Raw genomic sequence first — 72,089 nt, forward strand, 5'->3', positions numbered from 1 at the left:
CTGCGTGAATTGCTCAAAATAGAGGTTAGCTCTAAAGATAATATCCTTCTTATATTATAAATGTGAAAGTTTGTATGTCTGGATGTATGTTTGAACTTCTTTAACGCAAAATCTACTGAATAGATTTTGATGAAACTTAACAATAATATAGCTTACACACCAGAATAACAAATAGGCTATAATTTATAAAACTATAGTGTGAATTATACAAAATATAAAAGAAATGTGATTGTTACTAATGAATACAGCTAGCGCCATCTCTTATCAACTAGCAAGGAAAAGATCAATACAATTTATATGGCAAAACAACGTTTGCCGGGTCAGCTAGTATAAGATATAATCTCTCCTTCCCACAAGCACACAGCCGGTCTGAGGTTCGAGTCTCCTTCGGAGACGCCCCGCGACTGTTGTTGCGTAGTCTTTGCGGCCTCCACGGCCCACGTCCTACTTCGCTGTGAAAGCCAGGGCTGCTAACAGCACAGAGGAGGTTTTAGTCGGTATGGGGCGTCCGCTTACGCGGACACTCGAGTCCGACATATTACGCCCCGTTCCGGGGCGTAAATACGTAACAGTATTTCCTCCTCTCAAAAAAAAAAAAAAAGATGTAAACAATTATGAGAGTCCAAGTACGAAAAACTAAACACAACCATTGAACTTACTTAGTATAGGTAGTAAATAGGTAGCTATCATGAATTTGATTATAATAATAATCACTTTAAATTAGATTATATCACCTTCTTTGGAAAGTATATTTAAAAATTGGATCACACCTTTGCTATTTAAATGCTTTGCTTTTTTATATTTCTCTCTTTTTAAAAGATCATATCGTTTCTTTAGATTGAAATATTTTGGAAGTGAAAACTTTCTTTAGCGGCGTTAAGCACTTTTCACTTTAAGAAAATTCGTAAGACATAAATTGATATTATGGATGAAAGTTGATTTTTTTGAGAGATAAACTTTTTAATGCAATAGAATTGTAATCTCAAATGTTAAATTTGTAAGTAATATAATTTATCATTATTGTGTGAATTAAACGAAAAAAATTTCAAAAATTTCTACGAATTACAGATAAATAAAGCAATTCGTGTGAAATTATTATACAAGTGCTAACCCATTGTTGGTGTTCGTGGTTCTCTTTGTGCTACGGTGCGTACCCCCTCCACTCATGTTTACCAGGGCCAACTCCCACAGTTTGCTTGGGCCTAAGCGTTGTACATGTGTAAATACCTACGTGTTTGTGCGCGCATGCGTAGTACAAAGCTTGATAATGCATCACAACAACCGTTGTGTTTTGTATACGTATTATGTTTGTAGAAATTTTTCATTATTTTTTATAGAAAAATTTTTGAAGATTTCACTTCTACCACTTGTGAATTGCATGTTTTTTTTTAATATGCAACCAGCCTTATCTACATTTTTATCAAACTGTCGTGGATGTAATATGGCGCAGCACATAATATAAATAACGGCGTAAAATCGAAATTCAATTGAGATTTTTACTGGTTTGAGCCGATTGTATAGTGTTTTATGCGTCGAAATTATATGATATGTAATCCGTTATAATTTTCCCAGTACATTTTAAATGGTTATAGTTCTACGTGATGTTATGTTTCGTACTAACCACAAAAAGGCACAAGCAAAATTTTTTCAGTAGAGACGTACATTTGAGTGTGATTTGGTTTTCGTGCTCTTACACATAAATAATTTCTGCACACAAATTACTGGATAATTATTCCACTATCCTACTTATATTTTAAATGCGAAAGTTTGTATGAATGTACGGATGTTTGGATGTATTTTTGTTACTCTTACAAGCAAAACTACTGAATAGATTTTGATGAAACTGTACAATAATACAGACTATAATTTATAAAGTGATTGTGTAAAATATCCAAAATATAACTATAAGTGTCAATTAAGTGTGAATCTGCTTATCTGCGAGTTATTCTGGCGTGCGCCGCAGAAAATGTTGGAGAATATTCCTCCAAAAAAAGTCCGCGACAGCGTATATCTATCATTTATGTGTAAGCCATTATCGCCACTATAGTGAACCATAAATACTATAAAAAATGTATAAATATAAATACATATTGCCGCTCTTAATATACCAGCTATTTTGGATCCAAATCCAAACCGCCACGATGGCAAGCGTCCTGATGGAATGACGATTGTGGCTTGGGCGTCGATACTCTGGCTCCTTCTCATGTCCAAGTTACGTCAGTTGGTGCTAGGGCTGCTGCATCGACTGCCGAAGACAGCAAACGTCGCAAATATGTCAGTCTCAGTGAGTCTTCCTTCTTTGTGCCGTTTCGTGTCGAGAAATTTGGCCCGTGGGGCCCAGAGGCGTGGACAATGTACGAGGTACTTTCTTCTTCAAAAGCTACTGAAAATCCAAGTGCCGGCAGCTATTCGGTCAACGGATCAGCCCAGCTACCCAACGCAGAAATGCTGCCAGAGTTCTTGGTACTTTTCCACGTAATGATAATTTTAATTTTATGTAGTCATAGTATTGTAAATATAGTTATAAGATTTGTTTTGTTTGAATAAATTTTTAATAGAAAATGAATATTTATTTCTAACTCACATTTGGTAGTTACATTAAAACCATATATCAAAATAGATTTAATTCAAATTTTTTAATTTTAACTTTAGAGGTCAAGACAACATACATACTATTGACAACATATTGTCAACGTGGAAGACGACGCTGGAAGCAGCTAGTTACTGCTACAAACAAGCATTTGACATAAAAAATATATATTATTTTTTTTATACTTTCATGCTATAACTATATTAATATAACAGTATTTTTATTTTGAGGAGGCAAACGGGTGAGAGGTTCACTTGTTCGAAATTTAAAAATGTAAAATAAAACGCATGGATACAGATCTTGAACTTGAACATTAAAGTGTGATTTTTGAATATTTTGGAAAGATTTTAGAATAATTTCACACGAATTGCTTTATTTATCTGTAATGAGAAGAAATTTATCTTTGTTTTATTTTCTATTTTAATTTATTTCACACAATAATGATAATTTTTATATTACTTACAAATTTAGCATTTGAGATCTATTACAATTCTTTTGCATCTAAATTAGAGATTAACTTTAATTAGCGGTAAACTTTTTAATTTTGCAATTAAAAAGTTTATCTATCAGAAAAATCAACTTTCATCCATAATATCAATTAATGTCTTACGAATTTTCTATCAGGCCACGTGTCCTGACGCGAGTTTAACATTTGATACCCATCCCCAGAAAAGTGCTCAACGCCGCTAAAGAAGTTTTCACTTCAAAAATATTTAGATCTAAAGAAACGATATGATCTTTTAAAAAAAGAGAAATTTAAAGAAGCAAAGCATTTATATGGCAAAGGTATGATCCTATTTTAAAATTTACTTTCTAATGAAGGTGAAATTGATCTATGCGTGAAATAGTACGCATAGATACAGATCTATGCTTATTATTTTACGTGTTGCAAAAGAATGCTAATAGTTAGGATGATTTCAATGAATGTATCTCAAAGCTATCGAAACAAGGTATAATAAATCATGCATAAATCACTCATATTGTGTTCTATATTATTTTATACACATGACACAAAGTTGATTGTAATAATTTTGCTAAAAAATTACACTTTTTGTGGGAGGCTTCTTTGCACAGGATGCCGGCTAGATAATGGGTACCACAAGGGCACCTATTTCTGCCGTGAAGCAGTAATGAGTAAGCATTACTGTGTTTCGGTCTGAAGGGCGCCGTAGCTAGTGAAGCTCAGAACTTTTCGGTTTTTCAAGAATTCTGAGCGGCACTGCATTGTAATGGGCAGGGCGAATCAATTACCATCAGCTAAACGTCCTGCTCGTATCGTCCCTTATTTACATAAAAAAACTCATATGAATTTTTGAAGACGGTTGTTTTTTTTTGTTAATTTTTTTTTTATAATATTTTACATACATGTGAAAAAGGATTTCGCTTGAATGTGTTAGAGCAATTAGAAATAATAAAACACAAAAATAACATGTTTACATTGTTGATTGAACAAACAAATTTCGTCTCTTCACCTTTGTTACGTATCTCTTCCGGGAGTATTCGTCACAACAGCCGACCAATCACTGCGCGTCATTTCATGGGATGAGAATTGATTCTCTCTGATTCTCTCATTAGATTCAGTCTCGTGCCAGATTTTGGCGAGACTACGCGTCCTGGGTATGCCTCGTGTAGAGGCGAAACACGTGTCGAATTGTTTAAAGACAAATATTGGCGGAATTTACACTAAAGAAAACTCAAATCATTTGAATAATTGTGGATTTCCGCAAAGTAACGCCTATTTCAATAAATTTTCATAAAAAAAACCTTAATTGCTAAAACAAAATGTTCTTGCCTCTTCGTGTCCGTTTCACGCGTGACGTAGTTACTACTTTTAATGAGCGTAAACATTAGACTTTGAACGTTACTGCCACGAAATAATGTCTTAATTTGAATGAATGTTTTAATGTTATCTGTATAAGTTAATGTATTGGTATATCTGTCGCAAGGATATGATAATAACAGAGATTTGGTCAATTCCCTTAGTGATTTGATCAAATCACGAAATATGTTAAAATAACAACACGTTTTTATCATTTCTCGAAACAAATCTAGTGATTTAATCAATTATCAGAATTGGATCAATTATGTTCATGTAATTGTTTTAATTATTACCAGAAATGACAATAAGTGACTTGAGTCATACCGTTACTCGGACAGGTTAGGTGGAAGGGGATGGCGGGCATGGCCCTCTTCCACTTTTTTCATATTCAGCTGATGGTAATTGATACGCCCTGCCCATTAAAATGCAGTGCCGCTCAAGATGATTGAAAACCCCAAAAATTCTGAGCGGCACTACAGCTGCGCTCAGACATAACATGGCAAGTCTCATTTGCCCAGTAATTTTACTAGCTACGGCGCCCTTCAGACAAAAACACAGTAACGCTTACATATTACTGCTGCATGGCAGAAATAGGCGCCGTTATGGTACCCATAATCTAGCCGGCATCCGATGCACAGGAGCATGTGTATCGATTACTGGTAATCTTACTTCGTGGTTTTCTTTTTAAATAATATAGGGCTTTTACTTGGCCTTTAAAGCAACTTTTACTCATACAAAGAATTACTATTACGCAGGGCGCATCAATTACCATCAGCTGAACGTCGTCTCGTCCCTTATTTTCATTAAAAAAAAACACGACTATACTAACTTGAATAATTTTTGCATTTAAATGATTCCATACCTCAAATGGAAAAGAACGGACCCTTATAGGTTCAGTTTATTGTCCGTCAATATGTCCGGCCGTATGTATGTCTGTCGGAACGCGTGTAGTTATCGAGTTAAAATTAAAGTCTATACTCAAGTCTAAAATCTCTTGAAGCTATCAAATAATTAAACTTTTTAATAATTAACAAAATCGTCATCCAGTCCCGATCTTAATCCGCTGGATTATGCTTTATGTTCAGTTTTAGAGAGTACGGATTGCTCTAAACACCATAGTAATTTGGAGTCCCTAAAACAATCCATATGATTGGCAGTGAAGGATTTTCCCATGGTAAGAGTGCGTGCTATTAATAACTGGCCTCAACGTTTATGGCTTGTGTATATGTGAATAAGTGATTTTCTCCGTGTAACTGTTCTTTATTGAGTGAATATAAATGAACAAAAAAAAAATATGTTACTTATTGGACTTTATATTTTAGTTTGAACGTTGGAAATTATTCTTATAATTTTATAAATAGATTGAAAAAAATCACAAAATGAAACATTTTTTGTTTGAATTTTTGTAACCACTTCTAAACGGCATTGAATTTTGAATATTTTTTTTTCCCATAAATTGTCGACTCAATGTTAAGTCAAGTGTTTCAGTTCGAAAGTCCTTTATCAATAGGATATTATAATTGATAATTGAAGCCAAATAATATCGATAAACTATCGATATTTTCGATACACAGCAATACTATACTATAATTGAACCTAAATATTCAATGTTATATCGATAGCCCTATAGATATTAAAGATAATTTGCGGCTTATAATAAATCATTTATCGATAACCAAAGTATCGATAGTTCGACAACAGCAAACCGCACGCACGACGCAACGTGGGGGCCGGTACGTGCGGCGAAAACATCTCGCTCGCCAGATACTCAAAGCCGTTGGCAGATACAGCACCCTTAAAAGACTGTATTGCAGCCAATGGAGACCACTTCGAATAAGCTTTTTATATTTTGTAAAAATAATAAATTTTATTTGCAATAGAATTGTTTTTCTTTTTTTAGTATTTATGGCAACGTATACCCAAAACTTAGGCACGCCCCCAATTTTTTCGCTTCCATGTGGGCAGAACTATCATGAAATCGTTTGTATATCCAAAAGCTTAACATAATAAAAATTCACCTATCACCCTCATTCTAATCTCAACATTTCGTACCGCTGCAAACAGCTGCTATGTGTAACACAAGATTTATTCTATTTTAGACTGTGTCTTATCAACATTCATTATTTATATAATATTTGCAAATGTATTATAAATTAATACCTTTATATCAGTTACAAAATAACATTAATAGTAACACGCTCTCTCCATCGTTAGTTCATTTTCAAATTTACTGTTTAACGATTGTGCTGAAATCACTCGTGAAAATGGGGAAAATAAGGCAGTTTCAAACAACTTTGGCATGTACGTATCTATTGGATTCGTATTCCTTTAAGCTCTATGAAGACATATTTTGTGCAAAAACTTATGTTATTTTGTAGAAATCCATAATTATTTAAATGATATGAATAAATATCTTTAGCATTCGTTCAGCTAAGTTTTGTTAGTCCATTTTGTTTTGGAGAAGAAAAAAAATATATTTACGTATTTAGACCCGCGCAACAGGGCCCATTTCTCTAGAGGTCATAGGGCTCCGATTTCTTTTTATGAAAATAAGGGACGAGATGAGCAGGACGTTCAGATGATGGTAATTGATACGCCCTGACAAGTACAATGCAGTGCCGCTCGGGATTTTGAAAAACCCAAAAATTCTGAGCGGCACTACAATAATTGCGCTCGTCTCCTTGAGACACAAGATGTTAAGTCTCCTTTGCCCAGTAATTTCACTAGATACGGCGTCCTTCAGACCGAAACACAATAATGCTTACAGATACTGCTTCACGGCAGAAGTAGGCGCCGTTGTGGTACCCATAATCTAGCTGACATCCTGTGCACTGGAACCCCCACTGGTAATGGACATCCATGCCCAACTAAAAACTTCCTCTATACTAGTAGCTTTAAAAGTTTTTCCAGCGACATAGGACGTGGACCGAGAAGGCCGCAACTATAACTACGCAACAACAGTCGCGGGGCGTCTTATAAAGAGACCGGCTGTGCTTGTTGGGGTAGGAGACAAGATAGCTTACGATCCAATATGATCTGATAGTCCAATGGACTTTTAACAAAAGTTTGTAAGTCCATATGCAGTATGCACCATACGCCATCCTGTTGGGTAAACGCTAGAGTTAAGGGGTAAGCGCGTGCATCTCCGAAGAATCGGCATCTCTGAACACTCTACTGAATGACTGGCTTAGTCGGTAATGTGAAACACTGGTTTCACTTCGACATGGTTACAGAATGCTACCTTACCTTTCCTATGGAATCACTATATTTCACAATAGAAAACAGTTTTTTTTTAAATGTTTAAGTAATATATACATTTTTTATTAACACTACAGTACTCACACTCCTCTTCATTACTTGAATTCACGCGTGGATAGAAAATGGAAATAACTTGTATATTTTTTATTGTCAAATTGAAACAACAAATGGAATGGAAAATATTTTAATTTTTCTTAGTTTTACTACTTACTCAAAAGGTAAATTGTAAAGAAATTATTAAGAAACAACAAATTTAGAAAATATATGAGAAAATGTAACAGAGCCACTTCTGAAATCGTCGCTTGTTTTTTAACATTTAAAGCTTAATAAGTATTCGAAGCATTCAGGGCCCACTTCTGTTTGGTGATGGGGATAAATAAATTAATTGCACGTCTCACATCAAATTTTTGCCAACCAATACCAGGCTCACGAACAGAGTGCACATAGACCAACTCGTAATATCTTTGGAATCAAAACGTCTTGATAATCTTGTGGTATTTCAGCTGTATTGTTTTATATCTTCTTCTTCTTCAAACTTGATCTACCCAATGCTGAGTAAAGGTCTCTTCCATTTTAGACCATTTTGTGCGGTCCAGAGTTTTCCCCATCCAGTCCTTCCCAGCCGCTCGCATCAAATCGTCCGTCCATCTTGCTGGCTGCCTCCCAACATTCCTGAACCCCTTTCGTGGTCCCCACTCCAACAATTTTTTACCCATCTTCCATCGGATCTACGACAAATATGGCCCGCCCACTTCCACTTCCTAGAGGCTATGGTTTTTTCTATGTCAGTTAGTCCGGAGAAAATTGTTTTATATATGTACACCTTACCAAAATGTGTCTACTTTAGTCAAAAATAGTTGTAAACGGATTATTTGCATTCCTCATTCTATACACTCGACCGTACCCTTTATTTGTTAGTTGCGAGATTGGTACGTCATCTGAAGCTGATGTTTTGTTAGAATTATCTGTTCAAGTAAAGTTTTGCTCTTCATATTCACGGTGATCTGACACATGGGCTAGAGTCTGCAAGCCTTCTTATGGTTGATATTTATCATCTTCATTATCAATTATTTCTTCATCTACAGTAACAACCTCATGCAGTTACATTTCCAATTGTGAATCATCCATGAATGAATGAATGAATGAATGAAAACTTTATTAATAACAAACACAAACCACACAGAATAATATAACTAAAAAAGACTTAGAGGTAAAAAAATAATAATGACGTAGTTGGACTTAATAGTCTCTAAAAATACTAAAACGAGAAAAATTCGTTTTGAAATTTATAATAATTTAATGAACATACACAAAACTAGAATATTAATAAGCAGAAAATATTATACAGCGTTATAAATTGGGTGTACACGAAATTACATACCTGACTTTGGTACACCAATACGCGCGCGGACTACATTAGTAGGCCCCATGCTTTTGGAGCCAAATTACTTGAGCATTTATTGATGCTGGGTTTGTGTGGGACGATGAGTTTGTCAACAATATACCTAACGAGGTTTACCTAGATAGTCTAGTTTCAACTGCGATAAGCTAAGTTATTGCAAAAAGAGTTACCCTAGTTTACTATTTAGGTAGTAGGCCGCGCGAGTACTGTAGTGTTAAAGCTATCAGGTTTTGGAAACAGTCCTGGTATACAGTTAAAAAAAGCTGCCAAGTGCGAGTCGAACTCACCCATGATGGATTCCGTAGCTGCAACTAGCAGAATATTCAGTTCTTGTAGTTCGTTGTAACTTTGATCGATGTTTTAATAATAGTGTGTTTTGTTTCAATTAAGTTATTGATAATACGATTTATGACGTATTAAAAAAATACATCATATATTTTTATTCTTATTATCATTCTCTTATTTTAGGAGTTACGGGTGAGGGCACACATTTTACCACTTTGGAAGTGTCTCTCGCGCAAGCTGTACTGTTAAGAAAAATAATTATATTAGAAACCTCAATATCATGTTTGATGTTAAAAAATTTTGAGCTTCAGTTCTTAGTATGGGGAACCCCCAAAATTTATTGTCATTTCTTTTATTTTTGTGTGAAAATCTTAATGCGGTTCACAGAATACATCTACTCACCAGGTTTCAACAGTTCGTTTCTTATAGTTTCGGAAAAAAGTGGCTATGACATACGGACCGACAGACAGACAGACATGACAAATCTATAAGGATTCCATTTTTTGCCATTTAGCTACGGAACCTTAAGCCTTACGCTTGAAGCATAATATGTAACGCCAAAGGAACTAGGCCTATCATAGTAATAGATATTCCTGAACAATGTTACTCTTATATAAATTGAATATAACTAATAATTCCGCTTCAGGTGTCTTCGGCTATTTTATATCAGGTTCGCTCAACGTTTGGCCATCATATTCGGTCAGCGAGTATACAGCAGAGAACACCACCCTGATTTCAGCTCCAATGACTAGCTTCGAGGCTTCCATGGTTGGAAGCTTACCGGCCCTTGGAGCGATGCTTGGCACCATGTGTCTTGGTACGATTATCGATGTATTTGGGAGGCAGAAAGGTGGATTGTTCATTGCTATACCTTATTTAGTAAGTGTCATTTTATTAAATGGTGTATTTTCAATTATATCAAGGTAGTCTTTTAGCTATTTTTACCAGTGGAAGGCTTCTTTGCACAGGATGCCGGCTAGATTATTAGTACTACAACGGTAAAGGAGACTTAACATCTTATGTCTCAAGGAGACGACCGCAGTTGTAGTGCCATTCAGAAGTTTTGGGGTTTTTCAAGAATCCTGCACCGCATTGTAGTGGGCAGGGCATATCAATAACTATCAGCTGAATGTCCTGCTCGTCTTGTCCCTTATTTTCATAATTAAAAAAGCTATAGATCACTCCTGCCCATTACAATAATAATAAGCTACCAATAAGAACTGTAGGAGATTCCTAGACTATAGCTAAACTAAACGTTTACCCCCTTATTCATAATGGTCCGCTAACTGAAAACAGCCGCTAAGGAGTATTTTTCTCATTCTAACTTAGGTCAATAGAAGAAGACAGAACGAGAATAAGCAATGCTTTAAGTTAGCTGACTATTATGAATAAGGGGGTTAAGGTTCAACTTTTGTACGTTCAATAGCGTTTTCATGCTCGACACATATTATGTAGTTACAATATACTTCTATCACTATACATTTCAATTGCATCAGTTTTATGAAATAGTTCTTTGAACAGTACATCCTTAGGTATTTTTTTTTATAGAATAGGAGGACATACGAGCGTATGAGTCACTTGGTGTTAAGTGATCAGCGCCGCCCACATTCTCTTGCAAAACCAGAAGAATCATAGGAGCGTTGCCAGCCTTAAAGGAAGGTATACCCGCTTGTTTTGAAGGTACCCATGTCATTTCGTTCCGGAAACACCGCACAAGGAAGCTATATTCCACAGCTTTGTAGTACGTGGAATATAGCTCTTGAAAACCACACTGTTGAGGATCGCCACACATCCCCATGGTGGGGATGATATCCTAACTTGTGGTGTGTCGTGCGAAGGTGGAATTCGGCGGCAGGAATCAGGTTAAACAGCTCTTTGGAACACTCTCCGTGATAAATGCGGTAGAAGACACACAATAAAGCGACGTCTGTACGCAACGCCAAGTGATCCAGCCTTTCACAGAGCACTGCGTCCTCGACGATTCGGGCTGCTCTGCGTTGTTCGCGGTCAAATGGATCGAGCTGATACTGGGGTGCGCCAGACCAGAGATGACAGCAATACTCCATGTGTGGCCGGACCAGCTCTTTGTAGAGCGCTAGAATGTGAGCCGGCAATACTTCATTATTGCCGTGCTCTAATGACGCCCAGCTTCTTTGAAGCCAATTTGGCTTTGCCCTACAGATGGCCACGGAATTGGCAATCGTTCGAGATTTCGAGACCCAGTATTCCGATACTAGACGAGCCTTTAAGGAAAGGTTTGTCAGAGAGCGGCGATACGGCAAATGGGGTTTTTTGTGGTAAACGCGCAAACTTGAGTCAAATAAAATTTATGTAGCAATAAAATAAGGTTATTTAATACCTTATACTATATAAGCAATGAATATTTTGTTTGGAATTTAAAATGATTCTATTACCTTTTAGCTTTCATGGGTATTAGTGGAAATGACAAAATCGAGTATAGTTATCCTTGTGGCACGGTTCATAGCTGGAGCAGCGGCTGGTGCAGCATCAGTTCATGCGCCAATATACATTTCGGAAGTAGCAGAGGAGTCTATCCGAGGAGTGTTGGGATCAGGTATTATTTAGTAGAATTATGAACGGAGTGTTTTGTGTATTTTCTCGTAGTTTTAATGCTATCGAAAACATAATTTGAAAAAAAAAAACCAAGTTTCGCAATTCATTTCATTTATTCTAAAAAGTTGTGAGATCCATGTAATACCAAGTCGGTCAATTTATTAAGGCCACTATGGCAAGAAATCGCCAAAATAGCGCATAATTGAAACCATTGCTTGACGGTTTATATAAAGATTATATTTTATATATCTACACAATCTGAGACTTTACTTTACTGGTTATTATTTTTCTTTATATTTATATTTTTTATAGGCACTGCGAAAAAAATTCACCAAACTACCCTTAACTTTTACAGTTGCTCATCATTCAATCTAGATAGAAATTGTACGAAAATTTATTGATTGTACACCAATACCATAGTTTTGTTAGTTTTGTAAATAAAATTGTATTATGTTTGTAATAAATTAAAAATGCTTAATTCTGAATTAAAACTATGGCGATCTTATGCGAGAGAGGTTGCCTAGCTCCGCTCGATTCTTCAAGGCCGTTGGCTCGGTCCCCAGCCTTAAGTCCCAACCTAAGACTCCTTCTGTCTTAAGTAATTACGTAATTAGCTAACCTAGCAACATACTACATTGACTATGTATACAATTATATTATTATTATGTATTAGACGCAGTGTTAGTAGGCTCCCCACAAGATGGACCGACGATCTGGTCAAGATCGCCGGAATAAGTTGGATGAGGTAGCGCAGGACCGATCGTTGTGGAAATATTTGGGGGATACCTTTGTCCAGCAGTGGACATCTTCCAGCTGATGATGATGCTGATAAACCCTACTTCATGAAATTGAATGAAAGCCATGACCAGTGATGATTCAGTTGATTCTGTCTTTCGCGATAATAATAATAATTATTAACAACGGAGAAAATCTCCATACCAATGAAGACACAAATCGTGAAGGTTTTAGATTTCAAACAATGCATTGATTTTCCAAATATAAATAATTTTTAAGTTTGCATACAACCTTATTTTAAGTTTGTATTCAAACATTTTATTTTATATTCATTAATTCAATTTTGATTGTTAATTATATCGTTTCGACTTGTAGGGTGTGGGTGCCGGTTAGGGAGAATGTTACTAAGTCCATCTTAAAACATAACTTTAAAATCTTTGAGCGTATAGTTACTTGTATATATATTTTGTTATAGCTAAACCTTATGTCTAGAAATTCACAACTTTATCTTTCAATAACATCAAAATTTTGAAGTTACGACAGTTTTCGTTTCCGCATTATCAACAGGTGATCAAGGATTCGTATTTTAATTAAAACTATTTCAATTTGAATTCGTGGAGTTCCTCCACGGTAAAGATTGGCCGTTTTTTAGAAACCTGTTACAGTAACAGATTACGCCAAAAATAAACAAGAAACGTGTTTCTACAAAACGTGCAATAGGTTATTTCAGAAATGTAGGTAGCGAATAACAAGTTACAACTGACATATATTTTTATGAAAATAAGGGACGAGACGAGTAGGACGTACAGCTGATGGTAATTGATACGCCCTGCCCATTACAATGCAGTGTTACTCAGGATTCTTGAAAAATCCAAAAACTCTGAGCGACACTACAGTTGCGCTCGACACTTTGAAACATATGATGTTAAATTTAATTTGCCCAGTAATTGCACTAGATACGGCGCCCTTCAGACCGAACCACAGTAATGATTACACATTACTGCGGCAGAAATATGCGCCGTTGTGGTACTAATGATCTAGCCGGCATCTTGCGCAAAGGAGCCTCCCACTAGTAAAAGGTAACATCTATCTGCGACATCGTGTAAAGAGAGAGAGAGATAAAACAGGTGACAGTTGCGTACTGTTGCTAACTGATATTGCTATGTTGGCTTGTTAAAGCTTCCTGTTTCATTTCTTTTTAATACGTTGAACAAGGAACGATATAACAACATGTTTCTATCTAGTTTACCGCGTCCGCTTAAACTGCCAAAATTCAAATTACGAATAATAAATAGTGTGTACCTAGCCTATTAGTAAATTTGTTTTGTTGAAGCTTTGCCAGTAATTGTTTTAATGATTAGAGTTAAAATGTAAAAGTTTTGAAATTTGAAGGTATACTATATTATGATGGGTATAAAAATAATAGTTCTTAATTGAAGTGAGCGTTTGAGTCCATAAATATTTATGAAAACTATGATAATTATATTTATAAAATACCTAAAATCCACGAAATCTATATATTAAAAAATTAGTGGCTGTTCGTTAGTCTCGCTAAAACTCGAGAATGGCTGGACCGATTTGGCTAATTTTGGACTTGAATTATTTGTGGAAGTCCAGAGAAGGTTTAAAAGGTGAATAAATAGGAAAATGCTGCTAAATTAAATAAAAACAACAAATTTGTTTATCCTTTGATGTGTCCATACATAATCTCTATTAGAGAATTTATTGACGCACGGTTTGACAGTTCTGCTGTGAAATAATTTCATTACGACAGCAGGGTGCATATTTTATGAAGTAATTTTTGATGTTATGATATATTATTGACAAATTCATATAAAAACATTATTTTATTTATGCCAACGTCTGTCGGGTCAGCTAGTAATTAATAAAAACTGTTTCTTCAGAAAAACTGGTTATTTCCAAAAACGACTCGAGCAAACGACGTCCACCTGCAAAACGATTAGTTTGTAGCTTAGGAGGTTACAATTCAAAACCTGTTTCAGAAATATCTGTTATCGTAACAGGTTGCGTAGAAAAATGTAACCGGCTACAACATTGCGTAGCAGAAACTGAAATGCCTATCTCTAGTCCACTGGTTTTAGATACTGTTCCAGTTAATGTTTATGGACAGGAATAATACAGAAAGCTATAAAAAAAACTTCGTTTAAAAAAACCGACTTTAAAAACTGAAAGGATCAAATACTTAAAAATTTAATTTAATACACCTTTATCTTTAATATTAATAAAATGCTATTATTTATATGTGCGACCTATTGATAGATTTTAAGTAGGTGCCAAGCCCTAAACTAAAATAAAACTAAATATCATAAACAGCTTACGTACTGTAATGCCTCCTAAAAAGCCGTACAAAACAATTATATCATCGAGGTAAACAAAAATTTTCATAAAAAATCATAAAATGAAAACTACTGGGCCAAAAAAAATTACGTAAATCAAATCATAAATCTCAAAGTAATCGGTGTACATACATGAAAAAAATACCGATCGAATTAGCATTTCGATACGCAATGATATTGCACGTAATGATAATAAGAAAACCAAAATTTACCCATTTCAAAATATTTTTTGTGTATGATCCAAAACATAATAATTTTTATTTGTGTAAAATGTTTGAAGGACAAGTTTTTAGCCCATCTTATGCTTAGTATCAACAGCTGCGTTTAACTAAACTATTATTATATTATAATAATTACAAAGTGGAAACATTTGTCTTTTTATATTATTATGTATGTTTGTAATGGTCTCACACAAAAACTACTGGACTGATTTCAAGTTCTTTCATGATTAGAAAGCTGCTCTTCAGTGAGTGACATAGGCTATATTATAAGTTTATCAAAAAAAATATGGATCCCTTATAAAAGTGCAATAATATAACGCGTGCGCTGGGGGAACTATCGATGATAGAATAAAGAAATGTTCTACAATATTATAGAACGTATCAATATTTACAAAAAAGTCCGCGACACCATATTATGTCAAACTACTGTAGCCAACGACTTCTTTACGTTTTAAAAGTTGATAAAAAAGGCGACAATAATCAAAACATATTATATAACCACTGTATTAATCCGATAAAATGATATTTTATTAAATACCGTTTAAATACTTTTTAAATTACTAAAATCAAACATTCCATTCAAAAGATATTACGAATTTAAAAATGTAAAAATAAAGAAAATAATGCAATAATAAAATCATAACTAATTATTGACAAATTTACACAAGCAATAACGCATCACATCACTTTATTTGTGTTATTAATAAACGCGATGTAAAGTTATTGCAAATTAAAATTATTTATAATATATTTATTTAGCGACTTCACTTTTTATCCACCCATCGACGTGAAGTGTGCAGAAATTTTTACCTAACATTTAGTAGGTTGCTAATCTTAAAATACATAGATGGCCTTACAAATAAAATTGGCATAAAGTTATAACTAAGCATAAACACAGAATATGTAAAATGTTTACAAATAGACATTTTGCTTACGAATAGTTTGTTCGGACGTATAACGTTTCCCGCGTTTATTTGCAAGGAAGCTTGTCATTCGGAAGAATCAACTTCAGATTCATCATTGTATTGACAGTGTTGTCAACGATATTGTAATTTTGCATTTTCTTTGTTTGTCATGAGTTATAACTTTATACCAAGTTTATTTGTAAGGCCGCTCGACTATATTTCCAAGACAAGTATAATTATTATAATATGCTAATACTGTATATTATAGTATTTGTTGATATTATAAACTCGACTTGTAATAGCGTCCATTCAAATTTTATAAGGATCCTGAAGCATCCTTTCTTGTCTGTTGTTATTGTTTATTTATATTGAAATATGTTAAAATGTGTTTACTTTACTTAAAAAAATATCGTAAAAAAAATTTATAGTAGTTACTTTGTCCCAATATAGCATAGTTACATTTTATACCATACACAAGCGATCTCGCCTTGTTTGTTTCTGGTGTTAACATTATGGTTATGACAGTTTCTAGAAAATTCACTTATGTGCCTATGTATATAAAAAACATGTTTCTTTCTTTAAATTTTGCTCTCAATGATTGATGATATGATGTACTTTTTAGCACCCATGGCTTTCTACTGCGTGGGAGCAATGATATCCTATATGTTGGGTTGGCTGCTTTCGTACCATCAAATCATATGGGTGAATATGGTGTTTTGCATCATGTATGTCGGACTCCTGTTATCCTCCAGGGAGAGTCCTGTGTTTTTGATCAAGAAGAACAGAGAAGAGGTCAGTAATAACCAATTTTTTTAAGGTGATTAATTTACCAGTGGGAGGATTCTTGCAAAGAATGCCTGCTAGATTATGGGAAACACAACGGCGCCTTTTTGTGCCGTGAAACAGTAATGTGTAAGCATTACTGTGTTTCGATCTGAAGGGCGCCGTAGCTAGTGAAATTACTGGGCAAATGAGACTTAACATCTTATGTCTCAGGGTGACGAACGCAATTGTAGTGCTGCTCAGTGATTTAGGGTTTTTCAAGAATTCTGAGCGACACTACATTGTAATGGGCAGGACAGTATCAATTATCATCAGTTGAACGTCCTGATCGTCCCATCCCGTATTGGCATGAAAAAAGCAATATTTAAGTTGTAATTTTCAGCTTAAGACAAGTATATATGCATCAACGACTACAGCTAAATTTTTTATACAACAATGTATATAAGTGATGATCTTTGTTGTTATAAAGCGACTTCAAATAAACTAATAAAAAAAAAGTAAATATCCCCTTACATTGTGACTTTTTTGTTATGTGTGGAAGCTTGCAACGTATTTTTTTTTAAACTTTACAGTATTCTTTTCTGATTAATGTTGATATTCGATATGGAATGGTGTGTTCTAGAAAACAGTCCGCACGATAGTTGTTTCAATTTCAATTCATTTATATGATGAATATGGATGTTTGTTTCCGAGTTATGGATGTTTATATGTATTTATGTATGTTTAAGTAAGTATATTGTATTAAATATATCGTTGTCTTGTACCCATAGTACAGGCTATGCCTAGTTTGGGGCAAGATAATTTGTGTCTATATTATAAATACACTATTTGTTCGTTACAGGAGGCATGTATGTCGATAGCACATTATAGAGGTGAATCGCCAGACTCTAAAATTGTACTTGAAGAGCTGTCCAGGTTAAAACATAGGCTGCAACCAGCGGAATTAGTGCCTACGTCTGGTAAGTTAAAATTATTCTCTGCTGCATCTTTACGGTTACTACCCACGCCCATTAGAGCAGTATCATCAGCAAAGATTGTAATAGCGTTATATTTTATTTCAAGGATTGTCATTTGTCTATAGTAACTACAAAACCGGACCTAATACATTACCTTGAGGCACTCCAGATTTTATCTCCCTAACTTCCGAATAGATATCCTCTTTTCGAATCCTAAGATAGTTATTAGTAATACAAAATTCAAGATAAGTCTATTGACGAGACCCAGTTTCTTAGAAGACTTTTTGTTTGCCCTGCATATTAACGCGATATAGCCAATGCTCGAGCTTTCGACAAACAGAGGAGTGGTGACGAAGAGTGGTGTTAAAAACCATGTTATTTCGTTTATGGTTAACGCGGAAACTTCGTGTCTACGGGGGTCAAACACAGCAAGGTTCATTTCACCTCATTCCTCGACCTGTGCAAGAGTCGTCTCGACATGGTTTAATTGTTTAAGATAACTGTTTCTATAATTATTGTACAAATATCGTCGTACTTCGTTATTAATAGTACAAGGTACGTTTATCTTTGTGAAAGTTTATAAAGAAAATAATATGTTATGATGTGCCAATGCTTACTTTTACTTACTTTATTTTTTACAATTAAATTATTTTAACAATATCAGTTTATTCAACGATCTATAACGTCAACAACGTTCTTGTTATTTTTCTGCTTTAAGTAGGGCAATGCTTGGAGGTTCCCTAATTATTATTAATAATAGGTTAAAATGTAAGAATTATCTATTTGACAACTAATTGAAAAAGCTTGTATCGAACTAGAGCAATATACTTTTTTAAGGCCCCTCCCCCCTCCCATTGCATCATTATAACAATTTTAACAAAGAACAAAAGTGGTACAATCAAAATTTAGCGTAACCAACAAGTCAATTAATCTATGTGGAGATTTCAATATAAATTTACTTGAACCTTCTGTCCATTGTACTAACCTTAAAAATTTATTTCAAAGTTTTAATTTGTTCAATGTGTTTCGGGACCTACTTACTAGATTTACTTTTAGTACAGCAACCTGTTTATAAAACATTTTTACAAATGTTGTTATTACAAGTAAACTTATAATTAATAATCTTCAGTCCGACTGTAGTGGGCAACTTATAAAAGTAAATATAAGATTGGATAATGTCAGACCGAACAAGGTGACGAATATACCAGTTACTTCTACTACTTTATACAGCCGTCTTGAAAAGTTCAAAAATAATTTGGTAAATACCATAGCATTTTTACACTTTACACAGGTTAAAGTGCTAATTTTCACTTTAACCTATTCTTCAAACCCTTCTGTAAGGAATTATACCGAATTTTTACTCCAATAACGCTTACAGTAAACAACAAACATTGTTTTAATGATTGGACAACAATGGGTGTCCACAAAAGTTGTAAATGCTTAAATTTTTTTATCATAATAAAATAATAAATTTTATTACACATATAATTTATTAAATAAATAAATTATGAGAAACATTACAATAATAGTGAAGAAATCAGAATATATGTAAAAAAATACTCAGAATATATAAAGTAGTTTGTTATGAAGCGAAGGCACGCTTCATTGCAGATAAAATTAAAAACAGTAGGTAAGAATAAAGTAAAAGCAATTTGTAATATAATTAATGATGAAACTGGTAGGTCAAGTTGCCATAATGCTTACATATGTTTAAATATTAATAATCGCGTTATAAATTTGGAAATAGAAATTGCAAACCAATTTGATAAATTCTTCTCTGAAATCACAATTATTACGACCAAAGAACTGTTCCCCAAAAGCAGCACAGGATATGCTTAAATTACACGTACCAGTATGTTTCATTGATTTGAAATTTAAATATTATATTAATGGTTGCGATAATATACTAAAAATCTTCAAATCAATTAACCTGCAAAATAAAATGGACCTATGGGGCCATTCGATTGATATTGTAAAAAAACATACGTCTTGACATAATAGCAAGCACCTGAATTAGCAATAATATTTAACGAATGGATAGATGAGCGTGTGTTCCTGACCTCATGAAATACAGCAAAGTTTATTTTATCGGGCAGTTCTCTTGACCCTGCTAATTTTAGGTCTATTTCAGTACTGCCTGTTTTTAGTAAAACTTGCTTCAGAAGCTACAAATGCATTGTTGTAAATTTGTGAACAATAATCAATTTGGTTTCACCTGGGGGTTATCAACAATTAATGCAGCTATAAGGCTCATTGAACACATCTATGACACCTGGGTAGAGTCACAGGATACATTAGGTAGTTTTTGTGATTTGTCCAAAGCTTTTCACTGCATCCACCATGAAACTTTTCTCGTAAAATTAAAGCATTATGAAGTAAAAAATACAGCCCTAAATCTATTTTATTTCTTGTTTCTTATGTATATTAGTGATTTACCTTTAGTGGTAGATGACAGCCATTAGATTGTATTGTTTGCTGATGATACTTCACTTATTCTTAAAGTGAATTGACGTGCAGATATTGATAACAAGATAAACAATGCACTCTCAAGTAAGCTGTTTTTTTTTTTAATTTTAATACAACTTCATCTTTTGTATTAAAATTAAAAAAAACAGATGACTATAAATATTTAACAATAAAATAGTTTACATGGTTTATCGTAAGTAGAAAATATAAAACTTTAATTTTGTATTAAAATTATAAAAAAAAAACAGATGACTACAATTTATCAACAAAAATGTACCTGTTTACACCTTTGTAGCGGCTTACCGCCAGCTGGTAACCATATTTTTTTTCTTTTACAATAACGTACAATTTACTAAAATAAAACGTGTGGGTGCAGCAATTTACATCAGAAAATTTATTATACTAAAAATAATTACAGGTACTAGCTGCCACTTTTTTTTTTATATATTTAAAAAGTTCATTTAAAACTAGTTTAATCTAAGAAACGCGAACCTGCAGAATCGAGTGGTGGGATCTTGGAATATAAATAATTCTTGATGTTTTGAAATACCTATTATTGACAAATTTATAAAAAACAGTATTTTATTTATTAAGTACAGAACAACGTCTGTCGGGTCAGCTAGTTATTCAAAAGAATTTATTTTATCTGATAATAAGTAAGAATTACTTACTTGCTACTACTTGCGAATAAAGGCAGAATAAATGGATTTCATACTAATTGGATAAATTATTGCTTTATCGTCATCAAAGTAGTTTAAGTAATATATAATTAATATTATTAGACTAGTATTGTATCATCGAGTTTTTTATTTTTCATTTTACAGAACTTGACGCTGAAAAGGCAGAAAAGGAAAAATTGGAGGAAAGTAATGGAGATAAAATATGTGAAGATAAAAAGCCGCTGCCTTCATACAAGCTGTTGTGTAAGTATATTTGTGATATAAAAATCTCAACCGTTAGGTAGTATTAGATGTTTCGGTATCTGTAGCGCTGTGTTTTATTTTTTATTTTTTAACTGCCATCTAAACAATACAACACAGCATAGTTCATGATTGGTTATCACCGACATGACATTATTGAGGCACTGCGAATTTTTTATGAAAACGTTTATTACAACCTTTCCCAAGTATATATTATCATTCACGTGACAATTTAACCATTAATTTGGATTTTTGTAAAAATTTCACGGGTTTAACTTATACGCACCAAACCATCGACATAAAACAAACCTAGACGTATTAAGATTCTAAAAAAATTTACAATTGCAACTACCTACATCAACCTGATAAACATCTATAAATAAAAATTGACTCAGACCCCTTGCATAGAACCCGTCAAGAATGGTTTCATGATATATTGGCGACTTCATTAAAATTAATAGAAATATATACGATTAAAGACTTCTCAATTATAGTAGTATAGTGATGAAAATATTTATATTATTCGAAAAAAGGAAAACATCAAACATTTTTCTATTCTTGAAGTGTGACTTTTATCTTATTTAAAGGAGCATCATCGTCCGGAGATCGGCTGTGGTTTTTTAATACTTCTAATATAACTAACTAACAAGACAAAATATATTGCCGGGTTACCTTTACCTAGTACCTAGGTAACACTAAAAATGTTTAGAAAATTGAAAACGGCTTAATGTAAAAAGTTGCCAATACTTCTATTGTTTTTCGAAGTAATCTCCGTTCCTCTCTACACATCGTCGCATTTGATGGAACCACTGAGAAAAGTAGTGGACCCATTCTTCTTTAGGGGTCTCTTCTATGGCATTTTCGTACGCTTTCACCGCACCTTCAGGGCTCGTTAAGCGAATACCTCGAATTTTATCTTTAGTTCTTGGGAATAAATAAAAGTTGCAGGGCACCAGGTCAGGACTGTATGGCGGATGACTCATTATCTGGATACCTGCCATAGTCAAATATTCAACAGTCAGTTTTACGGAGTGCGCTCAAGCATTGTCGTGGTGAAGGCGGATCCTGCTTCGAGGGCGCTGCTGTCGAATTTTTTCCAAGACAACAGGCAAAGAGCGATTGACATAACAGCCTACAGTAACTGTCCTTCCATCTTCTAGCACAACTGTCGCGAAATGACCTTTCCAACCAAAGAATGAGGCAATCATCTTTTTTCGTTGACTTCTTACTTTGTTTACCTTAGTTGGCCGGTCCTCGAAAGGAAACACCCACTGAGCTGATTGACGTTTGGTTTCGGGTGCGTAGCAATATATCCAGCTTTCATCACCTGCGACGATGTCAATTACAGTATTTGAGTCACCGCCGTTGAACTTATCTAACATTCATTTGGCGACACCAGTCCATTGAAGGTGTTTCTGGTCGTCGGTTAAAGTATGGGGAATCAATCTGGTACAAAGCTTCCTGACGCCTAAATGTTCGTATAATATTTTTTGAACTTGGCTCATACCAATGCCAAGGCTTGCCCGTATCTGCTGATAGGTGACTCTCTTATCTTCCTCTATCATGCGTCGCACAGCACTGATGTTTACTTCAGTAGTCGCTGTTAAAGGACGTCCATCACGCGGATCATCATTGAGATTGCTACGTCCACGCTTAAACTCGTTAAACCAATTGTAAATAGTGGCACGAGATGGGACTCCATTAAGAAATGCTAATCGCAGCCTATCATAGCTTTGTTGTTGAGTAAGCCCACAACGAAAGTCATAATAAATCATTGACCGAAAATTTTCTCGAGTTAGGTTCATTTTCACGTGTAACTAGTGTTTTAAATTTGCCGCCAATTCACAAAAACAAATGACAAATGAATGCAAGATACTACATGAGGTTACCAAAGAGTTCTAAAATACAAATTTAAAAAAAGTTTTCATAAGCAATGTTTCGAAGTGGCCTGTTTTTAACATTTTCAGTGTTACCCACAGACATATTTGATCGATGCATGAACATGCATGATGATGCATTAAGATTTTTTACAACTCGTAAGTTTAACAATAAAACCACAAAATTGAAAAAAAAACACACCAATAATTTAAAACAATAAAATATTGTTATAAATTATTATAACAAACATTTCGATAGAGTAAAGGTATGTACCTATACACATCAGGTCTGTGCCCCAGACGTAACAGGAACGTGCCAGGGGCTAGACAGTGCTTCCATATCAAATTCACATAGGTCACCGGAATAGTTTATTATATTATTTATATTATAAGTAACACAAATTGGTACAGTTAGACCATTCTTTGAAAATGGCTTATAAAAGTTACAGACCAATAACAACTCAGTGCATTCATGGACAAATTATACAAACTTGACAAAAAAAGTCATGTAAAATTTTTAGACTTTAGCGGGGCAATTGACACCTTACAGTATTACACATTACTACACTTCCTATAAAACAGTGGTATACGCGGTAATTCGCTAGTGTGGTGCAAAAACTACCTCACGTCACAACACAGACACTGACTGTGTGTATATTTATTTAGATATCTGTGTGCGAAAGCACAGGACAGGGCTCGGTTATCGGGCCATTACACTTCATAATCTATGTAATTAGTGTATAAAAATTAGTTATAAAGTTTGAGCTATTCCAAGTCGCGGCCGACCTGTGTGCTTGCCTACGGGGATAATCCAAGAGATGCAATAGATAACGTTTGACTTTGATAAAATAATTGAATGGTCACAATATGATACTTTCGTGATAATTAATGATAAAAAAACCAAGCTTCATGATACTTTCGTGATAATGAATGATAAAAAAACAAGTTCAAGCCATAATAAAGCCAGCCGAGCCGGAGTAGAGGAAGATATGAGCCTAGAGTAATATTACATAGCCACAATTGCTTACACACAAAAACGCTTTACTTTGTTGTAGAAGCTGTTACTGTGAAGCTATTGAAGTTGTAAATAATGAATTACACCTGGGCTTTGTCAATATGCACACTGGTACAGTATGTGGCACGCTAAGAGCCCTACTTGCAAAGTTCGCTGTTATTAGAAACATAAATTGTTAAAATACTGCACAATATCATTTTTATTTTTTTTTCTAATCATTAACAACAATTGACGATTGCAGTACACGGTAGAACTACGTTTGCACATAGATCTAAGTAATAGGTATGTGTAAAATATGTAGTTGTGAGTAAATAAATAAGAACTTAAAAGAAAGATGGTAAAGTTGATTTTTACATATTGTTGTGCAATCTAACGTGGGCAATGGTTTCGAAGGCTTAGCCAAGCAAACAGAAAGAATATTAGGATATTTAATGCAAAATTGTGTTAAATTGAAGTAGATAGTGTTGGTTTGCGAAAATTATTTATAATTAAGTTTTTTGAAATCTTTGGGACAGGCCTTTGTCCAGGATGTCTTCCGGCTGATGATGATGATGATGAAGTTTTGGTTTTTTATGTGTTTTTATGTGCAAACGGGCAACAGACTCTTGTGAAACCTAACTTGAACATCCGCAATACCAGATCTCAAGGGATGCGTTGTCAGCCTTTAAAGTGGGAGAATGTTCTAACCTTGAAGGTGCCTAGTTCTTATTGGTTCTGAAATACTGCAGCCAGCAAGTGATTCCGCCAATTGGCTTTGCCGGTCAAAATATTTATTGCGAAACGCACGGTTGTGAAATGCCACAGACATGATGGGACTGAAATTAGCACGCACACTACATACTCTTAAAATCAAACACGTATATCATTTTTAAAGCAAACGAACGAAGTGGTGGACAAGGAACGTTATATTTTTAAATGTCTGAGTTTGAATATAGAATACGCCTTTTTGTTTCAGTTGTTTCACCATCATCACGACGAGCCTTTATAGTTGTTGGACTTACTATATCTACACAGGTTAGTAACTTAAAAAAAAATTTCAAGAATTTAAATGAAATTTCTCGCATTGTATATTATCATTATATAAGATGAGGGCCAGGAAGATGCTTACATGATAGTGATATTCCTTGCCTACATTCAGGTCCCCTCAGATTCTTGAAAAAGCAAAATTATAACCGACTTTTCTAGTGTATGCATCGCATCACCTAGAGACATAATCTGATGTTTTAGTAAACTAACTTGTGTTCTAAAAAGTGAAAAACAAACACAGTTTACAGAATATTGCTTGGCGATATAAAAAGGCGGTGCTGTAATACCTATGATCTTACAAAAGGTGATAAGTTTGTAGGTTTCGTATTTGTGGTGCTTCGCGCACGAAGCTTGTCATAGCACGATATTTTCGCAGATTATGACAATATTTTTCTGTTATCAATTTGATTGATGAAATAAAAAGGCTACATTAATAAAAATGAATAAAATATTGTATCCAGCTATTTTTCATTCGTCTTACTATCCAAATAAGTACATTTAATGAAGAAATTTGATAAATTTTAAAATTTTATAAGAAAAAAGGAAAAATGCAACAGATGCCGCAGATTTGGATCTCTATTGCCGGCAAATGATGAGAGGAAGTTGAAAGAAAGTAGGTGAATTGGACCAATAGAAAGGGTGTGTTCTTTCATCATGATAATCCTAGACCACATGCATCTTTAGCCACTCGGCAAAAATTAAGAGAGTTTGGCATCCACCATATAGCCCTGGTTTTGCACCTTCAGATTTCTACTTGTTATGGTCTCCTCAGAATTCTTTCGGCAGTGCCACTAAATATCAAGAAAGAAAATGCGACAGTAGGTAGCTACTGTCGCATTTTCTTGTGCACATGTTCCAAAATACTTACAGTATCTGGATCATGTCAGTACCAACAAAACTAACTATCATCATCATCATCATTTCAGCCGGAAGACGTCCACTGCTGGACAAAGGCCTCCCCCAAATATCACCATGACGATCGGTACTGCGCTGCCCTCATCCATCCTACTACGGCGATCTTGACCAGATCGTCGGTCCATCTTGTGGGGGGCCTACCAACACTACGCCTTCCGCTACGTGGTCGTCATTGGAGGAACTTACTGCCCCAACGGCCATCTGTCCGCCGAGCTATGTGCCCTGCCCACTGCCACTTCAGTTTCGCAATCATTTACTACGGATCTCCTCATTTCTAATTCGATCTCGCAGGGTAACTCCGAGCATAGCCCTCTCCATTGCCCGCTGAGCAACTAAGCGAGCTTCCTCATAAGGCCCATAGTTAGCGACCACGTCTGTGTTCCGTATGTCATCACTGGCAACACACATTGGATAAAAACCTTCGTCTTCAGACACTGTGGTATTTTGGACGAGAAGATTTTACGGAGCTTCCCGAACGCTGCCCATCCGAGTTGGATTCGACGAGTATCCTCTTTCCCGAAATTGGACCTGCCCAACTGGATTATTTATCCAAGGTAGACGTACTCGTCAACAATTTCGAGAGTACAGTTCCCAACTGTTACGGGAGTAGGTGTGACATGGGCATTAGACATGATCTTCGATAAGAATCCATGTTCATTTTGAGACCTACTCCTTGGGAAGTTGTGTTGAGGCCATCGAGCATATGGCTTAAGTCCTCCATGGTCTCTGCCATGATTACGATATCGTCTGCGAATCGAAGGTGAGTGATGTATTCGCCGTTGATGTTGATGCCCAGCCCGTTCCAGTCCAGAAGCTTACAGATATCCTCCAATGCAGCGGTGAACAGCTTCGGCGATATAACATCGCCTTGTCTGACTCCCCACTGCAGTCAGATAGGCTTCGAGAGCTTATCCTGGAGACGGACTGACATGGTGGAGTTATCATACAAACACTTCAACGCTTCGATACATCGATAATCAATGTGGCACCTCTGAAGAGACTGAAGCACCGCCCAGATCTCGATCAAATCAAAGGCTTTCTCATAGTCCACGAACGCCAAGCATAGTGGCTGGTTATACTCCTCCGTCTTCTGTAAAACCTGCCGCAGCGTATGTATGTGGTCTATGGTACTAAAGCCTTTACGGAATCCGGCTTTTTCGGGAGGCTGGAAGTCGTCAAACCTGCGCACGACACGATTCGTTATAACCCTAGAGAACAGCTTATATACATGGCTCAGAAGTTATACGGGCCTATAGTTCTTCAAAAGCGTTTTCGCGTATCGCCCTTTTTGAAGAATAGCGCCACTATACCTCTGTGCCATGCTTGTGGCATTTTGCCTCGAGGATAACGAAATTGAATAGCTTCTGGAGACTCTTCATCACAGGAGTACCACCAGCTCTCAGAAGCTCGGCTGTAATTCTATCATCACCCGGCGCCTTGTTGTTTTTAAGCTGATTTAGGGCCATACTAAACTCGTACAGGCTGATGTCTGGGATATCTTCGGTATAGTGTCGGGTTAGCTTGCCTCTTGGGTCTTCAGCCTTGTTTGTAACAGGTGCCCGTGCAGTCGTGTGTCCGTAGAACTTCTCGACCTCTCTCAATAGTTCGGGCTTAGACGAAATGACCCTGCCGTCGCCTTTAGCCTCGTCAGTTGGCTCTGCCCAATAGACAAATGTCGTGCGAATACTTTGGACCCTTTGTTACGCGCTATGGCCGCCTTCACAAAATCTGTGTTATGGCGGCGTATATCGCGTGTCAATGACTTGGAGATTTGTCTATTTAGCTGCCTATACTGGGACGCATCGTCCAGCGACTGAAGGGCCATTTGGCGTCTTACATCCATCAATTTGAGGGTAGAGTCTGAGATTTTTCCGGTTCTTTTTGAATGGCTGGTCTTAAAGAGCTTAGACCCTGCCGTTTGAACTTCTGCCACTAACCTGTTATTAAACTCGTCCACGTCAACACATTCACCGAGGCATTCGAAGCGGTTTTGCAATTTGAGTTGAAAGTTTTCCGGGTTTTGAATCTAGATGGGTGCAGGCCCGAGCGTAGACTTCACCAGTCGAGACCGCTCCAGTTTTGGATTTATATTCAATGTGCCTCTTACTATGCAGTGATCACTCCCAGTTTTCACTGAGTTTATCACAGAGACATCATTGAATATATGTCTTTTGTCGACATGATGAAGTCAATCTCATTTTTGGGTGCACCATCGGGGCTGATCCAAGTCCATTTGCGTTGTTTTGGCTTCATGAAGAAGGAGTTCATCATATTGAGATCCTCCTTCTCCGTAAAGTCAGCCAGCATCTGGCCTCGGGCGTTCCGAAATCCATAACCAAATTTCCCTCACCCTGTCTTCAGACCTCAGATAACTCCATGACATCCCATCGTATTCTGCTTAAAACTTCCACCAGTTCCTCCAACTTCTCGTCGGTCCGCAGTGTATTGACACTGTATGTTGCCAGGGCCAATGGTCTGCGTAGCGATTCCGAACCCGGGGATTGTTAGCACCTGCTACCGCTACCGTGGCCACCACGCGCGGGGCTGCCGGGGACTGGGGACCGGGGCCTTTCAGTGTCCTTTTTCATATTTGGGTTGTTTTTCTGCCGTAATCGCCACGATTGGCAGGCGGGTTGGCGATCGTAGTGGGTATTGGTGGTTCTCGGGAGGATGCTGCTGCCCATCCTCCGTTCTTTGAATCCCTAAGTCGCCTCTTACGACACCCACGGGAGGAGATGGGGTGGTGCTATTCTGGTGCGACACCACACGCACACGCACACGACACGCACGCAAAACTAACTAACACTAACAAAATTTCAAGATAATCGTAACAGACCATCAGAACACGACTTGAGGAGTTATGCAGCCTTAAGTTATACTAGTACATACTTTTTTATAATTGTATTATAATATTTATTTAAATGTGTCGTTCTGTAATCATGATGTATGCATCCGGGATACACATAAATCCTCGATCCGTTGTAAGTATTCTGTGAGCTAGTATTTTATGCTAGATCTGTTCTTATGTTAGGTGATGATGGGGATTGTTCCTGTGCAAGTATACGCCAAGGACATCTTCTCCCAAGCAGCACCAGGTCTTTCGTCGCACGTGTGTTCAGTCATGTTTGCTGTGGTCCTCATGTGTGGCAGCATGTGCAGTGTGCTCTTCTCAGACAAGTTCGGTAGACGGGTATGTAGAAGATAAAATAGGAAATTTTGATTATTTAATTATTATTTATCACTTATACATTTTATCTTTTACTTTTTGGTCATGTCCATCATCAATAATTATCATGGAGGGTTGCATGTTTGCCAGTGATTCCTATCCTTCGTACTCCTCGCCATATTATTAAATTTTGGGAAGGTTCCTCGCCTTTAAGCTGGTCAATCCATCGCCTTTATGTCTTTAGTATATCCAACAACGGTTAACCTTTGTCAAGCAAACCAGCCTCTGGTATCGTGCGTATATATTTGACCTCTTCTTCCCTTTTTCTATCCAAGAGGAGGACAAACGTGTATTTGATTTGTATAGTCACCTGATGGGAAGCAATTTTCGTAGCCCATACCATTAAGCAACAATAGAGGAATCACAGAAAATCCAATAATTTCAACATACAATTGTATGACGTATAGACCTAGAAACATATCGTAAGGAGCTCGTTTCACAGTTTGCTTGTACGTGGTTACTTTTGAAAATTCCCTTACAGCCGCGATACAAAGGCCACTCATCCATCTGAAAGAAATCATGAATCATCTCTCATAATGTGTTTGTGCACTTTAACAAATCTCTGTAATATTAATGCTCAACAAAATTCATTGCCGCAAATATCACAATCAGTAATTGGGATTATACCAGCTGCTAGGTTTAATCAACGGACAGCACGTAAACGTATACGCAAAATAACAAATCTCACTTGTGCTACTTTTCAACTGTCGTGTGAGCAGAAACTCTTTGGTTCGCACTGCCACTTTGTAAAAGCACACGCGGCTACAATATAATGTTAGGCTAAGTTTGAAACCCTAGGTCGTTTCTGCTAGTTTCGCTTATAAAAGCTCATCATTTCAGCCGGAAGACGTCCACTGCTAGACAAAGGCCTCCCCGAAGATCGCCGTGACGATCGGTCCTGCGGCGCTCTCATCCAACCTATTCTAGCGATCTCTATCAGATCGTCGGTCCATCTTGTGGTGTCATACTATCACTACGTCTACCGGTACGTGGTCACCATTCGAGGACCTTACTGCCCCAACGGCCATCTGTTCGTCGAGCTATGTGCCCTGCCCACTACCACTTCAGTTTCACAATAATTTGAGCTACGACAGTGACTTTGGTTCTCGTACGGATCTCTTGATTTCGGATTCGATCTCGTAGGGAAACTCCGAGCAGAGCCCTCTCCATTGTCCGCTGAGCGACAATGAGCTTCCTCATAAGGCCCTTAGTTAGCGACCACATCGTTCGACTCTGGTTTCCCTTCAAAACGTTTAAATTTTTCGCCTTTTATAAAAGCCTATATTTTCCGAAATGATAGTAATAAAATGATAATAAAATTCCAAAGCATTTATCAATCTTCTTCCTATAAACTAGGAACTAAAAAAAACTCAGATTATGTATGTAAGCACAATGTCCTTTGTAAAAATGAAACCAAAATCTCTTTTCAGCCATTACTGTTGGGATCAGCTATCGGCGTTTGCATATGCCTGGTTACAATGGGATTCCTGATGCAGACCAACGTAGCACCCGCGTGGCTTACAGCATGCTTCATCCTGGCATTCTGTTTCTTCTTCATGTTTGGAGCGGGAAGTGTACCATACCTCCTCCTAGCTGAAGTATTTGTGTCAGAGGTAGTATCTTTTTTATTAAAATTACAAACAGGAATAACTATAATGATATTCCGGACGGAATCTAAGCGTGGACACCTTTCTAAGTGCTCTTGGGAATCCTCTGGTCTTGCAGAAGAAAGTGAGCGATGAACATCGCTTAGCATCAGATGTGTTTTACGCTGTTTTTTTTATGGAATAGGAGGACAAACGAGCGTACGGGTCACCTGGTCTTAAGTGATCACCGCCGCCTATATTCTCTTGCAACACCAGAGGAATCACAAGAGCGTTGGCGGCTTTTAAGGAAGGTGTATGCGCTTTTTTTAAAGGTACCCATGTCGTATCGACCCGGAAACACCGCACAAGGAAGCTCATTCCACAGCTTTGTAGTACGAGGAAAAAAGCTCCTTGAAAACCGCACTGTGGAGAACCGCCAAACATTCAGATGGTGGGGATGATATCCTAACTTGTGGCGTGTCGTGCGAAGGTGGACTTCGGCGGCAGGAATCTGGTTAAACAGCTGTTTTGTCATAATCTTCAGTTAAAAGGACTATTGTTGTAGAAACGAAACCTGAAAAAAATGGTATCTTAGATACCATTTTTTTCAGGCTAGTCTCTTCCGCACGCTAGTCTCACCCGGTTGCTATGTTATCTACGCGTCTTTGTTAAACAATAATTATGTAAAGATCACTGAAATTGAAATTTTGCTCCATCAAATAACTAGGCGATAAAATTAGGTATAATAACCGTTCTAAGCCAGAATATTCAAAAAAACCTATGAAGGAAAATCATAAACCATAAAGTTGGTAAGGTGCGCGAAGGTAATTAGTTATTATTTAAAACATATACATATTTTGAAAATAATAAGTGTATACAGCGTAGCGCTTTAGAGGCGGAATTAAGGCCCAGCGCTTTTACGAACTAAGCCAGCCGTCCATACACTGCATGATCCGTATATCTTGTTCAACTCTTAGGCTGTGGCTCCATCTACATTATCTAATTTATAATTGATAACCTGCTCAACCTCAGTATTTGCATATTAGGAAAGAGATAAGGGACGAGACGAGCAGGACGTTCAGCTGATGGAAATTGATATGCCTTACCCATTACAATGCAGTGCCGCTCAGGATTCTTGAAAAACCCAAAAATTCCGAGTGGCACTAAAATTGCCCTCGTCAAATGTGAAAATGTCGTAATTATTAGTATTAGCACTTACTAATTGACTTATTTGTAAGTTTACATCATGTAATCTGCTTAAACCCAGTCTGGTTTAATAAATAAAATTATACTGCTTGGTGGTAAATAAATACGCAGCTTTGATACTCAAGAATATTTTTTTTATTTAAATAAGGGATAATGCGAGCAGGACACTCAGCTGATGGTAATTGATACGACATGTCTATTACAATGCTGTGCCGCTCAGGAGTTTTGAAAAACTCTGAGCGGTGCTCTAATTGCGCTCGTCACCTTGAGACATAAGATGTTAGTCTCATTCCAGTAATCCCAGTAATTTCACTAGCTGATAGTTTGTTCAAAGGAAGCAAGGGTAAAATAATTTCATCTGAGTAATAAATATATTTGTTTCAGGTTCAAAGTTTGGCCTCAATGATTCTCATGGAGTGGGTGTGGCTTCTCAACTTTTTCATCCTCGGAGTCTTTCCCTTGATGGTCAAATACCTGGGCATCCACGGTTCTTTCTACATCTTCGCTGGCTTTTCTGTCCTCGATATCCTTCTTGCTTTATTCATGGTGCCAGAAACAAAAGGCTTGACGAAGGAACAGATACAAGAGGCTTTTCTTGGAAGGAAACAGAAATAGCGTAGCTTTAGGTTTTTAAAAGTTACGAATTAGTTAATTGAGTTTCAATAAACATATACCAGTAGGAGGCTCCTTTGCACAGGATGCCGGCTAGATTATGGGTACCACAACGGCGCTTATTTCTGCCGTGAAGCGGTAATGTGTAAGCATTATTGTGTTTCGTTCTGAAGGGCGCCGTAGCTAGTGAAATTACTGGGCAAATGAGACTTAAAATCTTATGTCTCAAGAAGACGAGCGCAGTTGTAGTGCCGCTCAGAATTCTTGGGCTATCAAGAAACCTGAGCGGCACTGGATTGTAATGGGCAGGGCGTATCAATGACTGTCAGCTGGACGTCCTGCTCGTCTGGACAATTTCTGTCATAAATAAAAATCCAATATTATAATATTTAAATTTAAGAGTCACAATTGGCAAAAACAAGGGCGCAAATTCCACATTATTTCGGATAAGGGCTTAAAAGATAAAAAATAAGATTTTAATTCAGTTTCGATTTCCTAAAAAATGTTTAATAAAATTTACACTATTCCAGACTCTAACGGCTGTTCCCAATATACTGTCTACGGATAGAGATAAATTACTACCTTCTACTGTCAGTAATTAGTCCCAGTACACCCGAAAAGTCATTCTTATCGCTTTATATTGGGACGTGTGAATTGAAATTTTCATACAAACTTCTATCGCTGCTAAGCTATACGTCGTCCCATTTAACAAACAGCCTGTACGGATAAGGTGAATTACCGTCGATAAGTTTATTGGGACAGAAAAGTCAACGATAGTTATCTCAAGTAAGAGATAGACTGAATATTGGGAACAGCCGTAAGATATTATATCTCTCACAACAATGTTACTACAGCCTTTCTAAATGCCTACGAATTTCTGAATGAAAAGTTAAAAAAATAAGTTTTAATTAAGTAATTATTATTAAGTATTAGTTTTATAAGACGCATGCCCCTAATATTATTAATGTAATATAATTGTTATACTCTCTTTAAATAGAGTTTCATCTACTGTACCTAACTGTAAGACTACAAATTCGTTATTATATTATTCATATATTATTATTAATATTTATATAATGATAAGAGTGCAATAAATATAATATTCGACGACCCCTATAGCCCAGTGGTTAGTGACCCTGCCTACTGAGCTGGAGGTCCCGGGTTCGAATCCCGGTAGGTGCAAACATTTATATGATGAATATGAATGTTTGTTTCCGAGTCATGTATGTTTATAAGTATTTGTGTATGTTTAAGTAAGTATATTGTGTTAAATATATATTTGTCTGGTACCCATAGTACAGGCTATGCCTAGTTTGGGGCAAGATGATTTGTACAAATGATTTAAGTTTTCTTTAGTGTTAATTCCGCCAATATTTGTTTTTAAAACAATTCGACACGTGTTTCGCCTCTACACGAGGCATCCTCAGGACGTGTTGTCTCGCCAAAATCTGGCACGAGAATGATAATTAAAAAGATAATTTGTGTAAATGTGTGTCAATATTTATAAAAAAAAATATGTGAACTTAGTTTAAAGATCAATGTCTTCGCTGCGCTCCAACTAGATGCCGTAGGCGTAGTCACAAAGTGCGGCAACTAATACAATTTGCTAAAAGGCATAAAAGGCATTTATTTTCTCAAAATTGATTCCTTTAGAATTCTTTTTGATGTCATTTCTTATACTACTAGATACTACTACCGCTTCGGAAACAAATGGCGCTCTGAGAGAGAAGAAGCGGCGCAAGAAACTCTCCCAGCATTCTTTTTTTTTGCGCTATTTCAATAAAAATATACAATATTGTACAGTTGCTATAAAATAATCACAATCTAGTCCCAGGCTGTCCGATCATTTAGATATTCAGCAGTGGAGTAATAGGATTTACGACAGAGCCATTTTTTTATAAAACATTTAAATTTATTTATAGACAATGCCTGAACAGTGGCTGGGACTTTATTGTAGAAGTGTATACATTTACCCTTAAAGCTATTATGTATCTTATGAAGCCTACTAGAATTAGTTACAAGCAATCCCTTATTTCTAGTGTTATAATAATGAAAATCACTATTAAGAGCAAAAAGGTGACGATTTTTGTGAACATATATTAAATTTTCATAAATGTACTGACAATAAACAGTCATAATATTTATTTCTTTAAATTTTTCTTTGAGAGACTGTCTATAACCAAGCTGATATATAGCACGAACAGCTCTCTTTTGCAGAGCAAACACTATATCAATGTCAGCAGCATGACCCCATAGTAATATACCGTACGTCATGATGCTGTGAAAATAACTAAAGTACACTAATCTAGCGGTCGCAACATTCGTGTACTCTCTAATCTTTCTAACTGCATATGCCGCAGAGCTGAGTCTATCTGCTAGATGGGTAATATGTGGACCCCACTGAAGCTTTTTATCTAACGTGATACCCAGGAAGACCGTAGTGTCCACAAGTTCCAATCTCTGGTCATTTATAAGTACGTTGGTTTGTACCTCCGCTGTGTTTGGTGTAATGAACCGTAAACACTTTGTTTTTTTACTGTTTAAGTGCAGATTATTCGTCTCAAACCAACGCACTATCTTTGAGAGTGCATTGCTTACCTCGTCATCAATATCCGCACGTCGCTTCACTTTAAAAATAAGTGAAGTATCATCAGCAAACAATACAATCTCATGGCTATCATCTACCACAAACGGTAGATCGTTAATATATATAAGAAACAAGAAAGGACCGAGAATAGAACCCTGTGGAACACCTATTCGCACAGGTTTACCCGAAGACCGTTTGCCATTTACATCGACTATCTGAACTCTTTCGCTTAAATATGATTTTAACAGATTTAGGGCTCTATTTTTCACTCCATAATGCTTTAGTTTTAGGAGTAAAGTTTCATGGTGGACGCAGTCAAATGCTTTTGACAAATCACAAAAAATGCCCAATGCATCCTGTGACTCTTCCCAGGCGTCAAAGATGTGCTCAATGAGTCTAGTACCCGCATTAATTGTTGATAAACCTCTAGTGAAACCAAACTGATTTTTGTTCATTAATTTACAAAAATGCATTGGAAGCTGTTGAAGCAAAAGTTTTTCAAAAATTTTACTAAAAACAGGCAGCACTGAAATAGGTCTGAAATTAGCAGGGTCAAAAGAACTGCCCGATTTAAACAAAGGTATAACTTTGCTGTATTTCATGAGGTCAGGGAACACACCCTCATCTATGCATTCATTAAATATTATTGCTAATTCAGGTGCTATAATGTCAAGTATGTATTTAACAATATTAGTCGAATGGCCCCATAGGTCTTTTGTATTTTTTAGGTTAATTAATTTGAAGATTTTTATTATATCGCTACCTGTAACATACTTAAATTTCAAGTCAGTAGAAGATACTGGTACGTGTAATTTAAGCATATCATATGCTGCTTTTGACGAAGCGTTAAGGTATTTGGTCGTGACAATCGGGATTTCGGAGAAGTATTTATCAAATTCATTTGCAATTTCTATTTCCGAATTTATAACGCGATTATTAATATTTAAACAGATAGAGGTGTTACGGCAATTCGATCTACCAGTTTCATTGTTAATTACACTCCAAGTCGCTTTTACTTTATTATTACTGTTTTTAATTTTATCTGCAATGAAACGTGTTTTCGCTTCATGACAAACTATTTTAAAAAGCTTGGAGTATTTTTTTACATATATTTTAAATTCTTCACTATTATTGTAATGTTTCTCATAATAAAGGTCATATAAGCGTTTACGACTTTTGTGGATACCCATTGTTGCCCAATCATTAAAACTATGTTTGTTGTTTACTGTCACCGTTACTGGAGTAAAAATCCTGTCAAATTCCTCACAGAAGGAATTGAAGACTAAGTTATAGTGAAAATTAGCAGTTTCACCACAGTGTAAAAATGGTATCGTATTTACCAAATTATTTCTAAACCTCTCAAGACGGCTACCCGTAACTGGTATAATCGTCACCTTTTTTGGTCTGACATTGTCCAATCTTGTATTTACTTTTATAAGTTGCCCACTATGGTCGGACTGAAGATTATTAATTATGAGTTTACTAGTAATAGTAACATCTGTAAAAATATTATCTAAACAGGTTGCTGTTGTAGAAGTGATTCTAGTAGGTTCCCAAAATACATTGAACAAATTAAAACTTTGAAATAAATTTTTAAGGCTACTACAATTGGCCGAAGGTTCAAGCAAGTTTATATTAAAATCTCCACACACTATAATTGACTTGCTAGTTTTGCTAAATTTTGATAGTACCTCCTCCATTCTATGTTGGAATTGTTCATATGATGCAGTGGGGGGGCGGTATACACTTACAATAATAAATTGCTCTAGTTCTATACGAGATTAACAATATCTCTTCTATTATTACATTTTAATCTATTATTAATAATAATTAGGGAACCTCCATGTATTGCCCTACTTCTACAAAACGAACTGACTACTTTATGTTCTCTAAAACTAAACTGGAGCTGATGACTCTTACGCCAATGTTCTGTAATACATAATATATCTATATTACAGCAGCTCAAAAACAGTTCAATTTCTAATTCCTTACTTGAGATACCTTGTATATTCTGGTGAACAATATTTATGAGCTTTATATTATGATTATCTATAGCAGTAACATTTATATTTGGTGAATGTTGCCTATTTTGTATGATATTGCAAGAGTTGTCCTCCCTTGTCAAATAACTTAATTTAAATTAATTGAAGAAAAATCTTCATTGTTATATTTTTGTACATTAGTACTAATACATTCCCCAATAGGGGCTTGTATGTCGATTATTTTACAATTTTGCCCAATAGAGGCATGTTTATTAAATAATACTACAGAGGAAGTAGTTTGTTGACTAAGACTATAAGCTACTAAAGTAGCCAGCTGTCGCTTAACTCTAAATGGTAGGTATAGGTTACCATTGGTTATTTTCATTTTATAATTAATGAATTTATTTGTGTCAAATAAAATTAAATTTTCATTGTTGTGGAATGTCGCATTATACAAAGTTGTATTTAATTTAAATATTTTTCTATTTTGCTCCTGTGTCAAATCCGAGGAGTATGGGAATGTACACATCATCACTTTAGATTTTGTCTTATTGGAAATATTAATTAATTTTTCTATATTTTTAATTAGGTCCTTATTTCTAATATTATGAGAGTTATTACCAAACATTATACCTATGATTGTTTTTTCTTTTAGATTTATTTTTGGTATGGAATTTATGAGGTTATTGAAAGTTATATTGGGTTTACATATATTTATCAACTCACAATTCTTTGCAACTGCATTATTTAATAAAGGTCCAAACCCTTGGCCAATTTTGTCTGAAAATAATATAAACCTACTTGATGCACTTGTATCCATACTTTGACTAGTTTTTAATGGGGATACACTTAGGTCTTGATAATTTTCTAGTGAATGTTTATTAGTTGTGCTGGAGCAGTGGCACATATTATTATTGTTTATAAAGGATTCAAAGTGTTCCATGTTTTCATTGCCTAATTTAATTAAGCAATCAGCCTGCTTTATATGTTCTGATATTTGCTCCTGCGCTGAATTATATTTTTGAGTAATGTTTTGCAACATTGTTTCTAGAGAAGATATTTTATTATTTAATATATCTGTATCAATTTTATGTATTGTATGGGACTCTGTTAATTCTTTATTATATTTTTGTAATTTTTTCAGCAACTCTTGGTTTTTTGACCTAATTTTGCAAAATTTTTGGCCTAGGAATTGGTTATTAAGGAGTTTGCTACTTTTTGCTATAAACCTTTTGATTTTTAAATATTTCTTTATCTTTTTATGAGAATTTGTTGTAATATAATTCTTATTATTAGTGGAGCTTTCATTTGTTAAATCTACAGTTACCATGCTTTGTTTTTGAAGCAATTCAGACTCAAGTATGTTTATTCGACTTAAAGTCCATTCATATTCAGAACTACATTTGTCAAATGAATTAATGATTTTATGTAAGCTGTCCCTTTCTAAGGTTAAATCTGAACATTTTTGGTGCATGTCTGCCAGCTCGGACTTAAGAGAAGAGTTTGTTTTAAATACTTTTTGGATCTCCAATTCACACTCTTCCCGTTCATTTAAAAGTGTTTGACAAAGATCCTTTGACTTCTTTAGCTCCTTAGCAGCACAGCTCAGCTTGTTTTCCATTTCTTTCATGGTAGCCTTCCGGGTTTGCATAGTGAGGCTTGAAGTCTTGGGAACTTGTAGGCAGTAGTTAAGTAACTGTCAAAATATAAAACTATGTATAATCTTGTTATAATAGTGTGTGAGAAGAGGATACAGGTTTACAGAATCTAGAAATTAACTCCAAAAGTGCAGAACTCAATGGTTTACTATGGTTAATTGCCAATTAGATTAGTTACTATATTTTTCCTTGCTATTATTAGTATGTATAGTGTAAGAAGGATGATCGTGAATATTGTATGCGGCAGTTGATGTTGTGGTCTTCAGCTCAGCTTCCACATTTTTGTCAAGTTGAGAGAGACAAACAGGGCCAATGTAGTGAGTATGAACGTAACTCACAACTGTGAGTAGTGTAAAAGTGTTATAAATTGTATATAGCTACGAAACGAACAACGCACTACAACGCTAACAACTATTAGTTGTAAGTAAATAGAACAAAATACTTCCCTCGTTTTTGTTTTTTGAATTTTGTAATATGACAGTTGGGCCGGTACAACTAAGTTAGTATTCCATTATCTTCTTGAGATTATTGCGGTATTCCACACTTATTTTATATAATTTATAACTTATAATTTATAACTTTAATGTACACAATAGCAAATCAAGATTTATTGATTTTCAATATTTCTAATTATTTAAAATAAAATTAAAATCAGCTGTTAATTTTACGTCTCAGTGCCGGGGTTGCCAACCCAAAAAAGCTAATATTTGAAACTAAAATGCCAGGTCACGTGGTATGTCTTTGTACAAAATAATACTACAAGAAATAAGAAAGACACTGGGATCATAATGTAAAATAAAACGAAGCGTATGTTACAAAATTTGGAAGATGCCATTGAGTGTCAAGATGCCACGAACACAAGCATCTAATAATTGCCGTAATAAAAAAGCTATCTTTCTTAGGTAGAGCGGTATCTAGTTGGAGTGCAGTGGAGACCAATCCTTAATCTAAGTACGTGAATATGAAAAAAAAAATAACATGAATGACATGAATGTCGAAATTTTTTTTTGTTTCACCACTAACCACCACTATATATAAGGTTCAGCTTTAATAAGAAGAAGTGGCAAGAAACTTATTGCTACTCTTTTAAATCAACATTTACAGCTTCATTGTTATACAAATTATTTTAATTACATTATAATATGTAAAATGATGCAAAGAAAATAAAAACCTTACACATTAAATAAATGATTAATTGAGTTCCAAACCCCCCAAGTGTAGGTAAATCAAAAAATAAATATATTATTTATAATATATTTATTTATTAAAAAATAATTAATTTATTTATTACACATACAAGTATATTACAAATTGTCATATTTCAAGAGATCTAGCGATTTAATATTATTTGTGTTTGATTTACTTATCGCTAACTTTTATCACACAACTCATAAAACACGTGTTTACAGTATTAATTATTATCGTAACGATGAACTGTAGACAAAAGTTATTTAAGAATTAATTCAAATAAATAATCAATCTGTTAAATAATCAAAGATTTGTTTAACAGCTACGTCATATTTCAGCCATAATATTGTATCGAAAAATTTAACAATTATAGAAATATTAAGAAATCTAGTGATAAAGCCTCTGTCTTATATTTTTATACGTAGTATTATAATACTGTTATAAGTAGACTTTATTAGCCTTACAAATAAACTTGTTTACCAATAGACATTTTGTTTATTGTAATTTAATATATGCGGACATATAACGTTTCCCGCGTTTCGAAGACGGTAGCATAAGAACTTTAAGATTTTCTTTTCAATATTCTCTATTCCACTAATATGACAGTTGTAATGAGGATTCCATACTTGGGAACAATATTCAAGATTACTTCTTACTAGGGCACAGTAAAGTATTTTGAAAGTCTTAACGCGAGTGGAATTGCTGGAACTTTTCATGTGTTTATCGAAGATTAATTTACTATCGTGTAGAACATCTAGATAACGTACAAATTAGATTTTTGCCTTTAATTTGAAAATTGAATTTCTTTTGTGGGTAAATTAATTGAAACACATGAAGGGTTAGGGTTCAGTCTATTGCAAGTACAATATTCTCCAAGTTAAATGAGATCAGAAGGAGAAGATATCACGAAAAAATTTTCATATCATCAGGCAAATCCTTGCGGCACACCGATGAGAACGTCTAACCAATCAGAGCTGAATTTGCTTATCACAACAGTTTGAAATCTATTTCTGATGTAAGATTCGAACCAGCGCAACGAATTTCCTTTAATACCCGCCTTCAATAATTTGACTAAGAGCAGAATGTTATTATCGATCCTATCAAATGCCTTACTATAATCAGTATATTAATATAAAGGACAATAAATCGAAGTTATCTACTTGACAACACAACAAGTAGATGTTATCTACTTTATCCATGTACTCCGTAAGAAATTAATGAAAAACTATCAAATTAGAGATTATTGAATTTCCTTTATCAAAGGCATGTTGCTGTCTATAGAGATTCTAAACGAGGTATATATCTGATCATAAACGATTGTTTATGTTCCTGTTTTTTAGAAGTATTTAATTGTAATAAAAAGCGCACTGAGTTGCATTTTACAACTACTTGAATCCTGAATTCCCGCATCCCGACAGTGAAACTGAAATAATTCCTAGGCTGTTACAATATTTCTCATAAATTAACCTTGAATGTTCTCGCGTTCTTACCTTGACTTGACTGACCAGAATTCAAAATTGCATTTTGACTTTTAAGGTCCTCAAATTTCGTAGATAAAGTGTCAAATTTGCTTAGTTAAGTGTAAGTTCTGCTCCTTGTGCAGCAGTAAATATTTCTAATGTGAATAATCTTTCTAAATTAATCTTAAATTTAGTAACTTGACCCTTAGCTGTTTTTAATCTGATTTTAATAATACCTAACTTAGATTTTCGACTCCACGTAATAAAAACAAAATGTTGTTGTCAAAACGAGAAATAAAATTACGTTTTTAACCGACTTCAAAAAAGGAGGAGGTTCTCAATTCGTCGGTATTTTTTTATTTTTATTTGAAAGCTGGTGCTTCCCGAATGGTCCCATTGTAATTTGGTCCAGATCTGACAATGGAATATTGTCTACCCATTAATGTACCTACCACCTGTAAAATGTGACTTGCAATAGAATATTTTGATTTGATTTGAATCTATGAGAAAACCATAAAAGTCTTAAATTTTGCTATACATACGTATAGCAAAGAGTGGAGACAGAAGCTGTTGGCTGCGCTACACCACTACCACCTGATACTACGACGACGACTTCGCGGTCGCAACGGACGGCTAGCGTCTGGCTAGCGGCTGGCGACGCACGGGCAAGCATGGAATATTCGGCGAAATAATGACAAAACGGAATCAACGTATAAGAATACGGCAGTCTTACTTTAATAATCCATTTAGTGAAGGAGGTATTTTATTATACCAGCAAATTTTCACTCTACAAAAAAAAACATACAGCTATTGTGTTGTGTTTTATTGAAAATACTATATAAGGTAAAATCACCGTAAAAGGACTCAAGCCAAAAATAAAATTCCGGATTGTGGATAATTTTCCAAACTTTGGGCTATCGCATCTTGCACATCGTTATCTGGATTATCATGGTTCGGCTTTTGTTTCGACGGTCTAGTCATTTTAGTATTATATTTTAGTTCTAGTCATTCAACCCTAAATTATATTGTCCAGCAGTGATGACCGCATTTCCTTGCAAGTGCGAGAAACTCACGTCGAGGAGCTGACAAATGTGGGTGGAGTTTGGAACAAACCCTATATTATTTTATCTGCACATGTGGCGAATGTCCTCATCTAAATGGGAAGATATATTATCTCGGATCAAAACTTAATTCGATACATTTGATATAATAAAATTTAATTGATTAATGTGATAAATCTTTTCGACGGCAATGCAACCGTGACTGTTCCGAAATATTTAATAAAATTTAGCTACTTTGAATAGTGCAAAAGGACTTGGATGTACAAATGATTGATTTTAAAAGTAAAGTAGAAAGTGAGGAATGAGTGCAACAGGCGAATACTATCCGTACTTCCCTACTAATATTATAAATGTGAATGTTTATGTGTTACGCTTTCACGACTAAACCACCTAACCGATTTTGATGAAAGTTATTACAAAGATAGACAAGTGCTTGGAAAAGGACAAAGGCTACGTTTTATCGGGAATAAAAGGCTTGGCGGAGTTGAAATAGGTAGTGGAATTTTGTATAAAAGTTCGTCATTATCGACGATAACACCATGAAAATTTGAATTCAGGCACTTGACAAGGAATCAATAAATCGATGGCTGCTACTTAAATAATCATAATAAAATTAAATAAATATAAAAATCAGATAATAAAAATAAGGCTTTTATGTTTTAGTTTTCTATCGTATGTTGTTTTTGCATGCGGCGTAACTGATTGTTTTTACTCTGGCTATATTTCACGCGGGAGGAGTGTGCGGACGGAGTAAAGCGCTTCGTATTGTATGTATCACTTACCGGTTAATACGTTGAACTTGCACATGTTCTTATCACAAATATGTGAGAAAAATTTATTCCCGGCGCCGACAGCAAATCAACATTTCAGTAAAGCCACTTTACAATAATGTATTTCCGATACCTCTAGCAACAATCTGATTTGATTAGTGCTAGTAAAAACTTTAACCTTTAGAACTACTTATAAAATGGATTCAGACTAAGATATTTATATGTTGTCTTAGGTTTATAGGAAATACCGATTGTTCCTCATCAAAGTTACGCGACCTCTTTATGTCTTGATCTTTAGATTATCCCTAGTACAAGAAATCTTTAAAATTATGTTTTCGATTATTGTGTTATACTAAATAAGCATACATGTGCTTTTCTATAGATATTTTTACAGACACCTACGGGCTAACTGTAACTCAATTTAACTACTACATCTCTCTTATAAAATATATATAAAAATTCTTTTAGTAAAAAAAAAACCTGCTTAATATAAAGACTATTATATAAAAATGTGATGCTAAATTGTAAGACTAGCACTCTATTGGTAGAATATCTAGTATTAACATTAAGCTTTTATACCTTATTACCATATTATTATTGTGATTAAAGAAATTTAAAAGTAATTATTAGAAAGAAAGACTATACAATATCAGTAACCTTTTGTCTGTTACAAAATTATATATTATTGCTATAGTTCTAAAAACATTTAAAACTCTTCCCTATGATGCAAGCATTTTACTAAAAAGGAGAATGGACATTATTGCAAAAATTCCTGCAACAAAAACCGGATTTGCAAATCGCCAGTACAGCAAGCTCTCAGCCATGCTTTATAATAGGGTTAACAAGGAAATATATACCCATTCAAAACCACTTTATGAATGTAAAAAAATGCTAGTAAGTTGGATAAATTCACTCACTTTATACAGAAACTGAAGAACTTATAACACAATCATAATATTAATTTAACATTCATTCATTTGATCACAAACACACACACTTCATAATACCTCTCACACCTTACTTATCACTCACAACACACCCAATGCACACACCTTACACACCTTATTTCTTACTATACATACTTTTTAGATAATTATACTTCTTAGTAGTTAGAGTTTGATTGTCTGTAAATAATGTAATAAATATTAATAAGCTATGAAAGAGCGGAGTCTTCTAACACAGGCGCTATAGTGTTTAAAAAGAGGCTCCAATCATGAGTATGGATATATTATGTACATACTTGATAAAGAAAATAAAAATTTTGTATTTGTATTTTGTATTTATATTGAATTATATAAAATTAAAAGAAATTTTTATTAGTTTGTTAAAGATGAAATTTTCACAAAAAATATTTATTTTTCTTTGTTGCCCATAATAGTTTTTATTCTAGTTATATTCATAGAAAAAATGATTGAAAGTTATTTATGGTCATTAGTTATTATTGTTTAAGAAACGTTACCTTCAAAATAAATATTACAAAGTAAACTTGACTGCAGGACGTTCAGCTGATGGTAATTGATACGCCCTACCCATTACTATGCAGTGCCGCTCAGGATTCTTAGCGGCACTATTGCGTCCGTCAGCTTGAGACATATGTTAAGTCTCATTTGCCCAGTAATATCACTAGCTACGGCGCCCCACATTTCAACATACAGTAATGTTTACACATTACTGCTTTACGGCAGAAATAGGCGTCGTTGTGGTGCCCAGCCGGCATCCTGTGCAATGGAGCCTCCACTGTTTATTAAAATCTTATTTTAACTATTGAATTATGATACTTAATATTATTATAATTATAAATACAATTTTAAAACCTAATCATCACTTACAATATCAAAAAAGTTTACTATGTACGAAGTAAACCATGGAGTGGAGAAACCAGTGGAGAAACATCATGAGTGTGACTAGTCGTGCCGTGTAACGTGCACATCGCTCTCAACATTTTTAATTCGATTTAAGTGGCTAGAGTCAAAGATTTTGTTTGAATTATGTCTAAAGTGAAGCCTTAATAGTAACAATAGTGCGTTATAATTAGTTCAATGCAAAAATCGTGGATTAATCTCAGTTGTGTACAATACTTTCTGACAATAATTTGTAATAAGCCACATGCAATTGAATTTTTCATTCCGACATCCAAGTCACGGTTAGCTCAATCGTTTAGTTGTAACACTATGATACCCGGAGTACGGCGATCGAGCCACCGGAATCTTGAATTTTTTTTGTTTTTTATTCTATTTTCTTTTTCATTTCATTTATTTGAGCACCTTTACTAGCAGCATGGATAGCTCAAATATAACTATTCGAAAGAAGAACCCCGTCGGAAATGATTCCCAAGGCACGGATGACACCTACTTCGAAACTGATGATACGAATCAACTTTCTCGCGAAGTTTATCTTTTAAGGCAAGAAGTCACTGAGTTAAAGGATCGTCTTGATAAGGTTGTGTCTGTATTAGCAACTCTTGGAAACAAGCTTGATGTGTACACCTCGCGAATAATAGACAATAGTATCGCAAACATAAATTTTGCACGACAGAATTTTGTCAGTGTTATTGAGCAGCCACAATGTGAGCCTAGCGCTGCCACGGTTGTTCACTCTGAAAATCTTAAAAAGAACAGGAAACGTCGCGAATCTTATCAAGTTATCTTAGCAAAGTTCAACATCTGCCACCAAAATCTTCTCATTGTCCATCGACCAATAAGGCTAATGCAAAAGTATCGCAACCAGCAGTACATGACTCGAATGTTCCAGCGGCTTCCTGTAACGACCCTGATGATGACCAGTGGATAGAAGTTGTAAGGAAAAGTCGTCGACCAGCTTCGTTATGCGGTACTGCCGGTTCAGCTAGTACAAATCTCAAAGCAATGGAGCCTCGTAAATACATGCACTTGTGGAACATGGAGTCGTGTGTTGAAGATGTAAGAGAGTATCTTCGTCAGCTTTGCCCCACCGGTACTTGTACAGTACAGGAATTGAACCCAAGAGGAGATTATAAGTCCTACAAGAATGGTATACCTGTGGCAGCTAATGAGGTATGTTTTTCAGCTGAAGCCTGCCCATATACGTCAGAATTAAGGCTTGGGTTACCCACCAGAAGGCAACAATCAGTGACGCTACCAAGGTTCCTGTTACTAGAGGCAAGAAAAAGCCCTTTCGTTCAGCGTAGTCGTCACAAAACCGTTGAAATCTTCTATCAGAACGTCCGCGGTCTGAAAACGAAATTGCGTATGTGGCGGAATAATTTAGCAATGAATGATTGTGATATTGTAGCCGCTACGGAAACATTTCTTGATGGCTCTGTGGAGACTTCTGAGCTTGAATGTGCAAATTGGAGTATTCTACGCAGAGATAGAGATACGCCATGTGGTGGTGTGGCGCTTGCTGCCCGTTCCCCTGTCATATTGAGTAGATGCCATGAACTGGAGACCGACAATGGTGAGGATCTCTGGGCATCCTTTTCCCGGCATGGTCATCGGTTCTACGTTTGTGTTGTATACATTAAACCTAGTGTGAGACTGTGATTATATGGAGTGGTTTTGTAAGGTGGAGCACACAATTACTGTGTTAAAAGCACCAGTTCTAATATTAGGTGATCTCAATTTAAATAGTGCATCCGTAAATATTAATAATTATTATTGTTATTTTTTATCATATTGTAATCTGTCTGAGAACAACATTATCAAAAATATGTTTGGAGGTATGCTTGATGTAATTCTGGTTCGAGAGAGCGATGTGTGTGGAGGGGTTATAACTGCTGAAGGTATAGTTCTGCCCGACGCGTATCATCCACCATTAGAGATTGAAGTCAGGCTCGATACATGTCGCCGTTCAGATTTTCTTGAGCCATCTAATATAAATCCTTGCAGGGACTGGAATTTTAGTCGATGCGATTATGAGCTTTTTTCTGCATTAATCGAGGCAAATTCTTGGCGTACAGTTCTGGAGGCACATACTGTGAGAGATGAAACTGAAATTTTTTATAAATCCGTTTATAATATCTTTGACCAGTGCATGCCTAGGAAACGACGTAAAGAATGCCATAGTAAACGTTACCCCGTTTGGTTTACGAGTAATATTATCCGAGATATCAAGTGTAAGACGAAGTTGCATAGATTATGGAAATATTCTAACTCACCAGAAATATACAGAAGATTGTCAGAACTTCGAGCAGATCTTAAAACCCGAATAGAGTCATCCTATTGCGACTATATTAAGTATATTGAAGTTAACATCAAAGCCAACCCTCGCGGTTTTTGGCGTCACGTTTCAAGCCTTCGCACCAAAGGTGGATTTGAACCTAGTGTGACTTTTGAGGGGCAAACTTTTTCAGGTGTTGCTGCTGCAGATGCTTTCGCCAACTTTTTTTCAAGCACATTTTTGCCAGATGTACCTGTACTCGATACAGATGAAGCTTATGGTTTCGATAGGACGTATGACAGCAATTATGTAAACATCTTTCATATTACACCTGATGATGTCATAGGTGGAATCAACAAGTTGAAGCAGAGCAGTTCCGTAGGACCGGATTGTATTCCTCCTGCAGTTCTAAAGCTGGCAAAAAAGAACTTTTGTATGCCTCTTTGTCATATTTTCAATCTTGCCCTGGAATCGGGAGAATATCCGTCCCAATGGAAGTTGTCGAGAGTTACCCCAATACCCCAGTACCGTCCTATTGCAGTGTTGTCTTCACCCGCAAAGGTATTTGAAAGCATTATTCACAACTACATATACGCGCAAGTGGACAAATACATTTGTGGCGAGCAGCATGGTTTTAGACCGAAAAGATCTGTAGACACTAACTTGTTGTCACTTGTTGATTTTATCTCGGACAAACTAGATCGTGGTTCTCAGGTTGACGTGCTCTACTTTGATTTCCAGAAAGCATTTGACAGGGTCAATAATGACATATTGTTACAAAAACTTAGCGCTATTGGCTTTGCACGGAGACTTCTCCGACTTATCGCAGACTACTTGCGTGACCGTCAACAATATGTCCGGCTTGGTCTGTTCGAATCCAATCATACCACACGCGATCTGGGGATAGTTAGGGATCGATACTGGGGCCTCTTCTGTTTCTTTTAATGATAAATGATCTTCCAGATGTGCTTGATAATTCTCGGTGTCTCCTTTATGCTGATGACCTGAAACTCTTCAAAGAAATCAAATCTGATTCAGATTGCATGGCACTCCAAAATGATGTGCAAGCTGTGTTCCAGTGGAGCTTGTGGAACCGTATGGCATTTAATACGTCCAAATGCTATGCCATGACTCTCGGTCGAAAGTGGTGCCCAATAGAGTTTGATTATAAAATTGGTGGTGATTCGATATCTCGACCAGAAACTATCAAAGACCTGGGTGTCACATTCGATCGAAAGTTAACTTTCCATCATCATATTACCACTCTGGCCAGGGAATCCTATAGAATTTTAGGCTTTGTTTTGAGGAATTCTGGGGATTTCACATCTGAACCAGTCATAAAGCTTTTATTTGGTGCTTCAGTGCGCAGCAAGCTAGAAACAGCTATGTGTGTGTGGAATCCGCATGAAAGTACTTATGTACTCCTTCTCGAAAAGGTGCAAAGAGCTTTTCTTAGGTACCTTTACAAACGTACGCATGGATACTACCCCTATATGTATCCCACAAAATTTCTTCTGGGTACATTAGGCTACAACTCCCTCGAGGTTAGGCGAAAACGACAGCAGCTCACAGTTATGTGCAGAGTTCTCAGAGGTGATATAGATGCGCCGAGTTTGCATGTTGAGCTATGTAGAATCTTTGTACCGGACAATCACTGTTCGAGGCGCACACATAGATTGTTCTGATGTCCGACACATCGTACTGTGGCTCGCACCAACTCACCTATACCGAGGTCTCTCTCTGCTCTCAACGCTCTTCTCGAAGCCAACCCTGCTTGTGATTTATTTGCGGATGGATGGCAGACGATTTTAACAGAGTGCTTGCGTTTTTGTGAGAGGAATGGATGAACGGTATTTGGATGTTAATTAATTGTTAGTTATTTACAGTAAACTTTGTATTTATTAACTATTATTTGTGTAATATGTCTAGTTTGTAATTAATTCTTACTTTAATATTGTAATTGGCTTACGCCGTTTTATTAAAGTATAAATAAATAAAATAAATAAATAAAATGGCATGTGTAGGTATGTTACGCCTAAATTAATTTATAAAGGCATAGAAGGCATTTATTTTCTCAAAATTGATTCCTTTAGAATTCTTTTTGATGTCATTTCTAATTGTAAACTACCGTAAGTTTTATAAACGATATTTTTAAATTTTAACTAGGCGTAAAAAATCGTAAGTATTACATACTATTCCTTTACTATATGCATATCCGATGAAAACTATTGTAACTGCAATATTTAAAAAACTACAAATAATTAGTATTAAATTCCCACTCCATATTGTGAATTCCTATGTTATCTTTGCATATTATAAATTTCAAAACAAAAGATATAAATTCAACGATACGATGCAAGATAACATCTTTAAAGCTCTGTCCTGAAAAGTTTGCAAATCAAACATACGACTATATACTTAAGAGCCATCGAAATATTTGTTCTAGGCTTTTTAAAATTAAGAGCTGGGGTATGAAAGTTCTATAGTTGGAAGCTTATAAAAATGTATTAACCACAGAGGTTTGTTGTGTATTTGCAAACCGAGTATATTAAGAAGTAAAAATGCTGCCCGAAGTAACTTTTGTATGCGCACGAAGTCGCGGGTATGAGCTCGTTCAAACAATAAAGTATTAACAGTAAATGGAAAGTGCAATGCACTGCTATGTTTAATTTGCACTCAGTATGGAACTTACCGATCATATTACTATCCAAACACTGAATATAATATAAAACTCATACCGAAATAAAATAAATAATTAAGGTGATAAGAATACAACAGTTACCTACAAGTTAGACTTTAAAATTGCAATTCACCGTTGTAAAAGTAGAAATTTGTTCAACCTTGTGATATTACGTCATATTCATTATTTATTTTGTCTTATTCAAAATCACCTCCTATTTCCGCTATATGTGAAATACTTCTGTAATATCAACTTAATTGATATGGTACTGTTGGATAAGTAGACCAGTGCTGAAGCCTTCGAAATTGATAAAAAATTAAAAAAAAATAGTAGAATGAAACCTTTTGAAATTGGAAATGGAAGAGAATAATGAATTTAAAAAAATGAAAGGAAAAATAAATTACGGGCGATCTGAGGTAGGGAAGTGGAAAAGTGGTAGTGTTTAAGGCTAAAAAATTATTTATGATTTATATCGATTTCCGGCGAAGTCTTTTTAAATAGTTCTCTTTTTACATTTACATAATATTATGTTTTTCTGCTATACAACATATTATTGTGTCTTTCACTGAACATGAATCTACAAATTTTAATAAATTTTGTGTTTGTTTGACAACTACAATAGGATATATATCATCAAAATAATATTTTGGCACGCCTCCAATTTTTTCGTTTCGTCTTTGGATGTGGTCTCGTCAGCGCATGAGGATTTCCTCAAAGGAATCCTTTGTGGCAGAAACTAGCTTAACCGTCGTAAACTTACTAGTTTACGACGGTATATAGTTTTCTAGTTACTACTAGATAACCAGTAATCGTCGTGCTATTTCTGTGAGCGGTCACTAGTTTCGCACGTTCTCGCATTACACGCGTGAGGTAGATAGGTAAACACACGTCTGCATTTGCGTTCCTTCATACTAAACTATCCAGTGGCTCTAAAACTTATTATAATTTTTTATATTATTTCCCAACATCATGTTGCAATGTGGTACTTGTTGCGAAGACTTAATAGATGGTGCATACTGCAGATCCTACAGAAAAAAACTCACCAATTCTCACTGCGCAGGAATAACAGAAGGTGGATACAGAAAGCTGGGTGAAATAAAAAAAAAAATTTTCGTTGTCCAAAATGTAAGCAAGCCAGCACCAAGTTCTGCTCCAGCGGTTGCCTCATTATCTCCAATTCAATTTTATCGCCAGAAATCGAACATTGAACAGGGAAAGTGTTGGAGGAGATACAGGTCATATCGGCTTAACTCTCTACTTTTGGCGGATAAGCGACCGAGTTGAAACTATTAAGAGAAAATTTAACGGGTATTCAAACAATTTTGCGCGAGGCGGGTCAATCAATCAAAGAGATCACGGTTGTCAAATATCGAGAACAAATTCAGAAATTGTTAAATTAAAAGACCGAATGAAAAACTTGGAAGAGAGACTAGAAGTGCTGGAGAAAGAGAAAAATGCATCGGAGCAGTGGCTTCGAATAAAAAATATGGAATTGAACAATATTGAAAGAGGAATACTACAGCCAAGTAACGAAAATCTCCTAGATATTGTAACAATTATAGGAGCGAAAATTAACTATCCAGTGACCAAACTACAAACTAATTATATCATTCGTATTCCATCACGAAGCCCAGATAATGCCAAATCTATAATTGTCAGTCTCAGTAGCAGATCCGTCAAAGAAGAATTCGTGGTTGCCGCCCGAGCCTTTTCCATAGCACATGCTGCATATGTTGGAGTCATCTTTCCTTGTAGGCCCAGGAGGCCTGAAAGAACAAAATTTATATTAATTCAAATTTATATAATTAACAAAATTCTTCATACAAGTGTAAAGAGAATCGCCAAAGACTTGGATTTTCAATTTCTGTGGGTCAAACATTGAAAGATCAAAGTGCGAAAAACCACAACTTCCTCTATAATCGAAATAAGATCAGAGAGGTACCTGCAGAAGTTAGAAAAAGGGAAATTAGTACATGGTATAAGTAATACCACTACAATAAAATATCCAATTCGACTCCTAAGTGATTTTGTTTACTTCATTAAAGTGTATAAATATAGGTTGAGAACCGCAGCTTGAGCTCGAGCTCTCAATTATTCGCATCGTGACCGATTTGCGACAGGTACTGTCTTAGATTATATTCTTATAAGCTACCGCGCCGTGCTGATCATAAGGTTGTTTACCTAGGTAACACTGAAAATGTTTAGAAAACGAAAAACGGCTTAATGTAGAAAGTTGCCAATACTTTTATTGTTTTTCGAAGTAATCTCCGTTCCTCTCTATACATCGTCGCATTCGATGGAACCAATCAGAAAAGCAGTGGGCCCATTTTTCCTTAGGGGTCTCTTCTATGGCATTTTCGTACGCTTTCACCCATCTTCAGGGCTCGTTAAGAGAATACCTCGAATTTTACCTTTAGTTCTTGGGAATAAATAAAAGTTGCAGGGCGCCAGGTCAGGACTGCATGTCGGATGACTCATTATCTCGACATCTGCCATAGTCAAGTATTCAACAGTTCGTTTTGCGGAATGCGCTGAAGCATTGTCGTGGTGAAGGAGGATCCTGCTTCGAAGGCGCTGCTGTAGAATTTATTCCAAGACAACAGGCAAACAGCGATTTACATACCCGTCTGCAGTAACTGTAATTCCATCTTCTAGCACAACGGTCGCGAAATGACCTTTCCGAGCAAAGAATGAGGCAATCACCTTTTTTCCTTGACTTCTTCCTTTCTTTACCTTAGTTGGCCGATCCTCGAAAGGAAACACCCACTGAGCTGATTTTCTTTTGGTTTTTGGTTCGTAGCAATATATCCAGCTTTCATCACATGTGACGATGTCAATTACAGCATTTGAGTCACTGTCGTTGAACTTATCTAACATTTGGCGACACCAGTCCATGCGAACGTGTTTCTGGTCGTCGGTTAAGGTATGGGGAATCCATCTGGTACAAAGCTTCCTGACGCCTAAATGTTCGTGTAATATTTTTTTAAATTTACTCATACCAATGCCTAGGCTTGGCCGTATCTGCTGATAGGTCACTCTCTTATCTTCCTCTATCATGCATCACACAGCAATGATGTTATCTTCAGTAGTCGCTGTTTTAAAGGACGCCCCTCACGTGGGTCATCATTGAGATTGCTACGTCCACGTTTAAACTCGTTAAACCAATTGTGAACAGTGGTACGAGATGGGGCTTCATTAATAAATACTAATCGCAGAAGATCATAGCTTTGTTGTTGAGTAAACGAAAGTCATAATTAATCACTGACCGAAAATTTTCTTGCCGCCAATTCACAAAAACAAATGACAAATGAATGCAATATACTACATTAGGTTACCAAAGAGTTCTAAAATTTAAATACAAAAAAAGTTCTCATTAGCAATGTTTCTAACTTGCCAGTTCCTAAAACTTTCAGTGTCACCCACGTAACGGCTATTTGATTCTATTACACAAAATATCATTATTTCAATTGGTTCGCTTATTGAATGTACGCGAATACTGACTTGCGTAAAAAAGTCCTTTTATTACAATTTCTTATTCCATCTTCAAATACAATATACTATTATACTCCAGAATAATTATAATTATAATAGAAAGCAGAATACAAATATTTAGTGTAAGGTACTTTCCAATATCTGGCCTCGCATAATGGTAATGCCACATGTTACATGACAGTTGTCACGTTTTATAAAACTTGGAAGAGAACCTATGCCTAATGAATATTCTATAATATATTATAGAATATTCATTGGACTTCAATCACTTGTTTACATCTTTTCTTCTTGGTCGCATTATTCTTTTCTGAAGGTTCTGAAGGATCCTTACAGCGGTTAAATTGTGTCTTGCCAATATATTTGAAAAACTAGTTTAGCAACAATTTTACGCGGCTGTAAATATTCAGCTTGGTGGGGAGCAACACGGATTTCTAAATTACAGGTCTACGGTATCCAAAATTTGTTTTGATCGTATTGATTGATCACTGCATCCTATTAAAAAAGCTATCAGCAGCTTGCATACATGGCGACTGTACCGCTGTCTCAAATCACATATTAACAATCGTTCTCAAGCTGTTATCTTGAGGGGACGCTTAATGGATACGGATACCTTATGGGGTACCACAAGGATCACTATTAGGTCCTTTGATGTTCAACTAATTTACTAACGACATAACTTCACGTTTCATTCGTTCAAAAATACTTTTATATGTTGACAATATGAAAATACTTAAAGCTATTTACCAGCAATCCAAGAAAGATTCGAAGTTTATTGCTCTAATAATAGACTGGACTTATTGGCACGATTTATACGATAAAGGGAACAAATTTACCAAAAGTCCGTGAAATTAATGATCTTAGGGTGTTGCATGACTGTAAGTTTCTATTTGATAAACATGTATATAGAACTTCAGCTGACTTTACTGAAATAGAAACGGTCAAGATACTGTACTATGCCTATGTTCGGAGTAATATAGAATCCTCAATATGAGCGAAAATGTGCAAAAGAGAATTATGAGACACCTACTATATAAAGCACGAATTAAATTAATCGATATCCAAACAAGGTGTAGCCACTTTCATTTCATATCGTTGTCTAGAAGACACAGCATGGCAGATATATGGTTTTTGATAAAAATCAAAGTCAGTTTGACTGTATTGAATTGTTATCTCTGCTGCGTCTTCGCATATATAGAAAAGTCCTTAAACAATGAACGTTCTTTTTGAACCTACAGTGAAGTAAACTACAGATGAAACAGCTTTATGATCAGATCTGCGCACAATTTCAACAATCTAACGGGTGATATATATATTGAACTATTTGCTACTAGAATAACGTCGGCAAATAGAGCTCTGGCACAATATCACTTTGAACAGTTTCAATCGCATTCAAAGTAACATACTTAAAATATTCCTCTTAGATAGTTTATATTTTCATTAGTGAGTGTCTTATATTTTGACCTTACCTAATACTTTTTACCATTATAAAACTTAATTTTGAAGCTTTATTATTGGCCTATGATATTATTTATATGATTATACTCGTATATTTAGTGCTGTAAATCGTACTCATAATAAAAAACATAAATTCACATATTATCACCCTCACTCTAATCACAACATTTCGTACCGCTCCAAACAAATGCTATTATTACACAAGGTTTACTCTATTTAAGACTATGTCTTATCAATCTTAATTATTTATTTAGTATTTGCAAATATTTTATAAATTAATACCTTTAAGACAGTAGCAAAATAATATTAATAATAACTGATCTCTACCTGGTTAGTTCATTTTTAAATTTACTGTATAACGATTGTGCTGAAATCTCTAGTGAAAATGGGAAAAATAAGACAGTTTCAAACAACTTTGGCATGTACGTATCAATTGGACGCATCGTTTAGGCATTAATGCTACCTTACTATTTCTGTGCCATACATGTTATATCACAGTAGCAAATAGTTTTTTTAAATGTTTACATAAATATTGTTTTTAATAGAAATTAAAGCTATCAGGTTTTTGATACAGTTTATAAAACTAAGGTTTGAAGCATTATATGTAATGATAATGGACCTAGGCCAATCATAGTAAATGATAATAATTCCTGAAATATATCACTCTTATATAAAATCATTATATTTAATAATTCTGCTTCAGGTGCCTTCAGTTACCTTATATCAGCTATGTTCAACGTTTGGCCATCATATACTATCAGCGAATATACAGCACAGAACACCACCGTCATTTCAGCTCCAATGACTAGCTTCGAAGTTTCTATGGTTGGTAGTTTACCGTCCTTTGGAGCAATGTTTGGCACCATGTGTGCTGGTACGATATTTGATGTATTTGGGAGGCAGAAAGGTGGATTGTTCATTGCTTTTACTGTTTTAGTAAGTGTCATTTTATTTAATGGTTTATTTTCAATTACTTCCTACATTTTTACTACTATTATCATGACAGTCTCTCAATACTGCCCATACAATAATTATAAGCCACCAATAAGAACTGCATGAGATTCCTAAGATATGGCTAAACTGAATGTTTAAAGTGCATCGTTTGTATGTTCCGTAATGTGTTAAATGCCCTAAGCATATTTATTTTGTAGTTAAAATACAGTTTTAAAATTATATATTAATTCCATCTGGTCGTTCAATGAATTTTTTGTACGGTAAATCATCAGGGTAAATTTTCCATGATGTTTGACTAATATAAACGTCTATCTCCATCCCGATTAGTCTTCAGCAACTTGATCTTACAGCAAGTCCATTCCATGATTTTTGCTACATTAATAACAGTCTGCCGCCAGGTCTGTTTTGTATGGCCATGTTTGCATTTTTCTAAGGAGTTCTACCCTGAGATTTTCTGTGGTAAATGGTTGGGATCCCCCTCAAGTGTTGAGCGGATCTATATCTTAATCTGCTGATTGTAGTTAATATTTTCGGCTTAGTTAATACATAGGATTCTGTGAACCTGTTCTCTTGATTGTTGGTGAATACTACCACTCTCAACAACAACAATGCTCCATTGATCAATCTTCTTTGTGGTTCAAGTACTGGAGAAGATTCCCTGATCAAGGCGAAGTGTACGTTTTGGCCACACACAGTAGAATGTGTTTACAGCCCTTGAATAGTGATTTCATAAGAGACGATTAAAATCTCACCAAACTCATAAATAGTCATAAATAAAAAATAATATATAATGTAGCATGATTATTCTAATAATATTCTACTGGCACCTCTCTCTGGTAAAGGTATACTCTAAAGCATCCACTTTCCTTGGGTCTTAGGTTATTTTTTGCCACTATGGCCAGCAATTTGTTAATATCATCTTTCTATCTAGTTCATGGGTTTCCTCTATAGCGCTTACCCATCGTGTAAATTTTCCCATATCCACTTCAACTTTTAACTATGGCTGAGACCTGTGATTATCTATTGCATTTGTTATAAGATCTTATTTTTGTGTGTTTTACATTCTGTATTTTATATAGCAATATAAGATTATTTAATACCTTATACTTGTCTTAGCAATGAATATTTCGTTTTGAATTTAAAAAGTTTAAAATTAATTACCTTTTAGCTTTCATGGATATTAGTGGAGATAACAACATCAAGTTTGGTCATTATTGTAGCACGGTTCTTGGCTGGACTAGCGAGTGGTGGTGCTTCTGTTCATGGACCAATATTCATTTCAGAAGTAGCAGAAGAGTCTATTCGAGGAATGTTGGGATCAGGTATTATTTAATAGAACTTTAAACGGGGGTCAACCGTATATTAAAACTAAAATGTCTATGTGTTCTTGTATCTGTAGTCTTCATTATTATAAAAAAATCTCCCGAGAAAAGATTATGGAAATAATTATTATATTATTAAAAGGCATAAAGGCATTTATTTTCTCAAAATTTATTCCTTTAGAATTCTCTTTGGTGTCATTTCTAATATACTAGATATTACTACCGCTTCGGAAACAAATGGAGCTCTGAGAGAGAAGAAGAGGCGCCAGAAACTCTATATATATATAAACATATACAATATTGTACAGTCATTTATATCGCTATAAAATAATCACAATCTAGTCCCAGGCTGTCCGATCATTTTAGGTAGTGATTGGATTTACGACAGAGCCATTTTTTGTATAAAACATTTAAATTTATTTATAGATAATGCCTGAACAGTGGCTGGGACTTTATTATAGAAGTGTATACATTTACCCTTAAAGCTATTATGTATCTTATGAAGCCTACTAGAATTAGTTACAAGCAATCCCTTTATTTCTAGTGTTATAATTATTATATTAAACCTATATTCATGAAATTATATAAAAACAATCAACAGTGATGATTCAGTTGGTTGTATCTTGCTTTTATGATAATTATAATTATTAACCCAAGAATGGACAAGTCGTGAAGGTTTTAAATTTCAAAAGAGGATGGCGAGAATGGTCCCACATAGTTTAAAAATTAAGGAAGCATCGTACAAGTACAGGTTTATATTAATTATAAACTAAAGCTTATACGATGCTTATACAAAAATTATTGAGTCGCTATGATATGGGAGTCAAAAGAAATAAATTATTATAATTTACTAGCTGACCAAACAGACGTTGTTCTGCATGTAATAAATAAAATAATGTTTTTATATAATTTGTCAATAATATATCATAACATCAAAAATTACTTCGTAAAATATGCACCCTGCTGTCGTAATGAAATTGTTTCACAGCAGAACTGTCAAACCGTGCGTCAATAAATCTCTCATAGAAATTATGTATGGACACATCCATGGAAAAACAAATATTGTTGTTTTTATTTAATTTAGCAGCATTTTCCTATTTATTCACCTTTTAAACCTTCTTTGGACTTCCACAAATAATTCAAGGCCAAAATTAGCCAAATCGGTCCAGCCGTTCTCGAGTTTTAGCGAGACTAACGAACAGCTATTCATTTTTATATATATAGATTAAAAAATAAGTCATCTTGCACTATTGGAACGTTTTGCGCAATTGAAATTTGAAATTGACATTTTTTTTACATGACAGTAATTTTTTATATGGATGTTCCGACACCATCAAACTGTCTATACCTACTCAAATCAGAAATCAGTAATAATTCAAAATAAGACCCAATAAGATTATTATCGTTTGTTGATACTAAAATCAGTAGATAAGTATCTTTAAAAGATTCGATACCTCCTTGAAAAAACAATGGATTGTAAATCCTCAATTATTAACTGCTGGCCAACCTTCCACATAAATATTATATTATCTTATACAAATTATTAATTGAATAATAGATATTGATTAATTATTTTAGGTTATATTTTACTTAAAAGATATACCTATCTTTTTTCTCCCATTTTTTTAGATTTACTTACTTATTTGATTTTTTCTGTATCATGATGTACGCCACTTCTTTTAGTGGGTCCCAAAATATATGCATTCTGGCCATCCTCCTTTCAATTGTCTAGTCAACTATTAAATATTTCATAATGTAGTAAAATAAATCATAATATTATGATATTTACCTTAGTAAATTGTTAATAACAAAATGAAAATTAGCAATTTTAACACTTGTCGAAATTATCGCACTTGCAATGTTAATGTTCATGCTACAAAAAAGTTTTAATTAATTATTGGATAAGTTATTGAAAAATCGCGGTAAAAACTTTTTGATCACGGACTATTGTACGTTGTTCCGTCTTGTAGACACCTGAATTTTTTAAATTTTTAAATTTCATATTTAATAAGTTTAAATAATATGTATTCATTAAAGGTCCGTGGATTAAAGGTGAAGGGCGCGTGGCTTGCGCAAGCCGGAGTATCCGTTTTCGGGCATATTTTCAACCCTCTGGGAAATATATCTTTATAGAGTCAATACTTTTTTTGGGGAAATTTCCTCCTCTTTTTTAATCTTTTTTCAAATTTGATTTTTCAATCTTTATTAGTTTATGAGATATTTTCAATAAACTTAACCCCCTTTTTAGTTAATTGTTAATAACTTTTGTAATTTTTGCAAGCGAAACTTCATTTTTCGAAAACCAATCTAGATGCCATTCCGAATCGAATGACACCTCAATCATAATTTTCGGAGACTGCTGAAAAAAGTTGACCAAAAAGGCACTTGTTGACTGGACTAGTACTGATTTGCCAAATATAAATTACTAGATTTTACTTGCGACTTCGTCCGCGTTGAATAGTTACTTTATTGTATTAAAAATATCGTTATCTTGTGTCTATAGTATAGGCTATGCCTAGTTTGGGGCAAGGTAATTTGTGTAAAAGTGTATCAATTTTTTTTTAATGACACAACAGTGTCTTAAAGAAAATCATTATGTTTTAGTAACCTTTACCACATAAACGTCTTTTAACAATTCATTTGAATTTCGTAATACATTTGTTGTGAACATCATCTGGAATCTTGTCGCAAAAGCATATACACCCAAACAAAAGACTTATAAACTCGACATAGCCGAATAGTATGCATAATAAGCTTATGTTAGTTCCTGGTGTTAACATTATGACCGTTTCTAGAAAATTCACTTGTATGCCTACGTAAAAATAAATTAAAATGTTTTCTTTCTCTCAATGATTGCTAAAATAATCATACTTTTTAGCACCCATGGCTTTCTACTGCGTCGGAGTACTGATATCCTATTTATGTGGTTGGCTGCTTTCGTACCATCAAACCATATGGGTGAATATGGCGCTTTGCATCATGTATGTCGGACTCCTGTTATCCTCCGTTGAAAGTCCTGTATTTTTGATAAAGAAGAACAGAGAAGAGGTCAGTAATTAGCTATATTAAGTTGTTATTTTCAGCTTAAGTCAAGACCTATGCTTTTTGTGACTTTTCTTACTTAATTATTATTTTTATTTATAATGTGTAGAAGTTGATTTGAAACTGGAACGGTGTCTTAAAGAAAAACAGTTACAATGTTTTCTATGAAGTGAAATTGCTATGGAGCCGGTTTATACATTTAAACAGTTATATTATATTGTTTATACACGACGTGGCTAAATTACTTTATTATCAATAAAAGAAAATAAAACGTTTCCACTTTAATTCTACGTTCAATTGACAAGTTATCAAAAAAGCAAGTTAATAAAGTAAAAGTTAAAGGTCCAGCAATTTAAGAAACTTAATAAATTCCAAGACATTTAGCATACAAAGATCAAAAATATCTATGGCACAAGAATGCTAAGTAATATAATACCTAATATTATAACCGCATTGCCAGATAACCTACCAAATTTAAAAGAGCAGAAAATATACAAGCTTACTAAAAAAATTATATTTAGAAAAACAACCATATTTATGCAATGTAGATATTAAAATACCATCATGTAATTATTATAACTATTGTAATCTAACTCTGAAATCGCGAGCGACAGCTTACCCAGAAAGGGCCATAGAGGTTTTCGTGGATTTTCCGTCGGGGTAGGCAGAGACAATAGAATGCCACTTGCTTCTATCCTTACAAACCTCACGCGCTTCCTCTACATTCGTTACTCTTTTCATACATGCTCTCTTTTCATAAACGTCTCTAATTTGGTCGACGAATGTTTTACGACGAATGTCTCGCGCAACCGACTTGCCCACACACTTCTTTCTTCGCTCATTCGCTCCACGTGACTAAACGATTTCAGCATTCCTTTCTCAGTCCTTGTCACAATATCTTCTTTCTGACCACAGCTCGCTCGTATTTTGATTTTAATATTTGAAAGAAATCATAAGATTATACTACAGCGTGTCCACTATAGTAAAAAAAATACAAAGAATTCAATTAGTATTTTTTATTTTGACGCGTTTAGCAAAATAGTCAGAATTTCTCGTACAACTCTGAACGAGCGGCGATATCACAGCATTAATCTATCACAAATCACGTTTTTTGCTTATAATAACCAAGCTTGTTTATCTAGCAACCCGTAGCATAAACCGCTTAATGATACCACCGAGGCTAATGTAAACACAAGTGGATATAGCTCATGTAGCGACGGCGGGTTTGGCGCCAAAACAGCTGAGCAGGTGGGTCGCATGAGCATAGCAGAGGTGTCCTAGGAGTGTGATTTTGACCATTTTTAAAGAGTCGCTTGCGAGTCCACACGATAGCTGTTGTATGGCCTTACCAATCATGCGATCTGACATTTATTTCTGGTCAAGTAAGATTGTAAGGTCAAGTCAATCCAGTACATAATGAGATCGAAGTTATACTATAGCAATACCATATTATTATGTGTAATAAATAGATATAATGACTCACCACGGCTACTAGACGAAGCCATAAGGGGAGAACGGCATCGCAATCAGACACTTGCTGTCGTCGGTCGTGTCGATTTAGTTACAGGTATTGAAGTACCTACAAAATTACCAGTGGAGGCTCCTTTGCACAGGATGCCGGCTAGATTATGGGTACAACAACGGCGCCTATTTCTGTCGTGAAACAGTAATGTGTAAACATTATTGTGTTTCGGTCTGGAGAGCGCCGTAGCTAGTGAAATTACTGGGCAAATTAGACTTTAACATCTTATGTCTCAGGTGACGAGTGTAATTGTTGTGCCGCTCAGAAATTTTGGGTTTTCCAATAATACTGAGCGTCACTGCATTGTAGTGGGCATGGCGTATCAATTACAATTAGCTGAACGTCCTGCTCGTCTCGTTCTTTATTTTCATAAAAAAAAATGATCAGGGCTCGTTAACAATACTAAGTAAAAAAAATACACAAAAACTGGTTACATTTTTGTCATCAAACTAATAAATGTTACAGGAGGCTCGGATGTCGATAGCACTATATAGAGGTGAATCGCCAGACTCTAAAGTTGTACTTGAAGAGCTCTCTAGATTAAAACAGAGGCTGCAACCTGCGGAATTAGTGCCCATGTCTGGTAAGTTAAAATTGCAAGTTTTTTTTTTATGAAATAGGAGATGCAACGAGTGCTTCTTCTTGTCGACCTCTATTTAAAGAAATTATGAGATAAGCCTTGAATTTGAATTTGAATTGGATTTTGATTTGAATTTGAAATTGAATTTGAATTTGATCAAAAACATACGTCTGATATCTATACAATGTTAAAAGGTTTTAAACGCCAGGTATCTAAATAGACTCATATTTCCCTTATGTAGAACTGTATCTTTTAGGCATAAAGGTATTTATTTTCTCAGAATTGACTTCAGAATTACTTTCGATGTCAAAATATCTAATATACTAGATACCACTACCGCTTCGGAAACAAATGGCGCTCTGAGAGAGAAGAAGCAGCGCAAGAAACTCTCCCAGCATTCTTTTTTTGCACTCTTTTCAATAAAATATACAATATTGTACAGTTATTTCTATCGCTATAAAATAATCATAATCTAGTCCCAGGCTGTCCGATCACTTAGATATTCAGCTGTGGAGTAATAGGATTTTCGACAGAGCCATTTTTTTTATAAAACATTTAAATTTATTTATAGATAATGTCTGAATAACCTTTAAATTTACCCTTAATTTTATTCTAAATTTACCCTTAAAGCTATTATCGTTACAGCATGTCCATGAAAACATATAATAAGTTGCCTAATGAATTGGAAGATTTACTTTTTAAGATTTTTAAAAGAAGACTACATCAATGTTAATAAACAAGTGCTTCTATAGTTTAAATGAATTTTTCAATACAAATTGAATTATTATAACGAACTAGTCTATTTGATAATAATATTATATGAAAATTCACGGTATAGTAAAAAAAACGAAGGACTCGCCGTGATATTAGCAAGTGAAGCACAGTTATGCTAGTGTGTGTGCGGTTACGGGGGATACTAGTAACACAATTTTATCTCCCTTAAATAATCATATATGGCCACAAATACTCATATAGTATCATTTTTACACTTTTTCACAACGCACGACGGCATTTTTAAAATATTTTATTGAGACGCAAACTGATCTGTCACAGACGATGACAATTCTCATAATGGCCACCTATCGGCATGTAGTAGTGTAAGTGTTTGCGTGGGGCTATGTATTTACACGTTAATCGGCTTGTTTTGGTGCTACACTGTTATGTAAGATGACACGGAGTCCTTATATTTTTACTGGTCTGTGATGTAAATTATATACTTTTATCAAATCAAATCAAATCAAAATAATAATATAACTTTATTCATGTAGGTCACGGAAATGACACAAAATATTTTCTTATTGAATCTACCGCTACTTCGTAAAGGGTTGAGCTAATGAGAAGAAGTAGCAAGAAACTCATTGCCACTCTTTTATATCAAGATTTACATTTCCATCGATTTACAAATCATTTCAATTACAATATAATATGTAAAGAGATGCAACAAACATACTCAAACGTCAAAAAGTCAATGCATTTATGACATTAAATTTGTTGAAATTATACATAGGAACTAAATGAATTATTAAATTATTTACGTCTTATTTTATAATATCTTTAAATTATAATTTTATTAATATTAATTATAGAGCATTGTCAAATCCGACATGTTTCAGTATAACAGTAATGTGTAATTAGACAACTCTATAACATATTTTATATTTTGCATATAATTTGACGAAACATATTGGGTTATTAATAATATTAAGTTAACATCTTAACTACAATGCTTCTCTCTAATAAAATTTCATTTCATTTCATTAATTGTCTTACAAAACCTGAGGATTCCCCGGAACAAAGCCAACCTTTAAGACAGGTGTACTAATTGTTTGAAGGTTTACCTATATCTTACCGTGCTGTTAAGACCGTCCATTCTATAGTGAAACAAAGTTGCTTGCAAAAACCTGCAGTCCGGATATTGCATTATATTATTTTATCAACAATACTTTTCTCAGCGCACGCGATGTAAATGATATTTATTATAAGTATTCTTTCTACACCTTGGGTTACATTATTGGAGTTTTAGTAAATATCCTTTATATTTTGAAAATATAAGCATATTATGTTACAGGGACAGTGAAAGATTTTTGAAATAGATTTATTAGGAGCCTATTCAATGCAAACAAACATACAATTAAATCTTTCCCCTTTATAATATTAGTATAGAAGTATAGATAACAGTAGCATTGTATCATCAAATAGTTTTTAATTTTGCAGAAGTTGACGCTGAAAAGGCAGAAAAGGAAAAATTGGAGGGAAGTAATGAAAATGAAACATGTGAAAATAAAATGCCGATGCCTCCATACAAGATGCTATGTAAGATAATTTTATATAATAATCTCAACTGGAAGTTATCTTTAGATGTTTCGTTAGCTGTAATGTGTTGGTTTATTTTTTCTTTTCTTATATCTGCCATCAAATCGATCCAAAACAGTATACTTAGTTCATGATTATTAATAGCTGACATTACATTAACTTAATTTATTTTGATTGATTTGTAACCTCGCCCAAGTAGATTACATTTACGCGACAACTTAACCATTAAATTTTCTCTAAGAACTATCGAGTTATGGAACTAAACTTAAAAACCACAAAGAATTATGCACATTGCAACTTAGAACGACTTAAAAAAGATAAAACTAGCGATATTAAATGAAGAATTGTGAAATGATTCATGTTTTAATTATTATAAAATATTATTGATTTCTAATTCATTGATGTTTAATTCACTTTGTAAATATCCCGATAATTTTTGCATTCAATTTAATTCAATACTTGTCTTTTATGTCTATGTTGAAATGTGTGTAATACCTATAACTAAGCCAACACTTAGAGTTTATTTTTAACTGTAATAATATTATAATGCTTTTGTTAGTGTTTGTCTTGTTGGTGGTAAATAATTAAAATTTATTTACGAGAAAATTTATTGATGTAGGCGTCACTTTGCGGAAATCCATAATTATACAAATGATTCGAGTTTTCTTTAGTGTTAATTCCGCCAATATTTGTCTTTAAACAATTCGACACGTGTTTCGCCTCTACACGAGGCATCCTCAGGACGTGTTGTCTCGCCAAAATCTGGCACGAGACTGAAGCAAGTGAGCCGGAAGCCGTTCTTTTATACCCTCGTCCCATTAAATGAAGCGCGGTGGTTGGTCGGCTGTTGTGACGTATTACCCCCCGGAAGAGATACGCAACAAAGGTGATGGGACTAAATATGTTTGTTCATTCAACAATGTAAACATGTTATTTTTGTAGTTTATTATTTCTAATTGCTCTAACATATTTGAGTGGAATCCTTTATCACATGTATGTAAAATATTTAATTAACTCAGAACTTTATCCCGTCCCACCACAACCAAATACCAAATATGAGGGTAGTTTGACATATATTGGTCCAATATCAGATAAAATAGCTAAAATATTTAGGAAAAACAAAATTAATGTGTAATTCCGAACGAATCACAATGTCAATCGCCGCTATCGTATGCTGATGACTTTCACTTATACGATATATCGTTCCATCCAAATCACTCACACTTGGCTCTAAAGCAATTGAACAACGATTTCAATAGTATAGCAGAATGGTCAGAAAGAAATGCAGGGGTTCTTAACACTGAAAAAACGAAATACAATGTTACTCGTGACGCCTTCTCAATTAGAAAAGACTCAGCGCCTAAATCTTCATATTAAAATTGGAAATAAAAGTATTGAACAGGTTTCTAAGGCTCGCAATCTAGGCAACATTTTTGACGAGAGCTTGGGATTCGAAAAAAATTGTGAATAAGACTATGGGTAACTGTTACTATCAATTTAAAACACTTTATCGTATAAAAAATTACATTAGTACTCAGTTACGTCTTAGACTATGCGATTCACTTATCTTGTCAAAACTGAATTTCGGAGACGTGGTGTATGGTGATCGATTACTGGCTCGCTCTAGGAAGGCAATACACCTTTTACTAGATGCGTGTGCACGCTACTTATGGGACATATAACTCCGTTTTGGAACGATGCCGGAGATCTTAATATGAGTTTCCACAGAAAAGTTCATTTTGCACTTAGGCTTTTCGGTATAATAAAAGTCAAAACACCATACTATCTCTACAGTAAATTGTCTTGGCTAGGGGATCTCAACGACACTAATTCAACAAGAGCTTCGCAATATGGATCGGCTGTCTTAAAACACCATAGTGCTGCATTTAGAGGAAGTTTTCGTTACAATGCAACCAAAAGCTGGAATAATCTTCCACCTCCACTTCGTGAATTAACTTCACTTCGTAATTACTATATGTCGAAAATGTAAGTCAAGATTCACTCTGAAAATCAGTGCTGTTTCATGGCCGTGTCACAGATAAATCCTGAGTCTGTGACCCATTTCCCGCACTGCACAGGAACTCTCCAATATTAAATTAATTACTATTTAAATACGTTTTTTTTGGTTTGTTTTGTACTTTTAGCTTTTTATATTAAGTTTATCCTGTGAGTGTTTTTTGGAATAAAAGTTTTTCTTTCTTTCTATTTCCGACGTAGATTTGACAAAATATCACCATGGAAATACTTTTACACATGTTTAAGGCAACTTAGATTAAATTAAGGAATGAAATTTGTAAACCGCATCATTAAGAGCAAGTTGATGATATGGACGCGGATTTCAATAAATATTTTCATATCGGTAAACCATTATCCAGACTTAGACTTAGGTTACCTTTAGTCCAAGAAATTGATTCCTACGAAGCACGTGCAAAAATCCTTTTATTATTATTAAAAATGTTTGTCTTTGAAAACAGAAAACGTCTTTTTGTTTCAGTTATTTCACCATCATCACGACGAGCCTTTATAGTTGTCGGAATTGCTATGTCTACACAGGTTAGTGATTCCAATAAATTTTCAAGAATTCAAAAGGAATTTCTAGCCTTGTATTTTATTGTTTCTTTAGGGTGAGACGAAGAAGATGCTAACATAATAGTAAGTGATATTCCTTGCCTACTACAATAAATGTCCCCTCAGATTCTTGAAAAAGCAAAATTCTAACCCACACTTCTATTGTGTCCCTCACATTGTGACATAAGTGTAGCAATATGCAGTAGTAGTAGTAAGGCATAATAAGTTTTACCAGACGTTCAGTTCAATGATTTTTGAATAAAATTTTCAAATAATGTTAATAAACGTATAGGTATGTTAGTAATATTTTATAACGTTTATGCGAAAACAATATACATAAATTAAGTACTTGTGATTATTGATGAAATAAAAAGGTAAAATACAAAAAACGAATACGTAAATTGTTTTATCTAGTTATTTTTCATTCGTGTTTCCAAGTACTCGTATCAGAAGTCGGTTAAAAATGAGTGAATCTTATAAAGAAATTCGATCAAAAATGCCCACTGAGTTTCTTACGCTCGTTCTTCTCAGGTCAGAGGCATACTATATCGAATGGGTGGTAGTTTTTGACGGTCATGATTATCTTAAATCCTATTTTGAATAAAAATAGATTACAGCAGGAATTTGAAAGAAAGCACCTGAAATAGATCAATAGAAAGGGTGTGGTGTTTCAGCACGATAATGGCCACACACATCTTTAGCCACTCAACAAAAATTAAGAATAAAATAGGCCTGGCTAAAAATCTTCTGGTTTCCAGTTTTTAAGGTTTTTTCAGAATTAGTTAGGCAGTGTCAGTGAAAATCAAGAGAGGATTTCCAAAAATACTTTTCGCGTTCATTGATCGAAGTCCCAAATTTTTTTCAGTATCGATATCATGTTACTATCAACAAAACTAGCTAACACTAGAGCAAAAAGCAATCGAACAAAATTGCAAAATAAGAAGAAAGTTATTCTGGAACCTATTTTAAATAATTCTCAAATTAAGTTGTGGAAATGCTTATGTTTCTGCATCAAATTTAATGACAACACAAACACCATACAAAATATGAAAGATTGAAGCGATTGCACTGGTGACAGCGAAAATTTTATTTATTTATTTCGATAGCTGCACCAACAACACATCATTATAAAATTTAAATTTTAGCAAGTACACAAGGGATTGTACAATATGACATGTCTTTACAGGTGTAAACAACATTTACAATAGTGCGAAAAGAGTAACAAAGTTGAACAATTAAAATTAAAGAAATGAAGAGTTATACAAAAATGGTGATATTAAATGACTTAAATACATTACTACTTTAAAAAAATTGACTGACACTTCAACAATATGTTATAGTAGTAGTATATATTAGTATTTTATTTAAGGATTCGCAATACAATATCGTTTTGTTAGACCATTTCAGTGCAACCGTGAATTGCTAGCGAAGCATTTGCATAGCAAGCATTGCAAGCAGGTGACCCACCTAGCATATTCAAATTACTCGCGATTTCGTTTGGTAGAAGCAATCGAAATTATATAAGACGGGATAACGGTGACAATTTCATGATAATAAAAAAAAACATTATACTTGTACTGTATCTATTTTAAATTTTTAAATTAATATATTATTTCGTTAGTTATTTTAACCAGTGGGACTTTGCACAGGATGCCGGCTAGATTATGGGAACCACAATGGTGCCTATTTCTGCCGTGAAGCAGTAATGTATACGCATTACTGTGTTTCGGTCAGAAGGGCGCCGTAGCTAGTGAAATTACTGGGCAAATGAGGCTTAACATTTTATGTCTCAAGGTGACGAGCGCAGTTGTAGTGCCATTCAGAATTTTAGGGAACTTTCAAGAATCCTGAGCGGCACTGCATTGTACCAGCAAGGCAGTAGCTGAACGTCCTGCTCGTCTTGTCCCTTATTTTCATAAAATAAAACCTTGACACTACATGTTTTCAAGCCATTACTTTTAAAACTGTGATGGTCTCGTATGGGTCTGTCAGCAATCATGGAGTACGTTACCGGGAAACTCATAAACCCTCGATGCGTTGTAAATATCCTGTGTGCCAATAATATTTAAAACTAGATTTGTTCTTGTGTTAGGTGATGATGGGGCTCACTCCTGCACAAGTATACGCGAAGGACATCTTCTCTCAAGCAGCACCAGGTCTTTCGTCGCACATGTGTTCAGTTATGTTTGCTTTGGTCCTTGTGTGTGGAAGCATGTGCAGTGTGCTCCTCTCAGACAAGTTTGGTAGACGGGTATGTACCAGATAAAATAGTAAATAGTTTTAATTAGGAACACCAGGAAAGGAAGGACCACGAAACATTATCTCCCGCCATATTTGATTATGATGTTGATTACTCACATTATCTCCTTCCTTTCGTTATATCCATCATCAATAATGACAGTGGGTTATGAGTATACTTTAATCTCAAAAGGCATAGGTGCTAAGGGTTTAATGTATTTTTATCAAGGAAACTTGGGGTGGGTCGCTTTCCTTCCATAAAATATGGTAAAAAAAGATCCATGCGTCATTACTGTTCATTTGAGTAATTTTTTAACTAACTGAATGTAAATCGAAACGATTGAGTTCTTATGGCGGTACTCTGCTAATATTTATTTAAAACCAATAAGTTTTTTGCCACTTTTCTTCATTTAAGCTCATCTTTTCCGAAGTGTAAATAATCTCAAAATATCTTCATGCACTTTTGAGCCGCTTGGCCAATTGCCTATTCTAATAAAAATAAATATAATATCTATAATAAAATGGCACAGATATTTAGTTACTGTAAAAATATATTCTCTATTTCAGCCGTTACTCTTGGCATCAGCTATCGGCGTTTGTGTATGCCTGGTTTCGATGGGATTCTTGATGCAGACCAACGTAGCGCCCCCGTGGCTAACAGCATGCGTCATCCTGGCTTTCTGCTTCGTCTTCATGTTTGGAGCGGGAAGTGTGCCATACCTGCTGCTCACTGAAGTATTTATGTCAGAGGTAGTATATTTTTTATTTTCGCTACACACAGGAGTAACTATAATGAAAATTCGAAAGGAGTCTAACCTTAAAAAGAGCTTCCTAAATGGCCTCTTTTATCCTAAATTTCAATAAAAAAGGCACTGTTGTTTTTGGAATGAGATGAGCAAACCTACCAAATGGTAGCCTACGCTAGTCTGCAGTGCCTGTCTGGTCCGTGGGGCCATGCTCCGTTTGAACAAAATATGTGAGACACATATCACCAAATTGAAACTTTGATATATCAGATTTGGCGAAAAAGGGACGCGTAAAAATCGTTCTAAAACGGTACATCTAACAACATGAACATAATGAATATAATAATGAACCAAAAACTGAATATCGTGGCTAACCGTAGAACAAAATTGAAGAAATGTTCTATATGTCCGTTAAGGGGGGAACCGAGCTTCTAGCGGAAGCACGAAGAAAGGACGTAGTAGTACAAATTTAGGTATTTCCTTGTTATTATTAAATCTATGTTATTGAAAAATTTGTTTAGTAATAATTTTAAATCTGATCACTGTTCGTGAAGTATTTAAGCCATAGGTGCTAAGGGTTTAATGTATTTTTATCAAGGAAACTAGTACTTATTATGTTATTTCCTAATTTTATGATTTATTAAGAGTGAATCTTGAAATCTTGAATATAAACCACATAATCAAAGTTTTAATATAATAATAGGTATAGGAATAAAAACAACGGTCGTACACTCGGCGAACGAACATACAACGGCCATCCCCTTGGATGAATTAACCAGTATATATAATATTATAGTAAATTAAAAAGTACCAAACATTGTACGAGTAACAACTAATATATAAACATTTTAATTTGATCGCATTATAAGTTTAATTACTCTGTGGAATAGATATAATTAATAATAAGAGAGATAATTAGGTACCTATGATTTATTGCGATTGCATTGCATCTTTATTGTAAAAAAAATCTGCCTCACAATATTACTTTTATTTTTTAATATTTACGGGGCGGGGCGATCACTTTTCATCCATAAAAACATGTACAGATTCTAACAAACATTACAGCTGTATCACGGACTAGAAAATAAGGACTCTGTGTCACCTTACATAAGAGTGTAGCTCCAAAACAAGCCGATTAACGTGTAAATACATAGCCCCACGCTCACGCTCACACTACTACAGGCCGATAGGCGGCTATTATGAGAATTGTCATCGTCTGTGACAGATCATTTTACGTCTCAATAAAATATCTTAAAAATGCCGTCGTGCGTTGTGAAAAAGTGTTAAAATGATTTTATATAAGTATTTGATTATTTAAGGGAGAAAAAAGTGTGTAACTAGTATCCCCCGTAACCGCACACACACTAGCATAACGGTGCTTCACTTGCTAATATCACGGCGCAGAGTCCTTCTTTTTTTACTCGTCCTTGAGTTGTATGTATAATGTGATGTTTCAGGTTCAAAGCTTGGCCTCAATCATAATCATGGAATGGATGTGGCTCCTCAGCTTCTTCATTCTCGGAGTCTTTCCCTTGATGGCCCAGTACCTGGGCATCCCCGGGTCTTTCTACATCTTCGCTGGCTTTTCTGTCATCGACAT

The 72,089-nt window shown here is 35.0% G+C and overlaps 2 protein-coding genes across 2 annotated transcripts in view; both read left to right on the forward strand.

Moving 5' to 3' along the window:
* Positions 1 to 6,605: 6,605 nt before the first annotated feature.
* On the forward strand, positions 6,606 to 34,355 carry LOC126967642 (facilitated trehalose transporter Tret1-like). The gene is made up of 10 exons (XM_050812211.1): positions 6,606 to 6,710; positions 10,001 to 10,233; positions 11,776 to 11,929; positions 16,769 to 16,938; positions 17,771 to 17,888; positions 21,176 to 21,274; positions 25,119 to 25,177; positions 29,136 to 29,294; positions 30,761 to 30,943; positions 32,507 to 34,355. The coding sequence occupies exons 1-10, from the start codon at positions 6,674 to 6,676 to the stop codon at positions 32,735 to 32,737; spliced, it is 1,443 nt and encodes a 480-aa protein (XP_050668168.1). The 5' UTR covers positions 6,606 to 6,673; the 3' UTR covers positions 32,738 to 34,355.
* Positions 34,356 to 55,523: 21,168 nt separating this feature from the next.
* LOC126967641 (facilitated trehalose transporter Tret1-2 homolog) overlaps positions 55,524 to 72,089 on the forward strand; it is a 16,725-nt gene continuing 159 nt past the window's right edge. Inside the window, exons 1-10 of the mRNA XM_050812210.1 lie at positions 55,524 to 55,626; positions 55,908 to 56,140; positions 57,327 to 57,480; positions 60,359 to 60,528; positions 62,510 to 62,627; positions 64,839 to 64,937; positions 67,432 to 67,490; positions 69,598 to 69,756; positions 70,311 to 70,493; positions 71,947 to 72,089. The exon at positions 71,947 to 72,089 is cut by the window's right edge and continues 159 nt beyond it. Of these exons, the coding sequence (XP_050668167.1) occupies positions 55,590 to 55,626; positions 55,908 to 56,140; positions 57,327 to 57,480; positions 60,359 to 60,528; positions 62,510 to 62,627; positions 64,839 to 64,937; positions 67,432 to 67,490; positions 69,598 to 69,756; positions 70,311 to 70,493; positions 71,947 to 72,089 (1,355 nt within the window). The 5' untranslated portion in view covers positions 55,524 to 55,589. The remainder of the gene's footprint in view (positions 55,627 to 55,907; positions 56,141 to 57,326; positions 57,481 to 60,358; positions 60,529 to 62,509; positions 62,628 to 64,838; positions 64,938 to 67,431; positions 67,491 to 69,597; positions 69,757 to 70,310; positions 70,494 to 71,946) is intronic.

This window comes from Leptidea sinapis, chromosome 13 (assembly GCF_905404315.1).
Source record: "Leptidea sinapis chromosome 13, ilLepSina1.1, whole genome shotgun sequence".
Classification (NCBI taxonomy): domain Eukaryota; kingdom Metazoa; phylum Arthropoda; class Insecta; order Lepidoptera; family Pieridae; genus Leptidea; species Leptidea sinapis.

Coding starts and splice junctions, on each gene's coding strand:
- LOC126967642 (XM_050812211.1), top strand. CDS start 6,674: ATGGGGAAAATAAGGCAGTTTCAAACAACTTTGGCAT. Junction 11,930..16,768: donor CCGAGGAGTGTTGGGATCAG/GTATTATTTAGT, acceptor TGTACTTTTTAG/CACCCATGGCTTTCTACTGC. Junction 16,939..17,770: donor TCAAGAAGAACAGAGAAGAG/GTCAGTAATAAC, acceptor TGTTCGTTACAG/GAGGCATGTATGTCGATAGC.